The sequence below is a fragment of the Lotus japonicus genome, chromosome 1, assembly GCF_012489685.1.
Source record: "Lotus japonicus ecotype B-129 chromosome 1, LjGifu_v1.2".
Classification (NCBI taxonomy): Eukaryota; Viridiplantae; Streptophyta; class Magnoliopsida; order Fabales; family Fabaceae; genus Lotus; species Lotus japonicus.
In genome coordinates this window covers 87018265-87079479 of record NC_080041.1, presented here as the reverse complement: position 1 = coordinate 87079479, position 61215 = coordinate 87018265, and the positions used below count along the sequence as shown (strand labels likewise).

Sequence of the window (61215 nt, the reverse complement as noted above, 5' to 3'; positions counted from 1 at the left end):
GATCATATCATTCTAATGAAGAAACCCACAGTGATTGTAGTGAGACCAAGTTCAAATGATGCCTCAGTTTTGTTCCATTATGATATTAGATTAACCAATTAAGCTAGACAAGACGATCAAGTAGGTGGTTCTATTAAAATGCAGTACAAATTTTTTATCCAAACTTAATTTTCAAAAAATATTGTCAGGGCTTGTTTGATGTCCGAAGTTCAATTATATTTGAGTTATAAAACAAAAGATTTAATTTATGAGGCTTCTTTGATGTCATCTCTAAAGCACTAATAATAGATAAAAGTTTATAACTTGCAATTTAAAGTATACCTAGAGTAAGAAAACTTAAAAAATGGACAAAAATTTATGACCTACAATTTAAAAGTATACGATTGTGAACTAGGTTGAACATTAACCTCCTCCAACTATATTACACAAGTTGACTTATTATATAATATTCCATCATAACAATCATAAACTTTACTCCCAACATATATATAGCTATTAAATAATAAGATGGGTGAGGTGAGGAAAAGAAAAGAAAAGGAAAGAAAAACAATGCAGCTGCTATGATCCTTTGTACCTGGACATGGTCAACGTTGGAAGCTTCATATGAATATTGAATGGGAGACACAATCAATTTGGGAAATATGAGCGATGGTAGTAACGTACATGATTTTGTCTCAATGTTCAATTGCTCAATCATTTACCATTAGTCGAAGCGTATTTTAAATAAGTAGTTGGAAGTTCGATATTTTATTATTGCAAATGAAAAAAAAACTCATTCACTAACCTCTTACCGTTTAATGTGCTGATAGTAGGATAAGAGATTAATGTCAAGGCTATCAACTATAAGAATACATTGATCAACACCGATAAATCATCACATTTTGTTGGGGGTTGCTAGGAGCATATTGTAGGTTTTATCATTATGTGAGTTTGAGGAAATTGTTTGCTTTCTGAATTTTTTTTTTGATAGACAAATGTTAGTGGTTAGTTGTTAGTAAGTCAGAAAATCCCTTCAATGGGGCCTTAGCCCCTCCCTGTAACCAAAAAAAAAAAGAAAATCCCTTCAAAGTTCCCTTCCAGGATTCGAACCCTGGACCTTCCCCTCCCCACCCTTATGTCCCCTAGCTCTTACCACTTGAGCTAATTGATGTAGATAATAAAAGAAAGAATTCAAGTAAACCATAATTCCAATTTTTTTATTCAGATTTATATATACGTACATCTAGAAAATGATGAAAAATTAATTTGAAAAGGCAGAGAAAAATAAAGAAATGGTTTGAAAAAATAATCAAAACTTAAAAAATGGATCGAGGCACACTTGTCTATTTTTTTTGGACAGAGGCACACTTGACTAAATAATCTATGATCACATAATCACATTGCAGCAAAAGTAGGCTTTTTATTCTACAGAACAGTGTTGGCCCAATTGTGGGCTTTGCAAACTTAATCTTCTTATGGATCAAGAGGCAAAAGGCCTGGAACACAACAGAAAAAACAAACAAAACTAACAGCCTTTCATGTAACAACTTGAGGCACTATCAAACATAGAAAGAAAGAAAGACCTACACAACAATGATGAAAGAACATTATGCAAACTTGTTTGTGGATCTGTATTCGTTTCTTTACTTACATCCCTCATATTAACTTCTCTCATTTTCATTATTTATTTTTACTACTTTCCTCCATTTTATGGTGTGTCTTGACTCTTGATCATGCTATATTGATAGAAATCTCTTTTAAACATTTGAGTATAGCACTAAAAGTATGCCAGGTCCTGCAACATTTTCAGTAAACTGTGCAAGAGTGTTCGTATTTGATTAGTGAAGACTAATCACATTCCTATTTAACATATAATAACACCTGAACTTTTTACATATGTACAAATTTTACAGATTAGGTTTGTAATAGCAGATCATTTCATGCTTTGATAATGGAACCTCATGAAAGATGAAACTGATTACTGCATTGGATTTTCTCTAATATGCCAAACCACCAGCAAATGTATCTCTATCATGAAGCAAAGACTCTGTCAACCAATAACCATCCCAGCAACCACCAACCCTCTGCCAGTGACCAACAAGAGATAGATACTTGACTTGATAAGTCAGATAATAGGGAAGATAAAGGCATGGGTCAGAAAAAATAGTACAGATTAGATTATCATTTATCATTGAATTAAGAAAGGGACTATCAACGTTAAGGATTTGGCTCCTCTGAGGAGAAAGTAAATAATCACCGCTATTGAAAGTTAAGATTGTGATTATATATTTGCACTTATAAGCCAAATCATGAAATTCCTTAAATCTCATTTGATTTCTTAGTCAATAATTGTAATTGCTTACTTTACACATGCAGCAATTCACTTAAACAAATTCCCAAAACTACCTGTTAACATGCAAAATCAGTTTGATGAAAGCACAATTCAGAACTATTCCCAGGCATGCATCCGAATTCAAAACATGCACATAATGCATTGGATAGTCTACAGTCTACTCTAGACTGCAGCATATAGCAAATATCTCAGGCATTGGGTCATATAAAGTATAACCCATTTTCTGTGGACAGATAAAAAAAGTCATACCAAAGGCTTCTAACAGCTTTGTGTTTAAACTTCAAACTTCAAACCTCAGAGGAGCCAAATCATGTAAACAAGGTAAAATGCTGTTGTTTATCTAAATACTAGTTTTGTTATTTATCCAAGTATTGTGATACTGTAATTTATATTAATGCAAAAGTACACAAAATTAAAGAAAAAAGCTATATAATATGACTATATAAGAGCAGGAATCATGATCAAACCTGAGTCATTGTAAGTTGAAATATTTCCTCTTCCTCTGGTCGACTTCCACGAATCCAAACCCGCTGCATATATTTGTTCTGTTTGAAGTTTGAACAGAGTAAAATATGAAAAATAAGAAAGAACGAAGGAGGATAAAAACACGAGGTATTAGAAGCTCAAAACATTGGCATGGCAATTACACAAATTCATAAGTACACATAAACTCGTAAATGAAATGTGCCAAATGTACTTAATGTCACTTTAAGAATTTTACCTCCTCTACAAACAAACTGCTCATAATCTTTCTTTCCTTGTGACCCAGTAAGACTCGGTAAGTAGAATGGTGAAAAATACGCCTGAACCTTTCAAACTGCACACGAAAAGGTGTACCACGGTTCACCATCAATCAACATATGCAAAGAGTGTGTTAGGGTAAACAATTTAATTAAGCGCTTATGACAATAAGGGCCCGTTTGGTGACCAGGACAGGATAGGATAGGACAGGATAATAATCATATCCTGTTGTTATCTGTTGTTTGTTGCGTCAGCAGGATATGATAACACTATCTTGTCTCCTATCCATCATGTGTAAAAGTTATCCTGAGGGGGAGTAGGATAGAGCAGGATATGATACCAGTTATATATTTTCTTTCGGTATCCTAACTCCAAATTAATTTATTTTAATATTATATAATTTATAATTTATAATAATATTAATTAATAAATATAAAAATATTAATTTAACTAAAATAAAAAATAAATAAAATTATTATTCATAAATAGTAAAATAGACTACTCACTTACAAATATTGATTTATTAATAATAATAGACTAATTCAATATTTTCATCTCCTATCTTTCAAAAAAAAATTCATCTCCTATTATTTAAAAATTATTTATCTACTTATATAATAATTTAAATATAAAGTATTTTTGAAATAATAATATTTTTAATTTAGTTAATTTTTATTGTTTATCACGTGTCACAACTAAGTGAAAAACATTGATTACAAATATTGATTTTTTTAATAGTAATAGATTAATTTTTTATTTTATCTCCTATTATTTAAAACTACTTATCTACTTATATAATAATTTATAATTCAAATATAAAGTACTTTTGAAATAATAATATTCTTAATTTAATTAACTTTTATTGTTAATTATCACGTGTCACAACTAAGTGAAAACCAATCGGTTAACTGCATAGTTTTATTTAAAATATAGGGCATCTTCAAAACAATAAAATAGGCTAATTAATAAAATTTAAATTAATTTTATTTATTTTAAAATATAGACTGATTCATGAAAATGTAAATAAATTAAATTTAATAGAATGATCAATTTTAAATGTATTTTTTATTCAAATATAAATCTGATGCATTTTTCCTTGTCATATCCTGTCCTTATCATGTGCACCTCAAACACAGGATATGATAAGAGTCTATCCTGCTCTTATCCTATCCTGTTGATATCATGTTCACATATCATATCCTATCATATTCTATCCTGACCACCAAACGGGCCATAAGGATTTAACGCATAAACACTCATTCATAAGCTAGTATGAGAAATTTATAGAAATAAACTGAAAAATAAGCCATAGGTAAGCATAACTCTTATTCATAAGATAATCTAAATAGCTTATGAAATAAGCTCAAAACAGCTTATGGGTAGGTCATAAGCTATTTACGTAAGCTCCCTCAGACCCTTGCATAAGAGCTTATGTTATAAGATAAGCTCAAATAAGCTCCTCCAGACGAGGTCAAAATCTATCAATATATATAGAGAAATGAAAAATTTGAACAGTACTAACCTGACCCAGATCAAAGAATGGCCCAAAATAGGTTGATCTTTCAAATGGATCAAATCCAGCAAACTATGAAAAAAGGATAGGGTTAGTAAATAGTAACACTTACCAGGCATAGCAAACAGAAATTAAAATTGAGAAATTGAGAGAGATTATTATCAGAAGATGGTTAACTGATTACCCTGTACATAACCTCAATTCCATAATCTTGACGAGGCTGATCATTATACTTCAAGGCTTCAAGCTGGTAATGAACAGCATCTTCTGCACTAAACTATAGCAAAGATTTAACCCCAAAAGAAGAAAACAAACAGTAGTCAATCAAGATTTGGCATGTGGTGGTGCTTGCTTACATCTAATCTAGGACCGAACGGTCTTTTCTTGCGAGATTCAAACCTGCAGTATTGAAAAGTAAATGAGTTTTCCACAAAATTTAAGCTACTTTTACTCAATAATTGATTCTGGAGCATGAAACAAAGTAACAAACCAGTCTGCAGAGAGAAAATCGGGAACGTTTGAAGCAGCGGCTTTGAAGCGAGAGGTGGTTGATTTTGAGAATGATAACCAGAAAGCATGCGGAGGAGACAACAGAGACGAACCAAACGACATCGTCTTCGATGGATTGAAGTTTGAAGTGATGGGTTTCTGCGTGAGTTTCGTGTATCAGAAGAAGAAGAAGGAATTGTCAATGGTGAAGATGACAATGGTTATTTTCTGTGGTCTCTCTTCGCGCGTGAGTTTTCTGTGTTTTGCTAATGACAAATCTACCATTAAGTTACGTGAATGATATTAGTGGATATAAAAATGTCAGGTGAACCACGCTATAGTATATGCATATTTCAAAATCGCGCGTTTGATGTGATTTTAGACCGCCATATAAATTAAGTTTTTAAAACTTTCTACTATGTGACGGACTAAAATCGTAATAAAATGAATGTTTGTACACCAAAAAAAGTGGTATGGAAATCAGGAATGAAAATTGTTTAACTACATGTTCATAGTACCCTTCATATTCACAAAGGAAGAACACTTGTTCACGGCTCAATTTGACAAAGGAAAGCTTAATTGTGATTATTTTAGTATTAAAAAGTTCAAGGTTAAATTCTATAATGATCTCACTTCAATTGACATGCTTGTTTTGGAAGTTGATTTTGACTTCTAGTAGTGGGGATAACGTTTCACTTATATTGCTCTTTTCAGTCTAAATGTTCAATCCTAGCTATAAATTGTAAGATTGATGAATGAGAAGGTACCAAGAAAAATGGGCATTTCCTGCACCGCCCCCAAACCACCTCCTTTGGTTTTATGTCGTGCTTGTTGCTCATCGTGCAGCTTAAAGCTCGCATTTGGGCTTCTTCCATAAAAAAATATTGATTTTGGCTAATTATGTTAAAAGAAAGGAGTTGCTCCAAATGAGAATATAGCTTTAGTGAATATTTATGCCAAGATAAACATTTGTGTTCGAGTTGGAATCTTGAGGCTTTGAAGTTATTTGTTGGTAGTGATATTTTTTCCTTCCATTTTACTTTCTAAATTTTCTAGTGCTTAAGTGATTTAGAACAAGTGAGTCTCGATTATATTATGCATTTGCGGTGCTTTGTTGTATTGCTCTCTTTAGCGTTTGGATACTTAGTTTGTAACTATCGTTTGAATTGAGTTCCAAGAAGAAAACATAAAGATACAAATTTAAGGCCTAAAGAAACGTTATGCCCAAAGAATTTGCCAACAAAGGGGAAATGTTATGCCTAAAGAATCTGCCAACAACAAAGGGGAAAGATCCTCTTGAAGAATCTTCCAAACTATCAACGAAGATGAAAAAGATCATCAAGCTTAGCAAAAAAATACGCAACAACATTACCACACAAATAAATCTCCTTGACCCACAAAAAATCAAGTATTGAATGCAATGGTTAATTTATGAACTTTGGATTCGACTCATGTTTGTGCATCTTTGTAGTATATGATTCTTTATGAGAACTTTATAACACATGAGGGGATCCAATCCGTTAAGTGGATGCAGCCCCTTTTTTTTATACATCGGAAAATTAGCAAACAGACTAAGTGGATGCAGCTCTAACTAAGTAAATAAGCCAAGTTATAACAAAAACAATATTATAAGGATAAGTTTTAAAAAGGAGACCTATTTGATATTTTAGGCATTTTTTTAAGATGTGTGGCCAAAAAACCATTAAAAATAATTCTTCACATGACTCTCATGCTTCTCATGCCGTCTTTATTAATTAATATATAATTGAACCAGAAACACTAATGTTTTGGTCCAGTCTACACTTTGCACGTTGTTCTTTCTCCCGTTGCATTCTCAGAGGCAACAACATTGTGAGATTCACCGTTGCAAGGTCAGTTTCCACGTCTCAGTCTCATTCAAGAAAGAGTTTTCACTCTTCTCAGTCTAGCTACTCGTTTGGTAACAATCTCTCCTTCTGGTGAATCCATTGGCTTCTCTTCTCTTATGAGTCTAATAACAAAATGCTTTCTTTCCATTCTGTCATAAATACGAAAATTCATCCTAACTCTGTAATGATGATGGGTCACTCATGTTTTGCAGGTTGGTTGCTTTGGTTCTGACTTGCATTTCTTAGTCTCTATTCATCAAACCAACCCACTTTAGAAAAGATGTCAGAATCAAACTCAAAAACTCCACTGATCCAATCTAAGCTTCCTGATATCAAACTATCTGTGAAATTGAAATACGTGAAGCTAGGCTACCACAGCGAAATCTTCCTAAACAACACAGATCTTGAATCCCTCATAAAGTTTGCATTTCTCAAGAGATAATATATTCATGCTTCTTTCTTCTCATTGTTACATTCACATCAGACAGAAACAAACTTGAATCCCTGCCATTTTTTTTCACTTGGTCCCATTTCCACCTGGTCTCTTAAATCCTTAGAAAAGATGTCAGAATCAAACTCAAAAACTCCACTGATCCAATCTAAGCTTCCTGATATCAAACTATCTGTGAAATTGAAATACGTGAAGCTAGGCTACCACTACCTAATCACCCATGTAATGTTCCTGTTTTTCTCACCTCTTGTGTTCCTCATAGCAGCACATCTCTCTACATTTTCAGTCCAAGATCTGCATGATCTCTGGGACCATCTGCGCTACAATCTGATCTCCGCTGTCCTTTGCTCAGCTTTCCTAGTGTTCTTGTTAACCCTTTATTTCCTAACTCGTCCTCGGCCAGTTTACCTTGTTGATTTTTCATGCTTCAAGCCTGCAGATGCGCGCCCATGCACGAGGCAGATATTCATGGACTGTTCCAGTTCGACAGAAACTTTTACTGAGCAAAGCCTCGAGTTTCAGCGCAAGGTTCTGGAAAGATCTGGACTTGGTGAGTCAACTTACCTCCCTGAAGCTGTTCTAAGAGTTCCTCCAAACCCATCAATGGCAGAAGCCAGGAAGGAAGCTGAGGCTGTCATGTTTGGTGCTGTTGATGAGCTATTTGAGAAGACAAGGGTGAAACCAAAGGACATTGAAATTCTTATTGTAAATTGTAGCTTGTTTAATCCAACACCATCCTTGTCTGCAATGGTTATTAATCATTACAAGCTTCGTGGGAATATTCTGAGTTACAATCTAGGGGGTATGGGTTGTAGTGCTGGTTTGATTTCTATTGATCTTGCCAAGGATCTTCTCCAGGTCCACCCAAATTCTTATGCCCTGGTCATTAGCATGGAAAATATCACCTTGAACTGGTACTTTGGGAACGATAGATCCATGCTTGTTTCAAATTGTTTGTTCAGAATGGGAGGAGCTGCAATCTTACTTTCTAACAAGAGATGGGATAGACGCCGATCTAAGTATCAGTTGGTTCACACTGTTAGGACTCACAAAGGGGCCGATGATAGGTGCTTCTCCTGTGTAACACAAAAAGAGGATTCCACAGGGAGCGTTGGTGTTTCTTTGTCAAGGGATCTCATGTCAGTGGCTGGGGATGCTTTGAAGACCAACATCACCACTCTGGGTCCTCTAGTGCTGCCAATGTCTGAACAATTGCTCTTTTTTGCCACCTTGGTTGCAAGAAAACTCTTCAAGATGAAAGTAAAACCTTATATCCCTGATTTTAAGTTGGCATTTGACCATTTCTGCATTCATGCCGGGGGAAGAGCAGTGCTGGATGAATTAGAGAGGAACCTCCAACTCACAGACTGGCACATGGAACCTTCAAGGATGACCCTTTACAGGTTTGGCAACACTTCAAGTAGCTCGTTGTGGTTCGAATTGGCTTACGCTGAAGCCAAAGGGAGAATCAGAAAAGGCCATCAGTTGTGGCAAATTGGATTTGGATCCGGATTCAAGTGCAATAGTGTGGCTTGGAGGGCTCTAAGGAAGGTGAACCCAGCAAAGGAGAAGAATCCATGGATCAATGAAATTCACCAGTTCCCAGTTGATGTCCCCAAATTCTCTGCTATCTAGATGACATGGCTACATTTTGCGGCTCTGGTTAGCCTTTTTAGGTGACAAACAGTGGAGGGATGATTCATTCACTGTCCACATATGTACAACTATTCAACTACGTAGTCTCTATATCATTTGAACATTATCAAGATTCAAGATTAAATTGTAACCGCATTTTATGAAGATGGCTTCAACCTAGCAATTGTTATTGTTATTGTTAAACTAAGCAGAATCTACTTCCTCAGCCGAGAAATTTAAAAAAGCTCATGCTTAGTTCAGACTGTACGCACCACGCAAGTGAGCTCTGAACAACTATTTTGATTGTTGATTCATTTCACTTCTATCCTAGTTGAAGCGGCAGACAAGCCTAACATGGCGAGAAACGCCTCTTTGGGATTCACCAAGAATGACAGATCCACTGTGCCCTAACATAAGCTACTCTTATATCTCTTTCTGGGTCTTCAAACTTAGTTCTGGTCTAAGAGAAGAGTAACCAGTAGGTAACTACTCAAAGTCTCAAACATACAGTACCTATTTTCCAAATCTTGGCTTATGCTAAGAAGTTCAAAAAACATAGATAACAGGTTGCAAAAAATATAATTAACCATGCTCCAACACACAACCTAGTACCATGTAGCTTGCAGAAGCAAAATCAGTCAGTTAAAACATGTAAAACAAAGATACCAGAACAACAACTGCAAAATTCCCCTTCTATCAAACTAATGTAACAACAGGCAAATTATCCAAAAATCAAAACATGACCGAATTTTCAGAATAACTCATCTGCAAGGCTAATTGAACTGATTTCACAAACCCTCACTCATTCCTTGGAAGATTTATTGATCAGAGACTTGTGAATATGAGGAATAACACCACCGCCCGCAATCGTCCCTTTGATGAGCGTATCAAGTTCTTCATCTCCGCGAATGGCCAGCTGCAAATGCCTAGGGGTAATTCGCTTCACCTTCAGATCCTTGCTCGCATTCCCAGCCAGCTCCAAAACCTCCGCCGTCAAATACTCGAGAATCGCAGCAGCGTATACCGCAGCGGTGGCCCCAACTCTTCCGCTGGCAGTGGCCCTCGATTTCAGAAGACGGTGAATTCGTCCAACGGGGAACTGCATCAAAACATATACAAGATGGATTTCATCACGATTTGAACCAAAAACAACAGAAATTGGCATGAAACAGGGGAATTGTAAATCAAATTGATTCGTGAAAACCCTAAAATCAAAACGATGAATTGAAGAGCGAGAGAGTGAGAGAGACCTGAAGACCAGCTCGGGAGGAGCGAGAAACGGCTTTCTTCTTGTCCTTGTCCTTGGCGGAAGCGGGGGTCTTCCCTGTTATCAATCCCTTGGCACCTTTCCCTGACATTTTTGACTGATCAATGAACGAGACACCGCCGCAAAACAAGCACAGACCAACTCAGTTTCAGCTTCAGAAGTGTTGATTTTATATAAGATGAGATTTACTGGCGGTGGGCGCTGCTTCATCTACTCAATTAATCCATCGGGCTCTTATTTATAATTCGTTTTTATATATTTTTTAAAGCAATTCGTTTTTATCTCATAAAGTACTTCTTAATATGTAAAAAAAATAGTTATTAATATATTTGTAAATTGAACTAAATACATTTTGTTTTAGTCTTTACCAAGGTATCCTCACAGCCGGCAGTTATGAGATTAATCTCTCGCTCCGCGGTCAGCGCACTGAGTAGTAAGTGTTGACCAAGGAGTTTTCTCTATTGTACTACATACATTTGTAAATGAATATATTAATTTTCTAGATTATTCTTATTTAATTTCTTATGAAGTTCTGAATTGTGAGGAGGTGCTATTGTGAGCGCATGTTTTTCTTTTGTGAAACTCTATTGTAAATGTTTTCTCGATATTATGAGGAAATTGTTATTTAGTTCCACGCACTGGGGGTTGATCTGCTCCACCGGAGTGTAGCAAGGTCGAGAGTCACCACTCATCTACCTCTTTTGGCGTTGATGGGTTGAGCGATGTGGATCAAAGCCTCTAGAGGATTCACTGTGGGAGAATCTAGAAGTCGAGCTAGATTGGTTGGATCTGGAGGACGATTTAGCAAAGAAGGAAGTGTTCAATGAGCTTGATCCTCTTTTCCTTGAAGTCGTTATTTCAAAGGCGGGTTTGTCAACCATGGTGTTAGGCGATGATTGTGAAACTGTTGGGTATGAATGTGGAGCTTAGGTTAGTGACTTCCAAGTTGAGTCATTTATGGCAACCAAAGCAGCATATGGAAGTGATTGACTTTGAGAATGATTTCTTTCTTATCAGATTTGATAGAAAGGAGGATATGAAAAGTGTGTTTGATGGAGGCTTTTGGTTTATTGCTAAACATTATCTGGTTATTCGGAAATGAAGGCCACAATTCTTCCCCACCATGGAGGATGAATTAACAAGAGTTTCCATCTGGATTTGTATTCGAGGTCTTATTGTGAAATACTATGCCAATGATATTATGTTGGCGATTGAGAATAGGTGGGTCGATCCCTCAAGATTGATAGAGGCACGTTAAAGGAAAGAGAAATAGCTTATTTGCAACGCCCCAATTTCTCAACCAGGAAATCACATTAGTAACAGACCAAACCAAAGGACTATTTTGTGCTTCCAAAAACGTTAAGGGTTTTCTTTCCTTTTTTGAAAACAAAACTCATCATCACTAAAGCAAGTGCACTTGTCACCTTGTTTGATAAAACGCTTCAACCATAAGTTTTAAAACATGACATATCCTTAACCATGAATATAGTAGTATAACCTAAAAGTAATTCACAAAATATACCCGAATATAAAATGAAATGCACACTTAGTCAAGTCGCAAAAATAAGGTTTTGGTAAATAGAGTTTTCGGATGGCAAAGAAGCCTCAAATGAAAACCTGCGAAAACATCAAACTTCAGATCTCATCTTTACTCCATCGCCATCAAGTTCTCATCTCCGACTCATATATAGGTTAAGCTTCATTGGAAGGTTCTCCATCGCCTAATAGCGTTAAGAGCTCAAACAACAAGTAGCAAACAGAAAGGGTTAACTTCACAAAATCACTTCACATAAAGGAGAAAAACATGTTATTTGAATTTAAATACATGACATGGTAAATAAGCTAACCAATTAATTCAAGATAGATGACAACACATCCAACAACATAAAATCAAACCAAATATTAACAAAATCCAATATTAGTGCCCTATAGTGCGATCATACACTACTACCAAGATGAGTCGATCAAGAACGCCTCTCAAGACGGGGACAATCACGTGGGACAACACCACCACTTCAAATAATTCAAAACATTCGAAGAATGGGACAAATAATCATCTCATTGTCACTCCAAGTGATCCAAAACATTTTGATATATAAGCTAACAACTTATCCAAAATAGATATCAACACAATCAACAACATAGAATCAAATCAAATATCAACAAAATCAAATGTTAGTGTCCTATAATGCGACTATATGCTACTACCAAGATGGAACGATCAAAAGCGTCTCTCAAGACGGGACAATCACGTCGAACAACACCACCTCATCGCCACGTCAAGCAATTCAAAACATTCTGAAGAATGGGACAATCTCATGGGACAAATAACCATCTCATTGCCACTTCAAGCTTCAAGCCTTATATGTCAAGTTAGTTAACAAAATCTCGTGACCTCACTAGTCACCCAATCAACAATTCCAAATCCAATAATCACGTGAGAATAACCACATGTCATTCCAAATTTCAAAAAGCATAAGTCTAATCAAATATGCTTACGAACTCATCAAATCAACATTTACAACAAGGAGATTGACATAAGATTTTCATCAAACAAGTTATTGAGCAATTCATGTCATAACACAATGAGGTGATCAATTAAACCAGCAATATTCCTCAAAATTTCAGCAAGCGTACAATAGTGTAAAACATGTCAAATTCACAATCAAACGACAATCAAACTAAAACACATTCATCTCCAACGCAAACAATTCAATTAAAGCATGCAAGACTCAAATGACACTTCTAGACTGAGTTACCCTTACCGTAAGCGTTTTCCTTTCTAATATGCGACTCCGATCCAATCACATCTTTGTTTTTTGTGTCGTGTCGCTTCGTTCCATTGTGTAGCTTCGATGCGTAGTGCTTCCGTTCTTTGTATCCTTCACAAGAACACTTAATGCAATCACTAACTATACAAAGTCATCGAACTTCCAAGGATTCAAATCTTAATCCTCGACAGTCCTTACTTATGATAAAATCCTTAAACTTCTTAAAACTCAAGATTCAATCCTAAATCACGTCTTCAACATCAAGACTTCCATCATAATTTAATCAATTCAAACTAAAACCTTTAAAGTTCAATTCCTTATTCGAAGATCCAATAATTCAACATAAGCCTCAACAATCCACTAATAATTCAATGAATCAAAACATGTCTTATCTACTAACGATTTAATAATCAAGTGATACGTTTCTCTTTTTAAAATATTGCCTTCCTGAGCTAAAACATAAACAAATGTTAAAGGCTTACAAGATTCAAGTTCTGAAAAATGTAAGGTTATGATGATGTTCCCTTTGTTTATTTGGGTGAACTTGTGATACATAAGGGGGTTGGACTCGATCAAAATTAGATCATGGAGCTGAGGAGCAAGGTGAAATTGAGAAGGAAATAAAGAAAAGGCTTAATACATCAGAAGACCCCTGAATTTGTAAAGGGAATCAGTTCCGGGGCCTGGAAAATTTTCGCATCAAATTGGGTCCCTAAGAATTTTTTTTAATTCAATTAAGGTCAAATGCGTGTCTGATGCTGATGTGTCTAAATTTTAACAGACATGGCATTTTAGCTTGGCTTTTATAATTATTTTTAGAAACCAATAATTATTATTCCTTTATTATTAATTCCAAGTCATGAAAAAAAACTTAATCTAACCTGAAAAAATCTAACATAATTTGAAAACCTAATCAAACCCTCTCCTCCTTCCTCTCTTCACTATCTTCTTCCAACCAGCCGACCTTCCTCTTCCTCCAACCAGCCGCCACCTTCTAACTGGTCCCTGGCAAGAAGGAGAGAAGGAAGAAAGCTTCCGCACAATGGCCGGCGATGGAGGCCACAGTAGCTGACAAATCGATGGAGTCTGGGAAGAAAAACCGAGATCTTGAAGAGATCCACGATTTGAAGATGGTGGTGCGAAGGAGGTCTCGACGGCGCGGCGAGATGGCAAGGCTCACGGTAGTGCGGTGGTTGCAACGGTGAAGAGGGACGACGCGTGGAAGAGGAGGACGGCAGAAGGGAAGGTCAGGTTAGCTTGGGTTTGATTGGAACATGGTTGGCTTTGTGGTGATTGAGAAGTGGTTTCTTTCTTCTTCGTCTCTTTCTGGTTTTGATTTAGGGAGATTTGTTTGCTTGAAGATTCAATGATAGGGGAAGTGCGTGTTGTTTTGATTTAGGAGCTTGAGGTTCTGGGTCCAGTTAGCTATGCAATGGTTGTGATTGAAGGCTTGGGTTTGAAGGAAATGGATTTTTGTGGTTTTAATTTCTTTGATGGTGGTTCTATCTTCTTCCATTGTACTAGCTTCTCTGCAAATGATAGTGCTTCTCTGCACTGGTAATTGCACATCTTGTTGTGGCTATGAAGCTGTCTTTTACCTGATGTGGTTGAAATTGGGGCTGAAGATCACTTAGGAGGGTTCAATTTGGGGCTGAATTGTTATTATTAGATTAGGAATTTGTTATTATTAGATTAGGTTATTATTTAGTTAAGGGTTATTAGATTAGGGATTTTATTAAGTTTTTTATTTTTTTCTGCTCAAATAAATGAGTTGGAATTAAAAAAATAAAGTATTATAATTTTTTAATTAAAAAATAATTATAAAAGCCACGTGTAATTGATGACTAGGACAAAATTGAGGTTTGACAGCATTTGGCCTTAATTGAATTAAAAAAAAATTCTTAGGGACCCAATTTGATGCGAAAATTTTCTAGGCCCTGGAACTGATTCCCTTTACAAATTCAGGGGTCTTCTGATGTATTAAGCCTAAAGAAAATGTTTAAATTTTAGACCGTGTACCATTGCCGTTGTCATTAGCCCATAACACGACGAACACATACTTGAGCATGGGTATGAGCACAATGGTGTAGATGATGTGAGAGAGAAAGAATTCCAAGAATATCATCAGTGTTCTCTATTTTCTCAGTGAAGGTGCTAGATAACATATACACTCTGTTTGGTAGAGAAGAGAGAGATAGAGAAGAGAGAGAAGTTGAGTAGAGAGAAATAGGTGAGAAATAGAGTAGATTTAAAGAGAAGAGAGATAGAGAAGAGAGAGACCCCAAACATAGTGTAAAGTGGAGATGTGCCAATATCACCAAACACAATTCCTAATTCCCTATGCTTTGAAATGAGGACTAGCGTCGTTTTACAATCCATCTGTGTTAAGATGTATGTAATGTGAAAAAAAAAGGTGAAGAATAGAAAGAAAGTGTGATGTTATGCATGTAGTGTAAAGATTGAAATTGATGACCCAAGATTAAATAGATAGTATGAGCATGTAAAAAGCAGGTCAAACGTAACATCCATCTTTTTAGGCCAATAGCAGGCCCCATATTATTCTCCCCAATAGCCGCACAAGCTAATTAATAAGGGGGATCAATAACAATGTCCATGACTTGCTCAACCTTCGGTAATAAAGGTCAATAACAATTTTCATGATAGTCAATAACTAAAATCAAGTCATTTTAACTACAAACCATCTTTCTAGGTGATTCAACATTTATTGTATTTTAACTGGTTTAATATGTTTTTAGTCCTTACAACTTATACAAGTTACTGAAAATTTTATAGGTGATCGACATATATTGTATATCATTTGCAGAATATGTGATATAAATATTCTGCTGTACATTGTATTGTACATTGTATTATAAATTTTAGACCCTGGCAAAAAAAAAATTATGTCACTTCTTCTCAACTTTGCCGGATCTGCAGAATATCATCCCTGCTATAAGGCCATTAACAACAAAGGTGCACAATACCTCTAAATAGGGGACTAAGACAAGCAGAAGACCAAATGTCTCGATGAGAGGAGGCTTGTGGAGATGAAGTTACCGTCATAGACGATGGTCTCCAAATCCTATCCAACCACGATAGAGAAGCATAGAGGGAAGAGGAAGATGGTGGTGGTCGTGTGGTGGGGGAGGTCGCAAATTAATGAGGCGATGGAGGAGGCACAATGGCGTAGGCGGAACGATGGTGGAGGTGGAACGAAGGCAGAACCACCACGGAGGTGTAACGGTAATGGTGGCAGAACGGGTGGATGCAACAACGATGTGTTGGAGGGAAGAGGAAGATGGAAGGAGGCGCGACGTCAGTACGTTGTGGTAGGCAAGAAGAAAAGGAACAAACAGACCAAATAAACGTGGTAAAGAAACCTAATGTGGTAGATATTCACATTTTGTAGGACAAACACCTAAGCAAGAAGGAGAGAGCTTCCTTAATGGAGGAGGATAACTCCCTAAGAGGAGTAGCAGCGCAAGCTCCAAAAGAAACCCGAACAGACACAAAACAAAAACACCTTTCTATTTCCTTCTACATAAATAGTTACAACAATCTCCACATATATAATTAATCAAATACAATTGAGAAAGAATGCAGGTAATTAAGCCCCGAGAAGAAGAGAGTTGTCCATCCATTTAAAGAACAAAAAACACTCATTTTAACCAAAACTGAAGCAAATTCATCCACATATTGTATGCATATGCAACAATTAATCATCACAGAACTTAATCTTCACATACACGCCAGGCTCCTCCCTCCCTTTAATTTGCACAATGCTATCTTAGAGCTAATTCACATTTTCAAACCCTGCAAATACAAAGTCATAAACAAAATAAGTTTTAGCACTTAATTTTTTATAGGTAATGAATGTCATGCACGCTATTGATTCAACATTTGATTTTTCAACAACTAACCTTGATATGTAGGCAATAGTTAATTAGCTCACCAAAACAAAACCAACGACTAAATTATTAGAAAAAAAAGGTAAACTATTAAGGTGACCATGTCTAAATAGTTAACTACTTATCGCATCAATTATGAAACTCATAAACTACTCACAAAAGCATCTTACAGAAAATTGATTATGATTCTAGAATTAATCGTAGAAGAGTTTCTAATGAATTAGCACTTACTGCTGGAATTCAATGTTAATCAACGATGCTGAAGCATTCGCGATGGCCTGGAACGCGGTGGTGGAGAGTACCATGGAAGTGTCCTTGGCAGAAGGCCTAGAAACAGAGGATTGTGCCCGATCAACAATCTTAATCTGAATGCTCTGCCCAGGAACGCACGTCCTCGGAGCAGCAGCACTGATGCACCTCACCTGATACTGCCTCCCGCAGGCCGCGCCATTGTCCCATATACCTTCCCCTGCCGAACCAAACATGTTGTTGGACGGGAACTCCGATGCATCTTTACCGAAACACGCCGTCGCTGCAACAAAAAACAGAATTACATAGATTAAATTGTCTGAGTAGTTTCTGAGTGTCAGAATTGATTTTGAAGAAAAAAAAATCGATTACTTACGTAAATAAGGAGCTTTGTATCGGGCTGCAGTACCAACATCACAAAGAGAGTAAGGGAAGAACAGTGTTGGAAGGAGGATGAGACATGAGAGGAATGAAGAAAGATGAAGCTTGGACATTGCTGCAAAGTGCAAGTTAATGATTTGATGAATTCAAGAGGCGTGACGTGAGGCTGAATTGCTTAAAAATTAAATATAATTTATGAACATGATCTTATAGTTATAGCATAGAATAGAGCACCAAAGTCAACGCCGAACACCTAGCGCCGCTGCATTTGTAGTATTCATTTCTAGGATGAGGCCTAGAGGGAAGCACATGTCATTTTTTTTCTTCCTGAAAATCAATATAGTAGTATACTAATACTAGTATTTCATTTTAAGGTGTTAATTATGATGGTCATTTATAAAAAGATTAAATGTAAAAAATAAAAATTTGGGGTAAAAACTAAAAATTCATTTCCAATGAAACTCCTGATCGTGACTTGAGAAGTAGCCGCCTCCAAATTGGAGCATTTTGAGTCTGTTAGTCAAGGTACAATCAAAATATATATGGCCATGATATATCAATCAATGATAAGAATAGAAAAGTGGTTAATTTTCATTTAATAAAAACGTTTTTATTTCATTTATTAACAAATATACACGGGCAGTCGGGCAGAGTCTAAATTGTGGGTCTAGGCTGCCGGCCACCGTCGTTGGCGGTTAGGAGTTGGGAGATGCAAACATGCCAGCCATGTGTTCATGTCCACACTTGGGGTCAAACAGAAGAAGGATATTAAAAAGAATGGAATAATATATAAAAAAACTGTGTAAATTAATTTTTTTTGTATAAATCAAATTTAATCTAAAAATCTGGGTGACCAGATGCATAATATTGTATCAAAGATTCTCATCTTGGTCTGTTGAGGTTATGATATGATAAGAGTCCAAAATGGTACTGCAAAACTTAGAAAATGTACTCCAAACTTACATTGAATACGAACCGTAAACATCGAAATAAACTATGGATTTTATCAAAGTTTGTTGGGATTAAGAAAATAAATAAATAAATTGATGAGAGGAATATTGATTTCAGATAAGATAAAGAGAATCGACAAGAAAAAATTCACAAGTTGAAGTGACAAAATATATGCATGGACGTACCTGATGGATTCAGATTGCAGCTAGCTCTATGAAATTGTAGGGAGTGAAACTTGAGAGACAATGAGGGGTTTAAATAATAGGGGAAGAGGAGTAACTCAGAGCCTAAAAAGCAAACTTTGTTGTTCAGCATCTTGGACTAATCATGCCGTAGAAGGTATTGTTAAAAGGGACATCAATACATAATTGATGTTCTCTTGTACGTGCAAGTTATTTTGAAGGGGATAATAATATTTTTAATAGAATTAAGTTACTTTCACATTTCACAATGATATAAAATGTTTAATTTATAATTATATCATAAATAGAAATTAATTTGGTCAATTTCATATTATTTAAATACTATAAGGATTACAGAATTTTGACTCAAATAATAGGAATCAGACATTGCCCATAAATATTAATATAGATATAGATGATTTATATATGGTTAGTATTAATTTAATATATATAAGTTTCAAGTCAATTATATATTTAGTTTAAAAAAAAGTCAATTATATATTTAATTAGTTTTTTGGTACATAGGAAAAGGACTGCAAAAAACTAAGGCACTACTGGGGGTTCATTCAGCTCAGTAACTCCACACTGCAACCTTGAGCCCTCCTTAGCAAAACAATCTCCCGGATCATTCGTCTCACGAGAACAATGCATCAAACAAATATCCCAATTCCTACACAGCAAGAGATGGATCTATTGCAGCTTGTTAGCAAGGATATGGAAGCCATGTATGCCACCTTTCAAAGCAATATTCACCAAGTCCCTACTGTCGGACGCACAAATAACCTTCTTCAAGCCCCGCTTCCATAACAACTGAAGCCCTACCTTCAAAGCCAAACTTTCGGCGTTGAAAGGATCCCCTCCTGGGAGGCTCGCATAAAAACCAAACACCCAATTTTGAGTTTAATATATACAAAAATACTCATGGTCATACTTCGCAGTCGAATACCGATTGTGATAACACTGTTGGCACATCGATAACTACGCGTTCTGGCCCACCAACCATAAATTGTAATGAAGATTTTAGGTCCATTATGTCGTTCTCAAACAAAGATAACTTGCGTGTTTTACATCTGGCCACACTTCTTCTAAAGTCAACAACCCTTTTCCTGAGGAATGCACACGACGCTCAACAACTTGGCACAATATGTAAGCTCCCCGCCACGAGTTTGATCCATAGCGTGATAGACAAAACGAATAATCCTCCTTGATCTTTGTATCTAAGATGCATCACGACTAACAACTCATCTAGGAGTGGAAATAAGTCAGGCAGCTCAACAAGGACTTGTGGCTTGGCTCATCAGAGACTTGGCCTGACTTGATTTGTTTATTAAAAAGGTTGAGCTTAGGCTTTATAAAAGGTTTAATTAATTAAAAAGGCCGGGCATAAGCTATCATTAAAGCCTATTTGACTTGATAGACCGACTTATTTATCCAATATTTTTATCAATACTATAAATAAGGCAGTGACTATTTGCGCCTCCCTGTTTTACTAAGTCCGCCATCTCCTTTTTAAAAAATTCCAATATTGCCCTTAGTAAAAAAACATAAAAAGGTAATATTTTATTTTTACTTCCCACACACCATCTCCTTCTTCCTCCTCACCCTCCTCCTCACCCTCCTCTTAATCCTCCACTCCCAACTTCTTTTGGGTGATCTCAAGTCAAGAATAGAAGCTTACCCATGTAAGTTTTTACTTTTTTCCGAGCTTTTTTTAGCTTTCATGGCGATTTCGCGACTTCCCGACGTAACTGGTTAGTCCGCACTTAAACATGCGGTAGTGAAACAAATTACAGGCTCCCGCTAACATAAGTGCGGAAGTGTGAAATTTATACCTTCCGCTGTGAAATTGTCTGTTAAATAGACTTTTAAGTATGCTTGTAGGCCAAGCCAGACTTTATAATAGGTTAGATCAGACCTTTAAATTTGCATTGTTAAATGAATACAAGCCAGACTTTGGCCACGACCACGAAAACATAATACAGATCAAGCTTAGACCACACAAAGCCTGACTTAGCTTGATATATTTACACCCCTAAACTCAACCTCAAACAAACTCGAAACCCAAACCCAGCCTTATGAAAGGCAGAGTCCATGGATCACATAGCACTCACTTTTTTTCAACATTAATCATGGTTATGACTCACTTCTCTAACTTTTAACGAGTAAACAACCATTTTGGTCCTTGATTGTGTTCACTTATGATGAATCAGTCATCATACTTTGGAAATAGTCTTTTTTCGTCCTTGAATTTATCGTCGTCGGTCAAATTAGTCCTTGATTGAGTTTTCCGTTGGTCCCTCAGACGGAAAAGTCCAAATATCACCATTTTTGCCACATTGGCTTGACACATCATCAATGACTCACATTTTATTATGTCAATTTAGTCCCCCAGAAAATAAAAATAAAAAATCTGAATTTATTAATTCAAATTACAAAAAATCACTTAATCATCAATTCATCATCTTCAACCTCATCTTCATCTTCATCCTCAATCTCACCTTATTTTCATCATTTCCAAAAAAACAAACACTAAATCCCCAAATGTTCATTCTCCATCTTCTTATTCTTCATCTTCTATAATTCTAAATCTTAAAAAACCCAAACCCATAAATTTAAAAAGCCAAACCCACCCTAACCCAGAAATAAAAAACCCACCCCTAACCTAAATCCCAACTCCATAATACATGGCCACCCCCATCCATGGATCCAGTGACGAGAGATTGAGATTGAAATTGAGGAGACGCATAGCCACCTTATTTCTTTACATTATAACTTACTTCACACAAAAAAAGTATGCAATTGTGCATATATGTAGTCATTGTAAGAGAATATGGGTGTAAATTTTGGATAATTTGAATTCTGGGTCTGGGTAAAGTTTCAATCTTTTGTGATCTAGATGATGTCTTCTGGGACATCTTCGTATTGGTGCTACAGGTACAGTCAGTTTATGAGGGTGTGGAGACAGGACACGGTGGCTTGCCCCGATTGCGACGGTGGGTTTATTGAAGAGGTTGAGCGGCACCAGCAGTGTCCTCTCCTCTGCGGTTCCAAACGGAGCCAAGGTCGCTCTATTCTCAGCGATGGGCACGGTTCCAAACGGGTTTACTCCTTTCAGCGATGGCGTCGTTGTACTCTTCCAGCGACGGCGGCGATGTACTCCTCCTTGGATGCCGTCGACAAAAACGGCACCAAGTTAGCCCTTTTCTCCCCTCGACGACGACGGTGATTCCTCTCACTACCTTTCACCACCACAGTTCTCATACACGCCCACAACATTGGTCTCTTTCCCCTTCTTCTTTTCCACCTTTTTCTGTTCTTCTACCACTAGGTTGTTGGGGGTGGCTGGATATGGGTGCTTCGATCTGAATGGGCTGGGTTTGAATTTGTTAAAAATGATTTGTTTTTGGAAAAATTAATCTTCTATCATCTGTTGTATGTGTTTCATTCCTCATAGATTCACATTCTTAGCTTTTAATTTTCATTAAATTTTACGTCGGCACACTGTTCTTCTTCCACTGTGATTGTTAGCTTCTAATTTCATTAATTTCTATCAATGATCTTATTGTTATGCACACTAGCTTTTGCTTGATTTTTCACATTTTTATTGGTTTTCAAATTGTTGCACTGTTCTTGGTCATGTGTTCTTGGTTTGTTATTGATTTGTTTAGAATTTCATTACTGAATGGTTATTATGATGAAGATGTTGTGAATGAAGGTGATGAAGAAGTTGTGAATTTATTAATTCAAATTTTAGAGTTTTTATTTTTTTTTATTTTTTAAGGGGACTAAATTGACTAAGCTTACAATATGAGTCATTGATCACGTGTCAAGCCATGTGGCAAAATGGTGACATTTGGACTTTTCCGTTTAAGGGACCAACGGAAAACTCAATCAAGGACTAACTTGACCGACGGCGACAAATTCAGGGACGAAAAAATACCATTTCTAAAGTATGAGGACTAATCCATCATAAGTGAACACAATCAAGGACCAAAATGGCTGTTTACTCAACTTTTAACTCTAATCAAACAACTCTATAAAATTTCTTAAAAAAAGAAAAAGAACTTTGCCATTGACCAAAGGGAAGGATTAAATTTGGCACCCAGGTTGAGGAGAAACCCATGATCAAGACACACAGATAACAATTTTTGGATAATTTAATAAAAAAACTATGAAATGAAGGATAGTTTGTTTTGTTTTGTCGTGTAACGAGGCACATATGTCCAATGAAACCGCTATGGGTGAGTCGTGGTTTAGATTCTGTGCAAATCGCTTTTCCTTTGTCTCTTGCTTCGTTTTTCTGATTTCCATCGTTTTCCAAATCACCCCATCATATCAAAATTTGATTTTCTTGATTCATGTGAAGCAGGTGTGAGGTGGTGTGAACATTGAAGATTTTCACTTTGTTTCGATTCTCAGTGATGATGGGTGCTGTTCCTGCTAGATACCCTTTGGGAATCCCTTTGCACTCTCACGGTGGTGCTCTTTCTCGCAGAGTCGACTTCACCACCTCACACTTCCCTGTTCATCTTGACCTTTCAAGAATTGCCTTGTGCCCCCGTTCTGCTTCTGAGGTACCTTAATTATCTTATTTCATGGGGTTTTCACTAGTCTGGGAAGTTTCAATCAATGCTATGTATGTAATGGATGGCTTAATGTGGTGTTAGACACAAATGGGACATTAGTTTAATTAGCAATGGAAATTTTCAATGCCCTATACTTTCTATATCTTACTTATAGTTAGATTCCAAAGGCTTGAGAAAGGGACACTAGTTAAATTTTATACTTTATAGTTAGATTTAATTGGGATTACATGGGTGGTTTTATCTGGTGCTGAACTAAATAGCTTGAGAATTCAATAGGTAAAGAGTGGCTAACATTGTTTGATGTTGCCCTAAATGCTTCATTCGACCCTCATTGTCTCAAATGAAAGGCCAAAAGGGTAACCCCATTTGTTTTGGGTTGAATTTCGGTGTCTTTGTCCACATGGTTTTCAGGGTTGAAGAAAATAATGCCTATAGGTAAACAAGTTAGAAGGTATAGATTGAAATTGAATAGCAGCTATGATGTCAAATCATTTTGGAGTTTGAGGCTGCTGTGATATTAGAATTGAGGAACATTTTGAAATGATAAGACATCAAATCTCAGTTTTGTGATGTTGTTTACCTACATCCCTAGTTGATATAATTAATTACCGGATGACTGGTCGGTATCTAATAGGTTTTGGGATGTAGGAATTCATTGATAGAGTATGTGCACGGTCTGATATTGATGATTTTGACTGGGAATGGGACGAAGTTCCGACACCTATTCTTGACACGGTTGAAAATCCTCTTTGCTTGAAGAACCTTTCTCTTAAGGTTGGTTGTAAGCTTGTAACCATTCTTTCTTCATTTTGCTTTTACATCACATATACTTGCAATCACAAAGCATCTAAATACCTAAATATTTGTGCTTGCAGGAACTGAAACAACTAGCTGCTGAAATCCGTATGGACCTATCTTCTCTTATGTCAGATACACAAATATCACCGAAAGCAAGTATGGCAGTAGCGGAGCTGACGGTTGCAATGCATCATGTTTTTCATGCTCCAGTAGACAAGATATTGTGGGATGTTGGGGATCAAGTAAGATTTTAAGTGATAAACAAAAATGCAAGGGCGTCTTTCGTATTTTAAATTTCCCCTCTCCTTTGGGGTGGAAAGTTGAATGTGAATCAATGATTGACCTATTTTGGTTAATGTAAACTATTCATTATTTGTGTGCAGACATATGCACATAAGATTCTTACAGGAAGGCGATCACTTATGAAGACAATGAGACAAAAGAATGGTCTTTCTGGTTTTACATCCCGATCTGAGAGTGAATATGATGCATTTGGTTCAGGTCATGGGTGCAACAGTATTTCTGCTGGACTTGGTAGTTTATAAATCCTTTCCCGTTTTGATAATATTAGTTTCTTATTACATCATTCAGGTTCATATTTTATTTTTTTGTCATTTGCTGTATGAGTGTATGTATTGTAGGTAGGTTGATAAATTATATTTTTTCTGCTGTAAATAGGGCCACTTCACGTTTTACTTCTTAGATGAATTAATAAAATTCCTACAGGTGAAGTTTCAAATTATCTCAAACTCATATTTGGTGTATTCTATTTCAGGCATGGCAGTGGCACGGGATATTAAAGGGAGGCGAGAGCGAATAGTTGCAGTTATCAGCAATTGGACTACGATGGCTGGTCAGGTGTATGAGGCAATGAGCAATGCAGGATGTTTGGACTCAAATCTGGTGGTGATTTTGAATGACAGCCGTCACTCTTTACTCCCCAAAATCGATGAGGGCCCAACAACTTCTGTCAGTGCCCTGTCTAGTACCCTAAGCAGGCTCCAGTCCAGTAAATCTTTCCGAAGATTTAGAGAAGCTGCTAAGGTATGTTTCTATTTCCCCTCCTGTGTAGAGAAATAATGCTAGAAAGCTATAAATTCGTCTTCAGCATTTGTTGCTGACATGCAGCCGCATGGTCCATATGACAATGCCACGCCATTCATGTTGTTGATTAGCCTCATTTTGTTGGTGTAATCTTCGCTTTCGCTCCTTCCATGGGGGTTCTGTCCTCAGGGGCTTCTTGTGGATAATATAAATACTTTATTTTTCAAAAAGAAAAAAATTGGCATGCTAAATGACTTATAATTCAAAATGGATTAGTACATGGACTGTTATGTATAATTTGTGGCCTGCCAAAAATACTCATCACTTTACGTTTTAATTTATTGTGACAACTGAGATCTTTCTGTGTGCATTGAGAAAGATAAATAGAAGTGCAAATCTCCCCCTCCCAAACGCTTGTGCGTATGTGCATTTTTACTCTTAGTGTTTCCATGTTACCTTCTCATTCAACATAAGTGATGCGTCTAATAAGTAACAAAGATAGTCCTTCTTTAAGACCCCAATTTTCATATCTTCATGCCCTATGCTTCATATTCACATTATGTTTAAGTGATTGGTAATTCGTCTGCTTTATCACAGGGTGTTACTAAACGAATTGGTAGGGGTATGCATGAATGGGCAGCTAAAGTTGATGAATATGCCCGTGGTATGATGGGTCCACTAGGTGCTACTCTTTTTGAAGAGCTTGGATTGTACTACATTGGACCAGTGGATGGACACAATATGGAAGATCTAGTATGTGTGTTGCAAGAAGTAGCATCCCTGGATTCAATGGGTCCTGTGTTAGTTCATGTGATAACCGATAAAAATCAGGGAGTAGAAAACAATCAGAAAAGTGATATAACGGACAGGCATCAGAATGGTACTAATTTCTATCGCAATTGTATTGCATATGCTCCATTCCATGTCATATCTTCTTGTGTGATTGCTTATCTTGCCTATACTGATCTTACACTCTAGTTTCGTTTTTCTTGGGTTTTCCTCTTTCTCTCTCTTTCCCATTTGAGTTTATTTCAGATGCTTAAGCCTTTCAGAAAGTGAAATGAATCCCTTCATTATTGATTAGCTTAAATATAGACCCTATGCAATAACATTATGATAACTTATAAAGGACACGATGCTCCATAAAACAACCAAGTCTCATCTTACTAGGTAGAGTTTGCTTCATGGATAAAAGGACTCCATTGGGTTCTGTGAAAAACTAAAATTTGATTAAATCCTTTTAATATGCTTTTCAAGCCTTTTGGCCTTTTCTTAATCTGAGCTGAAGCAGCACTGCATTTATTTGGCTTCTTATCTAGGTTCAGGTGGATACAATTAACATTTCATCTAGGTGTAGTACAAATGCCTTAAAAAATTTAAATGATATGTAACCAAACATTTATTTGTTTCCTATGTAATTTTTCAGATTCTGTTGAAACTGATTTTTTAAACCATGATGTTCGCCCTCAAGCGTATGGTGATTGCTTTGTGGAGACTTTGGTTGCAGAAGCAGAGAAAGACAAAGATATTGTGGTTGTTCATGCAGGAATGTTGATGGAGCCATCACTTGAACTGTTTCGAGAAAAATTTCCAGATAGATTTTTTGATGTGGGAATGGCTGAGCAACATGCTGTGACATTTGCTTCTGGTTTGTCATGTGGTGGATTGAAGCCATTTTGCATTATACCTTCTTCCTTCCTACAAAGAGCCTATGACCAGGTCTGACCCAATTTCAGCTTAAACTAACATGATAACCACTACCTGTTCACAGAAAATCAGAATTTCTTGAAAAATGGAATATTTTTAGTTCATATAAATTATTTAATTAAATAATTTCTGAAAAAAAGGAATCAAGGGTAAAAGATACATCTGGAAACATGTTAAACAGTAAGAAGCATTGCAGCAATACTATTATTGTTATATTATGAATAGAGAGATAGAAAAAAATGAAAGTAGTAACAGTACTGCATATCTGGTGCATGCGCTGCCAAGTTGTAAGGATTGAAGGGGATTTTACTTTATGAACCTTCAGGGAGTTTTATAGAACTGGACCAGAAATGGAGAAGAAGAAAGAATTCTTTATTGAAAAGTAAGAAACTGTATACAATTCTCTAGCATTTGAGAGGTTAGAACTCTCCCAAAACAGATCCTATTTCCAGAATATCCTAACTAGTTAACAGCTGCCACATAACCCAAGCAACCTCTAAGCTGATTGCCATCTCATTCACAAACAAACTGCCTAATACATTGATATGTTAAGATCCTCCCTCCCATAATCTAGGTCCATTAGTTGGCCTAGTATCTAATTCTATCAGAGTTTGGTACTCGAGGATCTCTGACAGCATTAGCAAAACTATGTAACCTGAGAAAATAGATATCATATTATTATGTGTATTTTTAATTTGCAATTGTGCGTGGATAGGTGGCATTGTGATTAAAACAACCTGATCTGACTGATAATTTTTTTTTGTAAATCCAACAAAATGTATTGGAATAGACAAAGGCCCCGTTTGGAAACACAGCTTAATTAAGCGCTTATGGTCATAAGCGCTTATGACATAAGCACTTATTCATAAGCTATTTTAAAATATTTATTGCAATAAATCGAAAATGAGCTATATATAAGCATGAGCTCTTTTTCATAAGCTATCCTGAGTAGCTTATGAAAATAAGCTCAAAACAGCTTATGGCCTACCATAAGCTGTTTGCATAAGCTCTCCCAAACACCGGCATAAGAGCTTATACTATCAGATAAGCTCAAATAAGCTCTTCCAAAGGGGCCTTTCTCAGTAGAAAAATTTCCCCAATGGCCTTTCTACTTGTATGCAGAATGGATAGCTTGTACACTACACATTATATAATGATTTTATACTAGTAATTACAGTTTTTAACATGTTAATTGTTACATGTCCGTATAGGTGGTTCATGATGTTGATCAACAGAAAATTCCAGTGCGTTTTGTCATTACAAGTGCGGGAGTGGTTGGTTCTGATGGTCCCCTCCATTGTGGGGCATTTGACATAACCTTCATGTCATGCTTGCCAAACATGATAGTCATGGCGCCATCTGATGAGGTTGAACTCATGCACATGGTGGCTACTGCTGCTCAAATCAATGATCGGCCCGTATGCTTTCGGTATCCTAGGGGTGTCTTGGTTGGGGAAGACTACACTATACCCAATGGAATCCCCATTAAGGTAATTGGGTGATATAGTTTTTTTTTTTCTTCTTTTTTTGGCTGTATTGTGGGTTTTGTTGAAACACATTACACATTGCTTTAAAAGGGTGAACTAATCTAGGGAAGTGCCATTCATTTTTACCTTCCCCTAAATTTTATCAAAGTATTATATAGCATATTGTCCTCCTTTAAATTTGGAGCGGTTGTATGTATTCATATACAGATTGGAAAAGGAAGAATTCTTGCTGAAGGTAAAGATGTTGCTTTACTGGGATATGGATCAATGGTTCAGAACTGTCTGAAGGCTCACTCACTTCTTGCAAAGCTTGGTGTTGAGGTGACTGTTGCTGACGCAAGGTTCTGCAAGCCCCTTGACATCAAGCTTCTGAGGCATCTTTGTAAACACCATTCTTTTCTAATTACTGTTGAGGAAGGTTCCGTAGGGGGATTTGGTTCCCATGTTGCTCAGTTTATTGCACTGGATGGACTGCTTGATAGAGGAATCAAGGTAATTCGAGTAAGCTAGGTGAAATGATTATATTTGTTTTATGGTTTTTAGTATATTTGGGCCTAGGAACGTGTTATTGGCTTCTATTTATAACTGGCTTAAAAATATCAGATTAAAGATAACTGAATTTCTTTCATTTGTATACCTCTCTGAATTTCTTGGTGGGAATGTATAGCTTTTTTTTTATAGGCAACATGATTGATAGGTGGCCCCTTAGTGTGTAATAGCAAGTTAAGTATCATACAACAAATTGTTTATTTTAATTTCGAAGGTCATTTGGCAAATTCATGTATAGTGTTTGGTGCATTTTTAAGTATACATAGCCCTTACATATCTTGCGCAGCAAAGTATGACTGAATTTTGCATTTGGTCAAAGTTTCTGATATTCTGTTTCATATTTTGTGGATCAACTCTTCCAGTGGCGACCAATTGTCTTACCAGACAGATACATTGAGCATGCATCTCCAAATGAGCAGCTTGACCAAGCAGGGTTGACTGGACATCACATTGCTGCAACCGCGTTGAGTTTGCTCGGCCGTACCCGTGAAGCTCTCCAGTTTATGTGCTTCTGACTTACACGCTTCATGTTCTTTTCCAGAAAGTTGGATAGTTGCATAGGAGAATCAAGAATGCAAAGGGCAGTTAGGTTTACCGGTCTCTTTCTATTTATAATGTTGTGTAGTTCTCCTTTACAAGTCTGGTGAAAAAGAGATCATGAATGCTATTTTAATTGTACAGCACTGATGTCAAATAGAAAGGAAAAAGCTAATATTAACTTTGACAAGCTAACAAATAAAGATATATGATGCCAGTCCATAGAGAATGCATTACTTGGTCTTGGGATGTGATATACCAACAGAGTTTGAAATATCATTTTATTTCTCATCACAAATTACAATAGGTGGTTTCAATATATAGATTCAGGCTCTCCTAATTAAGCAAATAATTAAAAAAAATCTATACAAGTCTCCTAATTACAAGTATACAAATCACATAAATAAGGAAATAAATCTCTCGCAATATTATCATGATATTATAACAATATCTCATGATTATATCATAATATTATAAAACTTCTCCTTAAGCTGGTGAATGCATATCTATCATTCCCAGCTTGCAAGTAAAACATTGAAATTTCTCTATGCGAAGTCCTTTGGTAAACATGTCGGCTAATTGAAGTTCCGAAGAGACGAAATCTGTAAATACAAGATTATTATCTAATTTCTACTTGATACAATGTAGGTTTATCTTGATGTGCTTTATTCTCTATCATGTCGGATTGGGTCATGAACAATACTAATGATAATCACAATATAGTTTTATAGGAGCCTACGCTTTAATCGATATAGAAGTTTCAACATACCAAAGGTTTTAAATCGCCGGTAAAATAGACGCCGACATTAATGAGACGGTTGATGGAGATAGCCACGTTTGTTTGAGGGTATGTTGACCGACGGTCATGACTGACAGTTGTGACTGTTGATAATCTTTCCGGCCAAGTATACAGGCCACCCGAATTTTCTTGCCAAGTCTTGCAGCCACATACTGACGACCTTAATCCTTAGAGTGAGAATATATAAATAAACACCATATATATATGTTGGTTCTTGGTACCCTTTTAAGTAACATGACATTCACTTTAGCCAAACCAGAGACCAATCCGAAATGCTAGGAAGTTGAAATTAATGAATAGATGTCCCATGTTTGGGGCTCATAAATCGGAATTGCCTTTCAATGTTTCTAATTTTTGCATGCATTGCATTGCCACTCGAACCCTTCTCTCTCCCTATCTCTGGAAAGGGCTCCTCCACCCTCCCTCTGGATTCTCCGGGGACCCTCCTTTCTTCTCCACTGCACTACCCTGCTGCATGCATGCTTTTCCATTTCAGCCATGGGAACGCCATTTCAGGGAATGATTCAAGATCTCAAAGGAAGAAGCCAATACTATAAACATGATTGGTCTTTTGCAGCCAGTTCTGGCCTTAGGTAGGTAATTCATTTCGTATCTGTCAACACATTGCATCATGTAACTCATGTTGTTGTTGATTCATGATTCTCTGATTAATGAATGCCATGCTGATGCAGCATATTGGCTCCAACTTTCTACATATTCTTTGCTTCTGCTCTACCTGTTATTGCTTTTGGAGAGCAACTTAGTAGGGAAACAGGTATAAACCTTACCTTTCTTTTATCAACCCCCTCAAATCATACTTATATTGAGGCTTTTGCAGCCGGATGCCTTGTTTCTAGTAAGTTCAATGTTCATTCTATAAGCAAGTTTCTCTATCCTGCATGCTTTTACAGATGGAAGCTTAAGCACAGTGGAAACATTGGCATCTACAGCCATTTGTGGAATTATCCACTCAATATTTGGTGGCCAGCCTTTGTTGATTTTAGGAGTTGCTGAACCAACTGTTATAATGTATACATATTTATTCAATTTCTGCAAAAACACTCCACAACTAGGTGCTAAGCTCTTTCTCGCTTGGGCTGGTTGGTACGACATTTAACATTATAATTTTGTTTCTGGTTTTCCCATTTCCTTACTGCATATTTTGTTGAATAAGTAATTTTGGATAGAATTGATTATAATCAAAGTAAGTTGAAAGTGATGCGGTTTACATTTAGAAACATTTACAATCATTTTCATGTTAACTAAAAGACTTGGTATTCTTGTTTTGGACTCAACGTCATTTTGCCAGCCTGAAGTGCTTCTAAGATTTTCACTCAAACATGTTCTCATGACAAAAAACTCGTTAGAGAATACTAGAAGTGCTTCTGTGGATGACAAGCAATGTGAAACTTAACAAATATTGAATCACATTACAAACTGTCTAACTTTCATGTTCATCTGTGTTGCAGGGTTTGTATTTGGACAGCGCTCTTGTTAGTTCTGCTTGCAATTTTTAATGCTTGCACAATTATCTCTAGGTTTACAAGAGTAGCATCTGAATTATTTGGCATGCTAATCACTGTTCTTTTCTTTCAAGAGGCTATAAAGGTGCTTCTTCCTCTTCATAGAAAAATAGATTTTGAATTTGGCACTGTAGGGATCAAAGTTGACAATTTTTTGAACCATAGGGACTGATTGCCGAGTTTAGAACACCCGAGAATGAAGATCCTTCAGCAAAGCAATTTCGATTCCAATGGCGGTACACGAATGGATTGCTAGCAATCATTTTTGCTTATGGACTACTTGTCACGGCCCTTAAAAGCAGAAAAGCAAGAACATGGAGATACGGAACAGGTAAATGATTCCATCCAAACATGTACCAGATTAGACCTTAAGCAAAATCTTTTTTGGTTAATACAACTTATAACAATAACCTTATCCCACTAAGTGAGGTTGGCTCTATGGATCACTAATAATCCATATTAAAGATATTGGCCAGTTTTACGTTGGCTGCTGAAGGCCTAACACAACTTTTCTCCTTTTCCCTGACTTAGGACCAGCTATGCAAGCATAGCATAGGCACAGTTAGGACTTGATTTATGTGATCTTTATTCTTGCATTCAATGCAGGGTGGCTTCGAGGATTTGTTGCAGATTATGGGGCTCCATTAATGGTAGTATTCTGGACTGCAGTATCTTATATGCCACCAGACAGACTTCCAGAGGGTGTTCCTAGAAGGCTGTTATGTCCACTTCCCTGGGAACCTGCATCTCTGTATCACTGGACAGTAGTAAAGGTATTGCATTGTTGTTATACACTTGGTACAACTTTTTCCATCTAAAGTGCATTCTTGTGAAACTGAATTAGTCTCTTAGTTTTCTTAGGATACCTAGCAAAGTGCATAGTTTTTGTACTTGTTAGATTTTCTCCATGCTTTTAGATTTGTGATTACTTTAACTTAGGCAAGTTCTAACATCCATCTAACAGTGACTAAAAATTGCAGGATATGGGGAAGGTGCCCTTTGTGTATATATTGGCGGCAATTATCCCAGCTCTGATGATAGCAGGTTTATACTTTTTTGATCATAGCGTAGCTTCCAAGATGGCTCAGCAGAAAGAATTTAACCTTCAAAAGCCTTCTGCCTACCATTATGATATTTTCCTGCTTGGAATAATGGTATTATATTTGTCTCTAAAATCTGGATTAATAGAACTTGGCTTTATGCTATTCCCCTTTGATAAAGTTTCCTGACATTAATATATATCGGTGGTCTTTAGACGTTGATTTGTGGTCTACTTGGCCTTCCCCCTTCAAATGGAGTCCTTCCACAGTCCCCTATGCATACAAAGAGTTTGGCAGTTCTTAGGAGGCGGGTTAGCATAATCTTCTTTACCAAGATTCTAGATTCCTCTTTATTAGATTAATATCAACTCTAATTAGATCCTTGTACATCTTCATCAACTTGCAGTTAATGCGAAAGAGGGTGGTGAAAAGCGCCAAGGAATGTGTTAGGCTACAAAGGACCAGGTCTGAATTGTATGGAAAGATACAAGCTGTGTTTATAGAAATGGATGCAGCACCTACCGTAAGTATTGTTGGTGTGTCTTTGTATATGCAGGCATGTTCAAAATTAATGCAGCATAAGTTTTGAAATTGGTACAGGTTAAAGAAATGGAGACTTTGAAGAAAGCTGTTATGAAGCCTGATAGCAAGGATGGTGCAAAGGACAATCTTGATGTTGTGAAAAACATAGATGAATATATTCCTGTTAGGGTTAATGAGCAAAGAGTGACTAACTTAATGCAATCCCTTTTGGTTGGCGTATCAATGCTATCCATCTCTGTTATCAAAATGATACCTACCTCGGTTCTATGGGGATATTTTGCTTATATGGCAATTGATAGTCTCCCAGGGAATCAGTTCTGGGAGAGGATATTGCTCCTCTTCATCACCCCAAGCCGGCGTTACAAGTAAGTAACTGTTGTAAATAAGGAATTAATATAAGAATTATTATTAGAATATTATATTCAGTATTAGGAGATTTATTCTCTTATTAGGAGATTGTGTACATAATTAGTTATTTCCTTATTTAGGATTAGTCTTCTTCTATATAATGTAATTACCCTTTGTATTCTCTGATTAAGAAATAATAATACAGTTTCTCCTACTTTCAAGTTGGTATCAGAGCTCCCGATCTTGGGAGTTCTGCTTCTGCGGAAAAAAAAAACCCTAGCCGTCTTATTACGGCCCTTTTATCTGGTAACGTTTTCTGTTTTGCCATTGTTGGCTTATACTGTTTGGAGGCCTGTGCTCTTCATCACCGGCCTGCCAACCTCTGTTCCTGACTGCGATTGCGATTGCACAGAGAGGGTTCCCCGTGCCTTCTGGTCCTGTTTCCGAGGGTCGTTTCCTCACTTTGTTGGTGTTTTTTCTTAAGAAGCCTTTGGTTCTTCCATTCAAGGAGAGTGCAATCTTCTCTGTTTCTGTTATTTTCCTCTTATTTCCCTTCTACAGTAACATCTCTCAGTATGTCTGGAGACGAGATTCCCATACCTAAGGAGAAACTCACTTCTGGAGTGAAAGGGGTCTCTCTTCCACCTTTGACCCACAAAGATCTCCCGGTATTACAAGGTTCCTTTCGCTTGGATGGGCGCAACTACCTCCAATGGTCCGAGCTCGTCCGTCACACTCTCATAAGTCGCAAGAAAATCAGTTATATTGAAGAAACAGCCCCAGCTGAAACTGATCCACAATATGACACATGGCGTGAAGAGAATTCTCTTATTATGACCTGGTTTTGGTACTCTATGATTCCGGAAATTAGCCGGAATTATATGTTTTTCCCTACTGCCAAAGAGATTTGGAATAATCTGGCACAAGCATACTCTAAGAAACAAGATCTCTCAGCTTGTTATGAATTGGAAAATAAAGTTTTCAATTCTAAGCAAGGAACTCTCTCTGTGACAGATTACTATGGGACCTTGAATGGTCTCTGGATTGAATTAGATCAGTATCAAAATCTGAAGATGAAGTGTGATTCTGACTCCATAACATTGAATAAGTTTATTGAAAAAGCGCGAATCTTTAAGTTTCTCTCTGGGCTTAACTCTGAATTTGATCCGATTCGGGTCCAAATTTTGGGTAAAGAGCAACTCCCCTCTCTCTCAGAGGTGTTCTCTATAGTTCGTGGTGAAGAAACTCGGAGGACAGTGATGGTGGAAGACAAATCAGTTGATGGTTCAGCCTTAGCCTCTGGAAAGGGTCCCATAAAAGGATCCACCTCTTTCGGACGCCCTAACCGTGATGATCGCCCCAACCGTGATGATCGCTTTAACGGTGACGATCGCTTCAACCGTGATGATCGTTGCACTTACTGTAAGAGGTCTGGTCACACCAAAGAGTACTGTTTCAAACTTTATGGAAGGGAAAACGTCCTTGCACGTATGAGCAAGTCCAAAGGTGCTCCGCAGAGGCGTGCAAATCACACAGCTTCTGACATGGAGAATGATGGTGAAGTCCCACCTGTACCACCGGCAGAAGATGTTCCTAGCCTTAGCAAAGCAGAATTGGAGCGTCTGAGAGCTTTTATGGACTCATTGAGTAAGCCCTCTGGTTCTTGTACTCTCACAATGACTGGTAAGAGTTCTACCTTCTTATCTCTTAATGCTTTGAGTACTGAAAATGACTGGATTATTGACTCTGGTGCTACAGATCATATGACACCTCACCCCTCACATTTATCTTCTTATTCCACTTACCCTGGAAAACATTATATCACTGTTGCTAATGGATCCCAAAACCAGATTACGGGATGTGGTAACATTCACCTTAGTCCATCTCTTCCCTTAAAGCGTGTGCTTCATGTCCCAAAGCTTTCTAACAATCTTTTGTCCATCCATAAACTCACTCGAGACTTGAACTGTGCAGTAACCTTTTTCCACTCTCATGGTGTTTTTCAGGATCTTGCCACGGGACAGATAATTGGGATTGCTAAGGAACAGGACGGGTTATACTGTCTGCAGCACGAGGAAAGCAAGTGTCATCAGACGAGTTCAGAGTCCTGGAATACTTCTCAAATATGGTTGCGACACAAGCGTCTTGGGCATCCCCCTTTTAGTATTCTTAGGACCATGTTTCCCCATTTATTTTCAAAAGTGTCAGTCGAATCTTTTCATTGTGATGTTTGTCAGTTTTCTAAGCATCATCGTTCAACTTTTCTTCCTAGTAATAATAAATGTGCTCAACCTTTTGATCTTGTTCACTCTGATGTGTGGGGACCTTCGTCCATTTCTAATGTTTCTGGTGCAAAATGGTTTGTTACTTTTATTGATGATTGTACTCGGATTACATGGGTTTTTCTTATGAAAGATAAGTCTGAGGTGTTTCAATTATTTGTTAACTTTTTCCACATGATTAGAACACAGTTTGGGAAACCTATTAAGAGGTTAAGGTCAGACAATGGGAAAGAGTATGTTAACAAGAATTTTTCTGAATTTCTTACAAAAAATGGTGTTGTTCATGAGTTGACTTGTGTTGACACCCCACAACAAAATGGGGTTGCTGAAAGGAAAAATCGTCATCTTCTTGAAATCACTCGAGCGTTACTCTTTCAAATGAATGTTCCTAAGTTTTATTGGGGGGAAGCTGTCTTAACGGCTGCTTATTTAATTAATAGGTTACCTTCTAGGGTTTTATCTAATGTTAGTCCTGTGCAGGTTATGACTAGCTTCTTTCCGTCAGTGCCCATTAAGTCAGGGCTTCAAAGTCGTGTATTTGGCTGTTCCGCCTTTGTTCATGTTCATGGTCATCATCGGGGTAAGTTAGATCCTCGGGCTATTAAGTGCATCTTTATAGGATATGCCTCAGATAAAAAGGGATACAAGTGTTATCATCCTCCTAGTCGTCGTGTCTATATATCCATGGATGTTACTTTTCAAGAATCAGAGTCTTTTTATCCCAATCCTCAGCTTCAGGGGGGGAATACTCAGGAAGCTGAGTCTCCAGAATTGTCTGTTATTCCTCTTCTACAGGAGCCCTTGATGCCTTCCTCCATTCCTATCACTGAGGACAGTGATGATGATGACAATGGTCCTGAACAAGTACCAAATCAGAATGATGACAATGGTCCTGAGTTAGTACCAGATCAGAATGATGAAAATGGTCCTGAACTAGTACCGGATCAAAATAATGTTGACAGGTTCAGGATAAAGTACCAGCGGAAAGTAAAACCCGTCCTGATCCAACAACAAGACCAACCATCTGATCTTGAGGTAAGTGTTCCGAACCCTGAGCCTAGTAATTCCTATGAGCATAACCTTGATGACTTACCTATTGCCTTACGAAAAGGAAAACGTTCTTGAGCCAAGTACCCTATATCCCAATTTGTGTCTACTCAAAATCTTTCTGTGCAGCATCAGAGTTTTATTTCAGCTATTGACTCTATTAGAGTCCCTACATCAGTACAAGAAGCTTTAAAAGATAAGAACTGGATTCAAGCCATGAATGAAGAGATGCATGCACTGGACAAAAATGGCACTTGGGAGATTGTTGAGAAGCCAAATGACATGAGGACAGTAGGTTGCAAGTGGATATATACCGTGAAGTACCGATCTGATGGCACACTTGACAGGTATAAGGCGAGGCTAGTTGCAAAGGGATACACCCAGACCTATGGAATTGATTATGATGAGACATTTGCTCCGGTAGCAAAAATGAACACCGTAAGGATCATTCTTTCCTTAGCAGCTCACTTTGATTGGGAGTTGCAACAGTTTGATGTTAAAAATGCTGTCTTGCATGGAGATTTGGAGGAAGAGGTGTATATGGAGATTCCACCAGGGTATGACCCTACTTCAGGAAGAAATAGGGTGTGCAAACTGAAGAAGGCTTTATATGGGCTCAAACAGTCACCCCGAGCTTGGTTTGGGAGATTCACTAATGCTATGGTGTCTCTGGGTTATAAACAAAGCCAAGGTGATCATACCCTCTTTATCAAACATACTCGAAATGGTAAACTCACTCTTTTGTTAGTCTATGTAGACGATATGATCATTGCAGGTAATGATGAACTTGAGAAGCAGAATCTGAGGAAAGAGTTGGCAGCCCAATTTGAAATGAAGGACCTTGGAAAGCTGAAATATTTCCTAGGTATGGAGGTGGCATACTCGAAGCAAGGGATTTTCATATCTCAAAGAAAGTATGTCCTTGATCTTCTCAAAGAGACTGGAAAATTGGGTTGTAAGCCCATGGGAGTGCCGATAGAGCAAAACCACAAGATTGGAAGTAGTGAGGAGGACCTTAGGGTTGATAAGGCTCAATATCAGAGACTTGTGGGGAAGCTCATTTATCTATCTCACACTAGACCTGACATAGCTTATCCTGTTAGTGTTGTCAGTCAATTTATGCATGACCCACAGGAGAGACACTTACAGGCTGTGGATAGAATCTTGCAGTATCTGAAGGCCAGTCCAGGGAGGGGTCTGTTGTTCAAGAAGAGTGAGCAATTGTCTATGGAGGTTTATACTGATGCAGATTATGCAGGGTCAATTGTTGACAGGAGATCCACTACTGGATATTGTATGTTCTTGGGTGGAAATTTAGTTACATGGAGGAGCAAGAAGCAGAATGTAGTTGCCAGATCAAGCGCAGAGGCAGAGTTCAGAGCCATGGCTCAAGGAGTTTGTGAATTGTTGTGGATGAAGATCATACTAGATGATTTAAAAATAAAGTATGAAGCTCCCATGAGACTCTTCTGTGATAATAAGTCTGCCATTAGTATTGCGCACAATCCAGTCCAACACGACAGAACAAAGCACATAGAGATAGACCGACACTTCATCAAAGAGAAATTGGATAGTGGTCTTATATCTACACAGTACGTCCCCTCAGGACTTCAGTTGGCTGATGTGCTCACCAAAGGACTTCCCTTGGAGCGGTTTAGAGAGCTTACTTGCAAGCTGGGAATGATAGATATCCATTCACCAGCTTGAGGGGGGGTGTTGTAAATAAGGAATTAATATAAGAATTATTATTAGAATATTATATTCAGTATTAGGAGATTTATTCTCTTATTAGGAGATTGTGTACATAATTAGTTATTTCCTTATTTAGGATTAGTCTTCTTCTATATAATGTAATTACCCTTTGTATTCTCTGATTAAGAAATAATAATACAGTTTCTCCTACTTTCAAGTGTAACCTTATTGTGTGTTTGGTTCCATGTCTGGGAGCCTAAGAATCTATTCTCATTGACAAAAATCATGTCTAGGCGGTTATTTAACTATTTGTCAATCGCCTTAAAGAATAGGTTTTATTCCCAAGATCAATTCTGCGGCGAAGCTCGAGAGTAGTTTATGTGGTGGACATAATTAATTGTAGAGTTTAATAACTAGATTTCAACATATTGCCCTTGTTCGAAAAATGGAGTACAGAGGAAAAAAAAACCAGAAAATGCAGGCAACAGACTTACAAACGAAGAAAGGATATTACAAGCTCATTGAGCAGTTACAAGCTTCTATAGAGAGACCGATGGACCATATGAAAGGTCTCCCAATCCAGAAACATGTAACAATAAAATTTGCATTTACCAATACATAGAGACACTAAGTCATTAGTACCTACTAGGTCATGAATACTACTAGGCTATCATGTTTACCTAGGTTTATAGCTAGAAGAGAGAAAAATAACTACAAAATCTAACAGCCTTGTAGAAATCACTTTTCCCATCAACGTATCCAGACATGAATCAGTTGACTTTCAATTCACTTCAACTCAGTTTTACAATAATCAATTTACCAAAATCAATTCTATCTGAAACCAAATTTGACAACGTTCATCCAAACACAAATACATAAGCATAATGGTTTTGAAATTGAGAGATTAATCATGGCTTCCAAACTTCTCTTTCCTTCATGATGAAAATACTTCATTCCCAATAAGTAGACATGATAATACTATAGAATAGGATGCAAATTTGAAGTTATTTTTTCACTATGGGTGCAATGTCTTCGAGAAAAACAAATTATGAAATGGCAAACTATTTCATTTTTCAGTTGTTGTGTCCAAATGCCATTTGCATATGCTATAAGAAGCTAACTATGTATTGTATTGTCTGTTTGGGCAGAATTTTGGAAGGTTCTCATGCCTCATTTGTGGAGAAACTACCATTCAAGACCATTGCTGCATTTACAGGCTTACAGTTAGCATATTTTCTGATCTGTTTCGGTGTGACATGGATACCTGTAGGTGGAATACTGTTTCCGCTACCGTTCTTCCTTCTCATCATTTTAAGAGAAAGATTACTTCCAAGGCTGTTCATACATAGCCATCTTCAGGAACTAGATGCTTCTGAGTACGAGGAAGCAATTGGTGCTCCACATGGTGACCATACTGTGCCACTTTTGGTACAATTTATTCAATTCTTGTTATGGCAAATTATGTCTTTTGTACCTTTTTCTGCAAGCTTTCTAACTTGGGACCTGATAATGTTTGATCAGGAGAAGGATAGTGATGGTGGTGAAAGCGAAGATGACTATGATGCTGAGATATTAGATGAGATGACAACCAACAGGGGAGAGTTGAAACTTAGAACTATAAGCTTCCACCGTAAACACCGTGGCGGCGGCGCCGGGGAAGACAGAAACTTTCAAGTAAGACTTCTTAGATTCATTTCTCAGTTTTCTGAATTTCAAAACTCATTCTACAAATAATGTTCAAAATCTGTTTTTCAAAAAAAAAAAAATTAAACGAGATGCTTTACAAAGATTAAAAGTATGTGACTTGAAAACAAAAACCTAAAACAGGGAACATCTTTGAAATGTTTTGGGATTTCAGTTTTAAAAACCGTAAATAAGAACAGTTTTTTTTAAAAACAGTCAATGCCAAATGAATTTTTATCATTTGGACAGGTTTACTCATAGAATCCTATAAGGTTTCAACTTACAAGATATCTATCATTGGTTTTTATAATGCTAGTTTCATGGACTTGGACAGGTTTCCCCTGAAGATGCTTCCCGAACGTGATGAAATGAAAATCTCTCTGCAGCCACTGTTTTTCAGGATGCTGAAAGGGCAACATATGAGAGTATTTTCCTCTGGACAGGAATGTTCAAGATTCTTGTGTAGTCAGATAATGATCATCTATGGAGCAAAGGAGTGAAAGAGAAGAAAAGAAAGTACAAATGGTTCATCTGCATTTTGAAATGGTCTTATTAGGAAAATTGCATTAGAATATTGAGATCAAGGGTCAATTCCTTCCTTAGTTGAATAGAAAGTTCATAAGAAAAACAATCAGGTTAGGATGGAAGGAAAAAATTATACGATGATAATATGAGATGAAAAAAAGAAAGAGGGACGAGCAAGGAAACTAGATAACAGAAAACACATCATACTATTTTTGAAGTTAGAATATAGATGAATGTCAGACAGTAGTGCATTTCTTCAATTTTTTTTGTTAATTTTTTTTGGTACATCGGAAAGATAAATCGCACCCGTCAGGAATCGATCCCTGGACCTCTCACTATCCAACCTATATGTCCCCCAGCTCCTACCACTTGAGCTATCCTACGGGGACAATGTTAATTAAAAGAAAACTACTTATAAGTTAAAGCTACAAATAAGGGCTATTGCTATCATACATTTAAAACAATAAAAAATGTCTTACACTGGCTACCAATTAAAACCTACTGTGCGACCCATCACTTGAGCTCAAAATCTATTGAACGACCTAACTATCACATCTTTCTGAGGATGACAAAATTGCATTGCATCTGCTTTAGAACAATTAAACCTTTGTTTAAGTTAAAACTTAAAAGCAAAAGCAATACAATTATGTGCTATTGGAGTCCGAGAAGGAACGCAACACAAAAAAGGCTAAGTAGGAAAAAAAGGCTAACTAGGTGAATCACAAAGAATGTGCATGAAGGTTAGCTTAAGTGGTAAGAGGTAGGGACATAAGGGTTGGGAGGGTGAAGGGTGAAGAGTTCGAACCTTGAGAATGATAGATTTACTAACATTACTAACAACTATCATTTATCTAACAACTATAATTGCATCAGCTAGGACTTTATATGATTCAATCTGCAAAAATTGAAACATAGGACTTTATATGATTTAATCTACAAAAATTGAAACATGGTGTTAAGGTTCGTCCGCTCAAGATGGTTACGGTTCATGGCTCGTGCAATTGATATAACAGAGTGGTTGGTCAATACGTGTGGTGGTGGGGCAGTCAGAGTAACCTTTAGGTGTTACCGTGTTAGGATTCCGAAGACTACAACGTGTTAGGGGATGATATGATGGGGCGGCAGTTAGTGCTTCTGCGCTCTCCCGGGCCGTCTCCACTTCCCTCGTTTGTCCATGTCCTCATCCCTCCATTCCCACGACAGGTCTCTACGGCTATTCCCAACATGCATGTCACTAAAAATACATTAATAAATATAAAAAAATATGTAATGAATTTAAAAATTACAAATGACAAGTCAACCATATCAAAAAAAATCAATACATAATAAAAGTGAAAATAATAATTATTGAAATTAATTTCAAAAATATTTTTTGAAATTCATCACACAAAATAAATAATTTTTTTTTTTGAGAAAAAGGATTTGAAATGTAAAGATCAATACTGAATTCATCCACTAATACTCTAAATAGTAAATAATCCCTAAACATTATACTTCTCTAAAAAGTGAAGTATTCATTATAACCAATATAATTTTCTTTAATCTAAATTTTTTATTGAATTTAGTTTCTTAGTATTTTTTATAATGAGTTGAGTTTAAGATCTTTTATAATTTTGTATATATTTATTAGCTATTTGAATTTTGTTTTGAGAATATTATTGTATTTTGATTTATACATACGAGGAGGGGTTCTCGCGGGGTAAAGAGACTGATTTCACCCATTTTTTTTTAGGAATTTTCGTTTGTGTGATTGTGTCTCATGGGAAAAATTCCCAAAGAATAAATTAATTAATTAAGGATTGACAGTCTTATGCCTGATACCGTTGCGAGAAGAACTTTACAGCAAATTTGCTGCCTCGCCATGCTTCAAGGGAGGGTTCTCCACAATGTGTTTGGTGACAACCCCTTCTAGCTTGATTAATTTCCTTCTGCAGGATTCTGTTCCTTAATTTGTCTGTTTTTCTTCCTCATGTACCAAAAATCAATGGGAATGAAGCATTGGTAATGTAAGTGATGGATACCCTCATGTAAAATAAATAACGACTTTGTATGATTTAATAATGGAAATACTACTTGGAAATTGATTTAAACCAAAAAGGTGCAGCACAACTGCTAAATAGTTGGGCTCCTTAACCATCTAGTCCAGGGTTTGATTCCTGGGCGGTGCGTATGGAGAAGCATTTGTTGGGAGAAGCCTACCCATTTAACGTGATTTCAGAGCCTTGAAAAATTAGTCTCGTGGCGGTTGGCGGTGGGTATACCTTGGAAAAAAAAAATTGATTTCAATGATATACTTTAAGAATTCAAGAGATAAGCAGCACGGGAGTTCTTTCAAAAAAAAAAGATAAGCAGTAAAAAATAGGAAACTCGTGAAGTGACAGCAACACGCGCGGGAGGCACGCCTCAGATCACGAACATCACTAATAGAAAAGTAGCTTAATTTGTTCTTTTTTCCTCAGAAAATATAGCTAATGTTAAATGGTTTTAATATCTGATTTTTCTACACATTATTATCCTTAGTGGTTAAGTTTTGCTTATGGTTTTCAAAGAAAAAAAGATTTGCTTATGAGAATTATACAATATAAAATATGATTACTCTTTTTCTTGGTGTTCTTTTATGTGATTTAATACATATGCGTCATATAACCAAAACTTGACGGCAATGATTGAGTTTGTAAATGACATAGTCCTAGATGTTAAATCAAATAAAAGAAACCAAGAAAGAATTCGGTGTATGCATGGAAATAAAACTCATAAGATTAAAACATATAATAATGTATGTTTTCATGGACTAAAAACTAAGATATTTTTTAGAGGAACCAAAACATATTTAACACTTAAAAATAGATAGATAGATACGTATATTTTGAAATTATAGCTATACGCGTAAAACATTAACTATTAATTAAGTCAACAAGGTACTAATTAACAACTTAGATTATTGATGGCACACAAGGGATCAATATTATGGCAATATTACGTAGCCATCTCCCTTCCCAGCCCTCGCCGAAACAAAACAACCACATAGGATTGATTACCAGGAAGAATTCAAACGTTGTTGTTGTTCATGTTGTTACATTATTCGAAGGTGCACGAAACATTATTATTATTCATTGATTGATTGTTAATCATGTCGTCAGCGCCGCTGCGTAGAAAAAAGGTGTTTGAAAAGTGGTGCCGCAGCCACCACGACGAGGCAGCGGATGACGAGACAGACAGAGATTGTATTGACAGTATCCATGAGATGTCCAAGGATGAGGGCAGCCAATACAGCCTCACCGGCATCCCTCTTCCACCGCTCGGCGCCAACGCCAACCCCAACTACCGGCGGCCCAAGCTCGGCAGTTTCATCATCTCACCATTTAGCCATCGTTACAAGTATATACATATATACACCTCCCTTTCATTCATTACCTATATATATGCATTAGTATAAATGATTGTTTGCTTAATCAATAACAATGATGATGGTATCCAAGATTAATTAGTTCAAGTGATGCATGTTTGATTATTCTAAAGCAATATCTTTTGGATATATTAGAGATTTTGTATGATGAAAAAATTAGGGCTATGAAGTTTGCTCCACCAGGATTTATAGTTGTTTCCAGCTCGAATAAGATTTATCTCCTATTGAGTATATGTGTGCTAGACAAGAAAAATATAGATGATGATTATTTAGTTTGATGGTGGTGATGCAGGATGTGGGAATTGTTTCTGGCGGTTTTAGTTGTCTACACTGCATGGGTGGTCCCTTTTGAGTTTGGATTCCTTGATGAACCGATGCTAGGTCTTTCAATTAGTGACAACATTGTGAATGTGTTTTTCATCGCGGACATTGTGCTGAGATTCTTTGTTGCATACCTAGACAAGTCTACATATCTGATGGTCGACGATCGTAAGCGCATTGCTTTGAGATATCTCAGAACATGGTTCACCTTTGATGCCATTGCCTCCGTTCCGTCGGAGCTTTCCCACAAGTTATTGCCCGGTAAATTGAAGACATACGGCTACTTCACTATGCTCCGCCTCTGGCGTCTCCGTAGAGTCAGTAAAATGTTTGCAAGGTAATACATTTATTGCATTTATTAATATGTGCGTTTCTTATCTTTCTGCATAACTAATAAGAAACAGATATTATACTGTATTTTGGTAATAGGATGTTCCTAATGTAGACATTGTGCCGTGACATAACATTTATTACACTAACCAATCACTTATATAGTGTGTTTAGTTCTACTGTTGGAAGCCCATAATCACTTATATGAAAAAGCTATAAAATGGTGTTTTGAGTGGGACTTGGGGCTGGGCACTTTTGTTTTGATCTTATACAGGAACTGATAAGGCTATATTCCTTGGCTTCTCTTTGGTTTTTCAGTTTAGAGAAGGACAAGAATTATAACTACTTCTGGGTGCGGTGTTCAAAGCTCATATGTGTGAGTATTTGTTTGTTATTATTAATTTAATTGCATATTTAGAGCCCGTAAAATCACATAAGGAACTTCCTTTAGTTTTTGTGGTTATCCATTGTGATTTCAGTTTTCCACGGTGTATTCAAACATGCACTTAATCTCTTGGTAGAGCGTGTGACTTGAATAAGTTGTGATGTTGCAGGTAACTCTATTTTCAGTGCATTTTGCTGGCTGCATTTTCTTTTTTATTGGTGCCCATCATGACCGAACAACATCTTGGATTTCGATAGTCCCTGATGCCGCTAAGACGAGTCTCATGAGTAACTATGTGACATCAGTGTACTGGTCCATAACGACTCTTTCATCAGTTGGTTATGGCGATCTGCATCCTGTAAATACAGGGGAGATGGTGTTTGACATATTCTACATGTTCTTTAATCTGGGACTCACAGCATATCTCATTGGAAACATGACGAACTTAGTTGTTCATCGGACAAGCAGAACAAGGAAATATGTGAGTATAGTCATTTATAAACCCTGTGACTTTTTAGGTTTTTGCTGAAAAGTCTCACATTGACTACAAATATGGCTAAAACGGTCCTTAGAGCAATCCTGACCCATAAGACTTTTGTTACTTGTCCTAAATAATTTTTGCAACCCCATTTAGCAAGTCAACATTTATATCTCTATCTTTATAGTTTTTATCAACAGATACAATATATGTAAATATCATGTAACTATTTAGCTAAGTGTGATTAGTTAGATGCTTTCCATTTTACAGCTGTTCAGTTAGTTAAGTTTTAGTCCTTAGTTTCCTTTTCTGTTAAGCAGTTAAGGACATTTAGACTTCTATTTAGCTTGATCAATGCATTGTACACAGTACAACTATAAATAAACAGAAGGAACTAAGAATCAATCACACTTTGTGATCTAGATTCATTTCCCCAGTTTTCTGTGTTTCTCTTTCTCTTTCTCTAAGGTTTTCACACTTGATCTGTATAAAAGGACAACTTTGCTTTAGTGCATGTTTGGTTGCACGTTTGCAATCCACATTTATAGCATGTTTGGAACCGCTTCTCTTTTCTTAAAATTGATTCTGAAACTCACATAAACGTCTTCCCAGAATTAATTATAGCTCCACAATCTATTCAAGAAAGATTTCCAAACATGCACTTAGACACTAAAATCAAATTCATTCGTAAGTTACAATATGTAGCTTCTCAGATAACATGCTTTGGATCATGTTAGAATCACTTTCACACATACTTAACTTGTATCCATGCTTCATGTCCACCTCTCCCCATCAAAGATTTTTAGACTCAAGTATATGAATGCAGGAACTCCAAATTTGTATATAGAATCTGAGAAAATTTTGCACTTGATAGTCTTATCCACAATTCACATCATTGTTGTAGTTCTAAAATACCATATCTCGTCTTTCATTGCTTTCTTTCTTTCTAAGAGGTTTGGTTAATATTTTGTTATATCAGAGAGACACAGTTCAAGCAGCCGCAGGTTTCGCGCAGCGGAATCTGTTACCTATCAGGCTGCAAGAGCGGATGCTTGCTCATTTGCAAACCAAATACAGAACTGATTTAGAAGGACTGCAGCATCAAGAGATTATTGATTCCCTTCCAAAGGCTATTCGATCTAGTATCTCACAATTTCTATTCCTTCCAATCCTGGACAAAGTGTACTTGTTTCATGGAGTGTCATGTGACCTTCTTTTTCAATTGGTAATACTTTTTTTTCTTTTTGGTTTGCCATAACCCTGTGAACAAAGTAGTGTAAAGCTTTTCAGTTGTGTACCTGAGTAGTTTATAATTGCTTTTTATCCTCTGATTTTTTGTCCTGATATTGTGTGTGAGAAAACCATGACATCTGATCTGTAAACATGGCATTCTCTCTTCACATCTTTATTAACTACTCAATATCTTATTTTCAATCAGAAACATGTTCATCTATTTGATTTAAACATCAAGAATAATCATGTTGTATGTTTGCTACTTGTTAGACATTGTCTGTTTAGATGATGAACAGGTTGTTTTATGTGCTTATTATCTTGAACTGTTGAAATTTGAAGGTCACAGAGATGAAGGCTGAGTATTTTCCTCCAAAGGAAGATGTGATTTTGCAGAATGAAGCGCCAACGGACTTCTATATCTTTGTCACCGGGGAAGGAGTAAGAAACTACACCATCTTTAACTTCATTTATTCCAATTAGTGCCTTGAGGATTAAGTCATGTAAAATGGAAAATAATCATTGAAAAGTGCAGCTTTTAAAGTATTAATGCATTGAATGATGTCTTTTTCAAGTACAGTAAGGTGAAACTTGAATCCAAATTTGCCTTTGCAAAATTGGAAATTTTTTGCCAGCTCCCACAGTAGACAATGACATGAGCGCTTATGCTATAAGATGAGCTAAACTTTCATTTTTTTTCTTCTGTCTTGACAGGAACTCATCAAAGAAAAGAAGGGAGCTGAAACTGTAAGTCTAATTACATCAAGAATCATCATCACATAAAGACTTGTTTCTATTATTAATAACTTGTGCTGTGCAATAATTGCAGATTGTTGGTGAGATAAAGGCAGGGGATGTAGTTGGAGAAATAGGAGTTCTATGTTACAGGCCACAGCAGTTTACAGTTCGAACCAAAAGATTGTGCCAAATTCTGCGCTTGAATCGTACTACATTTCTAAATCTTGCACATTCAAATGTTGGAGATGGGACAGTTATCATGAACAATTTTCTCCATGTATATAAATATAAATTATTTGTGCATTATGATTTGTGTTTTCTTTCTAGAAGTTAGATCCAGTCTGGATGCGGATTAAAGAGCATTTATTGGAGCTTATTCAGTGTCTTTTTTTATTTGATAAATTCCAATAAGTGTTCTTTAATTCGTATCCACGCAATGATCAATCTCAGTATGCTAGCTAGACACATTTTACTGCAAGTTTCTTTCTCATCATGATCTTTTATTCACAGAACCTTTCAATTTGTAGTTTCATGCACATAACATCTTTTTACTCTTATTGCAGCATTTGCAAACATCAGACCTTCCAGATATGGATGTTGTTTTGGCAGAAACACAAGCCATGCTGGCTCGGGGTAAAATGGATTTACCCGTCAGCGCGTGCTTTGCGGTGGAGAGAAAGGACGATGAATTGTTAAGTCGGTTGCTGAAGCAGGGTTCAGATCCAAACGAAATTGATCCTAATAAGAATGGAAAGACAGCACTGGTATGTAGATTTTCTTTGCTCGAATATAAATGCATATCTGTTTAGATAATACTGGTTGCCGCTGGGTTGCGGAACTGTGGACAAATGCTGGTTGATGCGGCTGCCATTGTGGTCCTGATGCCGACACATTGAATCCAAAATCCATTACGTTGCAGCCGCAGTTGCAATTTGAAACCATGATGCTTACTACTTTACTTTCATGTAACAGCATATTGCAGCTTTCAAAGGCTATAGGCACTGTGTGGCTTTGCTTCTAGAACATGGTGCTGACGCAAATAGTAGAGGTACTCTTCACAACTTTTATATAGTGTTTGATAAGAGGCCAATAGAGGTGGAGGGATCTTTTTAGAATAGCCGACAATTGCACGCACTTCAATAAAAAAAATGAATTAAGCACTCCTAATGAAAGTAAACTCAACTGTTATCTAAATACACACTTAATGCAGTTTGATAATACCTTTAAAAAACAAAGAGAAGTAAAACAAGTTTAAAAACAATCAGCATGAGATTGAGAGGTCATTGTTAAGAGTTGAAGCACTTTATTATTCAATTTTGTATATGTTTGGATTTCAGTTGAATTCAACGTTAATCCTTGCTTAAGCAAACATGACAGAATTTTGTTTTTCTATTGATGTGCTGGTATGTGTGTTTCCTCGTTTGCGTCAACACAGACGAGATATCAAATGGACACTAACATAGTTATTCTAGCAAGAATTTGTATTAGTACTTGTGATATCTCTAATCTAACTTTTCTCGCAAGATATTTCTATAATTCTATTATTTTATTGTAAAATTCACTTTTATAGTAAAAATATCCGAACATAAATCATATCACCTTTAACTTTACTTTTCCCATAACCAATTGTGTCTGAATCAATTCTATCCAAAATTAGGCGCTTTCCTATTCAATTTCATCAAACACGCCTTTAGAATTACTTCTACTAACAATAATTTGTGTTGGTACCTGTGATGCCTCTAATAGCATATATTTTTACAGATAGGGATGGAAGTGTGCCACTATGGGAAGCAATGCTGGGTGGGCATGAATCTGTGAAGGAGCTTCTTATAGACAATGGTGCAGAGTTATCAGCAGCTGATCCAGGCTTTGTAGCATGCTCTGCTGTTGAGCAGAACAACTTGAAATTGCTCAAGGAAATTGTTCAGCATGGTGTGGATGTGACACAGCCCAAAGAGAATGGAATCACTGCACTGCATTCTGCAGTGTGTGAAGGAAACATAGAGCTGGTGCAGTTCCTTCTGGACCAAGGAACAGATGTTGATAAACCAGATGATAAGGGTTGGACTCCAAGGGCCATGGCAGAACAACAAGGTCATGAAGAAATCAAGAACATATTCCAGACCAAAGGTGGAGGTGATGACATGGTGCCTCTAATGAGAAAGCCAATGCATGGAAATGTAACTTGCATTGGGATTGGCAAGTTTCAAAGTGAACCAAACATGCCTGCTTGTGTTTCCCAAGATAGCATGCCACAACCACCTAGTGAAGAGTTAAGATGGCTAGATAATCATAGGAGGAGAAGGGCTAGCACTTTTCATAATTCCATTTTTGGCACCATCTCAGCTGCTAATCGAGGTAAGGATGAATCATCATACATAAAAATAAAAATAAAACACATATGGTGCTATGAATCTCACGCTGTGTGAGGCCTAGGAAGGGGCCAAACTCACTTTGTGCATCTAATATATGCATTTTTACTTTGCATTTTTCAAAAGACTAATTCCATTGTAATCACAAAGTCATATAACAGCAACCTTACCGTTGTTATTGAAGGCTCGTCCTCACATGAATCATCATACATATTGGAATAAGATGGTGGTTATTTTAAAACTTCACATCTCAAGAAATTTATGTTTATTTCACTTCATAAAGATCAATAAGTTTTGATAAACAAACCTCCCGCAATGCACAGGGTTCAAGGAAGGGTTCAGCCACTTGGTCTATTGTATGCAATCTTTCCTTTGCATAATAGTTTAAATTCTTGGGATAGTTGATTCATGACGTGATGTCAGAGCCTCTATGACTAGGTCGTTTACAAGTTCAACCCTTTTTTTTTCTCTCTTAGTCTAATGTAAAGGGTTAAATTTCAGCGCGCATTATCCATGCTTGAAGTCAATAGGCTATTGTGTGAGATAATGTAAAAATACAATACAAAATTATTTATGTATTTTCACCCACCATATTAAGCATTGTGAGTTGAGATAGATAAAAAAAATTATATTTTAACATGAAAGAATCCATATCCCTCTTTGCATTAACTCAAATCCAAGAGTGGCTTGAGAATTGATCAATTGTGTTTTCATTTCAACTTTGCAGATAAATGGGAACGCAAGTCACATGAAAACAGTAGCAGTAGCCATGTCAATGGATCAGAAGCCATTAGAGTGACAATTAGTTGTCCTGAGAAAGGTGACCCTGCTGGAAAGCTAATTTTGCTTCCCAAGTCCCTTGAGGAACTGCTAGATGTTGGTGCCAAAAAGTTTGATTTCTCTCCCACAAAAATCTTGACCACAGAAGGAGCTGAAATTGATGACATAAACCTTATACGAGATGGTGATCATGTTATTATTGCAAGCGAGTGAAGCGACTGATATCATGTTTGCATCAACTTATGTTTTATCATAATCATTTCTAGCATTTATTAGTTGTTCACAAAAATTTCTCCTTAAAATTGAATTTGACTTTAGAATCAATTGTAAAAGAAGTTCTAAACATGCATCAAAGAGAGAAATGATAATTGGTTCTTTAGCTTTTTCGATGCCATATTGCCATGTGCATCCATTGCTGCATTGTAATATCCAGTTACCCTTTTCCCTACATTCTTAGTTTAGTTCCTCTCAATACCTTGCTTGTAACTTGTAAAGTAGCGAAATTAATCCCTGCCCCTTGGCTAATTTAAGATTAGTGTACAGTGGAATTATTAGCCTTTTGTGATTAAAGGAGAAGATAATCGTCCACTGATCCAAATGATAATGGCAATGTGATTAATGTGTTGAGCCTTAATTCATCAAATGTCAATGACTTAATTGCACATTTGGTCCCTTACTTAACACGAATGTGTAATCGAAGTCCTTAAACTTTGGAATTAGCATTCTTGGTCCCTAAAATTACACTTCATTTTCACTTTCAGAGTTTGTATTATCATATTATGAAGTATGAACAGCTTCATTTTCACTTTCAGAGTTTGACGATGGGTTTGTTTTTTATTACGCTGACACAATTGGTTTTATCATGAGTTGTTCCAAAAGAATCTATATGGAAATGAACACGTCACATTCAAATAAATCTCCATCCTTTACCATTATCTAAATTTTGTACAGTTATATCTAATCCTTGGATTCATTGATAACTGAACCAAAACAATTATTTATGGTCAATTTCCGGAAATTATTTAAAAGTAATTATATTGCGAAACAAAACCAATCACTTTATTATTGAAACTAGGAAATACCAAGGTGAACAATAGAGATCACCATACATTATTGGGGACAAAAAAACAAAAACAAACATGACATCAAAATCAACAAGAACTGAAATTTTAAAGGAATGGAGTGATTGGCCGAGAAACGCTTTGGATTTTTCAAGAAACCCTAGTCATAGTTCATAGGTTCCTTTCCTTTGTTCCTAGATGCATCATAGTTCATAGGTTCCTTTCCTTTGTTCCTAGATGCATCATAGTTCATAGGTTCCTTTCCTTTGTTCCTAGATGCACCAGCAACAGTTGTGGCAGCTTGGTTCTGATGAGCCTCCTCTTCTTCCATCTCAAGTTTCTTCAGCCTTAAATCAATGTCCATCAGATAACGGTCAATCAGGTTGCCCATAAGATTGGTATCATCCAGGCTCAAATTAGGTGGAACCCTACCGATCTCAAAACACTTCATCATGCAAAGTTTCATCTGTTTAATTTTGATTTCATACATTTGCTTGTCCAATTTCGCCGTGGCCTTCACGACCATTTCTTGCATGTGGCTCTCTGGGTTGGCCATCCTTTTGCCGCGTACGAGCTCATTCTCGCTCATGTACTTAGCTATCACTTCTCGGGCGCCCTCATGGGATGGCCAAACAACTGTCTCAAGAGGTTTATGATCAAGAGGGTCATCAAGAGGGTACATTATAAGACATGCTTTGACATCACAAAGGGTGGTAACCTCACTCAGCTTCTTCTTTGCGCCTGCTACCCTCTTTTTCCATGATGACTTCCTCTTGCTCCGCTCAAGTATGCGCGTGAGCTTCACTTTGCCTCTAGCGCTAACCATGATGATGATAGTATTGAGCAAAAAATATGGTACGGGAGAAGTTGTGTGTTGTATGATTCATTGGCTCATCTCTTCTTCTTTTATAGACCCATTTGAGAGGCCTAATTCAAGTCAAGGTTAATCCATTAGTATGGTGCATTAATTAATTAATTGATTAATTAGTTGATAAATTAATTGTATTAATGGGACCTATTATTAAATTAATTGATAAATTAATTGTATTAATGGGACTATTTTTATTAATAATTGAAGATAATTTTTTTTATCTATAAAATAGTTAGTTTGATAAAAAAAAATTGATTTCAACAGAATCTAGCTATATATGAAATAAGTAAAAGCATAAATGAAATTACATAAATAAAAAAATGCATTATGTATGATGAATAATTAACAAAACTTAATTCACTAAAGAAACTTTAGTTAGAAAATTAGAATAAGTTCAGTTTTAAAAATGAAATTCATTATCATATAATTAAAGATGATAATTATGTGTAAAATGATAAATACAAAAAATTTAATTTACAAAAATTAAATATTAATATTAATATCAATATATATATAAAAACTTGACTTGACCTATACATTAATAATAGTATTAATTATTTATTAAATAACAAATTTATGTTATTCATTATATTAATTACTAATTGTCAACAATTTAGGCTTTTAATATTATATAATAAAAAATTATCATTATTTAAATTTTTAATAATAATTAAAATAATAAATAAAAGTAAAATTGACTCACATTAATAAAAATATTAATTAGTAATTCATAACATTTATACTAATTGTAAAAAAATTAATTTATCATCTTTAAAATTCAATATTAATATTATTTTAATTTTAGTTATTAATCATTTGAGAAAAAATTGAATAATAATAATCAATATTAAATAAGTATTTGAAATATCAATCACAAATTGAGAAAAAAATTAAAAATAATATTGATAATAGTGAGTAAAAGTAAAATTGACACACATTAATGACAATATTAAATAGTAATTTCGAACCTTTTATATTATTAATTATATTTAAAATAATAGTAAAAAATTAATTTATCATATTTAACAATAAATATTAATATTATTTCAATTTCAATTTATCAATCACTTGAGGAAAAAATTTAAATAATCATAATAATCAATCAATATCAATATTATATAAGTGAAATTCTAATGGCTTGTTTATTAATAACAATATTTAATTATTTATTGATAATATTTTATATCAGTAATCATATTAATTAATAATTATATTTATTTTATCTTTTTCATATTTATGGCTCGTTTGGTGGTCAGGACAGGATATGATAGAATAGGATATCTGAACATGATAGTTACATGATAGGATAAGAGCATGATAGACTCTTATCCTATCATGTGTTTGGGGTGCACATGCTAAGGACAAGATATGATAATGAAAAATGTATCAAATTTATATTTGAATAAAAAATACATTTAAAAATTGGTCATTCTATTAAATTTAATTTTTTTACATTTTCATGAATGAGTCTATATTTTAAAATAACTAAAATTATTTAAATTTTATTAATTAGCCTATTTTATTGTTTTGAAGATAACATATATTTTAAATAAAATTATATAGTTAACCAATTGGTTTTCAGTTAGTTGTGACACGTGATAATTAACAATGAAAGTTAACTAAATTAAGAATATTATTATTTCAAAAGTAATTTATATTTAAATTGTAAATTATTAAAATAAATCAATTTGGAGTTAGGATACTAAAAGAAAGAAAATATATAACGGTATCTTATCCTGTTAGGATAAGTTATATCTCAGCTCCCAATCAGGATAACTTTTACACATGATGGACATGATATGATCATAGGAGACATGATAGTGTTATCTTATCCTGCTTGCGCAACAAATAACAGATAACAACAGGATACGATTGTTATCTTATCATATCATATCTTGTCTTGACCACCAAACGAGCCCTTAAATATAAAAACTATCAATATTTAAATTTTAATAATAAATCATAACTTGAGAAAATTTTAAAAGTAATAATGATAATAATATTAATTTTTATTCACAACCTTTTTATATTATTAAATATATTAATTAATTTACTTTAAAATTTTCAAAATCTAATATTTAAAAATAAATATTAATATTATTTTAATTATTAATCACTTGCGGAAAAAATTAAATAATAATGATCATAAGTCAAATTTTCTTGACATTTACATTAATCACATTATTAATCAATAGTTAATAACATTTTATTTTTATATGTAAAGCTTGATATTTTCTAATATACTAAAATGCCATCGGGGCCAAACAGTCAGAAACAAGAAAAGCCCCCAAAAGTTCATAGAGCTAAGGCACGAGTCTCTCTCTCTCTCTCTCTCTCTCTCTCTCTCTCTCTCTCTCTCTCTCTCTCTCTCTCTCTCTTTCTCTCTCTCTCTCTCTCTATAAACAAGTCAGGCAGACCGAAAATTAACCCCAAATCATAAAATCGGCCCAGACCCTGAAATAGTCCTTTACCCTCAAATCGACCTTAAACCCTAAAATCGTCATCGACCTGAACCCATATCTCGGTCCTAAGCCCAAAAATCAAGCTCGAACCCTAAAATCGACCTCAACCCAAAACCTAAAATTCGGCCCCAAATCCTAAAATCAACCCTGAATTCACTACTAGAAAATACTCAAATTACGACGAAATTTTGCGACGGAAACAAATTCCGTCCCAAAATAATTAATTCGTGACGGATTTAGCGACATTTTCTCGTCGCTAAGATCTTTTAAAACATTAATTTAACATTTTGGGACAAAATATAAATTTCGTCACAATTTAGGGACATAATTTTGTAACTCGTCGCAAATTTGCGACGGACAATACAATTCCGTCCCAATTGGAGTATTTTTTTTGGAGGGAAGCAAGGCGCCAACTTTAGGGACGCAATAATTTAGTTATTTCGTCCCAATTTGTGACAGAGTTAGCAATAATTTCCGTCACAAATGATATTTAAAAAATATATTTTTTTGCGGGACGAAATTTAGAGAACCGTCACAATGTTGAGACGACATTTATTTTCCGTCCCAATTTGAATATTTAGTTTTGGTGGGAAACCTAGGCGCCAACATTAGGGAAGAAATTGTTTAATTATTTCGTCCCAATGTGTGACGGAATAAATGATTACATTCTGTCACAAATAATATTTAAAATATATTTGTTATTGCGGGACGGAATTTTAATTATGTCGAAATCTTGGGACGGAAATATACTGTTTGTCGCGATTCAGGGACGGAATATAAATACCGTCCCAATTGTTTTATTAATTTTTTGTGGGAATCATGGCGCTAAATTTTGTGACAGAGTTTCGTAATTATTTCGTCCCAACTTGTGACAACATTTGCAATAGCATTCCGTCATAAGGGTTATTTAACTATATATGTACTAATTTGGGACAAAATGTACATTTTGTCACAATTTAGGGACGGTTTGAAATTATCCGTTGCAGTATTGGGATGAAATTTGATATTCCGTCCCCACTTTTTAATAGAAAGTGAGGGAGCAAAGATATAATTCTAGACCGCTAAGTCATATGGGCTTTGTTACATCTAAAACAACCAATTATCACAAAAACTTAAGCTGTTGGGTAAGGGTTAAATAAATGGTTTTATATTATATTCTAACATGTAAATAGGAATTTATGTCGAACTGGTAGCATGAGAAAGGAAAAATTTCTCCATTTCAAATGGAGGAGACTGGATGATCACCATTCGATTTCTTTGAGAAGGCAACACATTTTGTTAGAAAATCAGCACACCTTCTTTCAGGGTGTGATGTAGGGATTCCTGTCAATATCGGTTAATAAAATCCTTCATCCTCCAAATAATAGTTGAATATATGTGAGTATGAAATGGTTGCAATTTCATCAAGTTGATTGCATCTAATGAGTCTGAGTGACGCTTCACAGTTTTATATCCTTGATTTCATATGCAAATTGTCTAAGATACCAAAATAACCAAAGAAATCACCGCTTAATTCCCTGGCTGAGTTCCTGTAGCACACACCAAATTCCATGGATTTTCTTGCTTAGTGCTGTCCACATCAAGTTCAAGTCTATGATCAATACACGGATGACATTTTACTAAAAGCTTAAATATAGTGGAAGTCACAATAAACTAGATGTCATTTGGTTTCCGTCCATAAATTTCCAGTGTTATTTAAAAGCTGCTGAAAATGGAATCAGCTAGATGTTTAGAGCATCATGCTCGTTCTGTAATTTGTAACTTGAATTTCCAGTGCTAATGTTGGGGCCTGGGGGTGATGACTGGTTTTTCTCCTTTTTTTCCCAAGTTTCACTTGAGCAAGCGGGCTTGTATTTTATTATGTGTTTGTGGTGGTATCTCGTAGTATATACTCTTATTTGATTTGATTATCAATAATTTGAAATTGTCGTTTAACTTGTTTGCTTTAATCTTATGAAATTTTGACAAAAAAAAAATTGTTTCAAATATTTATTTTGGTTCACAAATCATTAGTCTCTTAGCTTAATTCATTTTTTAATATGATTATTTATACTTAGTTTAATTGCAATTTTGGTCACCTATTGTTGTGCAAAAGTGGTGTTTGATGTTTAAAACGAGCGTTTTTAGTCCTAGATTTTTCTGGCGTGAGCAATTTTGATCCTTCTGTCGCTCTACTGTCAATAGGATGTTAATTTCCACCTGTATATGGGGATCCCTGTGGGGACTGCCCCGTTTGGGGCCTCGATCTTGGGGAAATTTTCCCAGTGGGGATGGGGTGGGGACAAAAATTTCCCCGAGACAAGTTTGGGGGTGGGGATCACCCTCCCGCCCCGCGGTATCCCCGCCCTGTATACATAGGTAAAAAAATCAATAATACTCTTAATAGTAAATTCAATATTAGTTGAACTTCATTATATATATTTTTATAGAATTTAACATGTTTCATTCTCATTTGTGGTTTCTATATATAACTATTTGCCGTTCAAGTAGAAATTTATATATTTAATTGATTTAAAAAAAATTACATATTTAATTTAGTTTTATTATATTTTTAATGATGTGTTAATGATCTCATGGGATCCGTGAGGATTGAGGATGGAGAGAAAATTCACCCCGCCAAGGAATAGAAAGTGGGGATGGAGACACGAAAGAGATGCGGGGACGGGGAGTGGGAAGGCACTCCCCGCTCCCACCCCGCGCGGGTGCCATCTTTAGCTGTCAATGAGCTAACACTGATATGAACTCATTAATTGACGTGGGAACTTATGTGACTTTTCACAATTATAATAGATCAGGGATAAAAATGCAATTAAACTTTTTATTTAATCACCTCCCGGCCCGCCCTTGAAGCAGAGGCAGGTTTTATCTAAACGAGCATAACTATAGCACTTGATTATTCTGAAACAGAAATTTACTAATATATATGCATGTTCAATATCTGTCTATCATTATGGCTGCACATGGCATGGCATGGCTGATGGCATATATGTTTCTGTAAGTAATTCTTGAAACAAACTGATAATTTGATATGTATAATTCCAGCTGAACATAGTTGTTGTTTAATATGCTACATCATCCAAATCGAAATAAAATACCTGAAAATTTTATAGCTGACTTGGATTAATATATGCTATATATAGTACCAATAATCCAATATTGAAATATTGTTTACGGGATTGAGAAACATTGTTATCCGGGCACAGACTATTGTTAGAAACAATGAATTGATTGAATGATTCTTCTTAGATTCAATGCTTGAAGATTACAGTTTTTATACAAGTTCCTAATCAGTGAAAGATAAAGAAAAACTAACTAACTGAACTCTAACAAACTCTAACTAACTGTAACTAACTGCTAACAAACTAACAAACTCTAACTGACTTGACTTGTGAGTCAAGTTGCTAATTTAAATTACAATAATTCCAATACCCTCCCTCAAATTGAGGCATATATGTCTCTAAGACTCAGTTTGGAAACAAGATGATTGAACTGCGTTGGATGAAGTGCTTTAGTATGCAGATCTGCAAGTTGGGCAGTAGTTGGAATTGGCATGAGTTTGATGATCCCTTGTTGAATTTTCTCCCTAACCAAGTGACAATCAATTTCTATATGCTTAGTCCGCTCATGAAATGTGGGGTTCTGAGCTATATGAATGGCCGACAAGTTATCACAGTAAAGAGCTACAGGAGACAACATAGGATGATGTAAATCTTTCATCAGATAAAGTAGCCACTGTATTTCACAGGTTGTGGATGCTATTGCTCGATATTCAGCTTCAGATGAGGATCTGGAAATAGTACTTTGCTTCTTGGATTTCCAGCTAATTAAGGAAGTACCATAAAAGATGTTGAAACCTGTGATTGACCTTCGAGTATCAACACATGATGCCCAATCAGAATCACAAAACGCTGTAAGTGTATGTGCTGAAGTCGAAGAAAAGAATAAGCCCTGACCAGGATGTTGTTTGATATAGCGAAGAACTCTAAGTGCAGCATCATGATGCTCTGTCATAGGATTAGATAAGAACTGACTAAGAGTGCTCACAGCAAAACACAGATCAGGTCTTGTGTTTGTGAGATAGAGTAGCCGACCAATCAACCTTCGATAAGCAAGAATGTCTGAACAAGGTTGGCCCGAGCTAGCTGAAAACTTGGTTCCTGGTGTCATTGGAGTAGCAACTGGTTGACTTGCTAACAGGCCTGCATCATCAATCAGCTCTAGGGCATATTTCCTTTGTGACAAGACTAAACCTTCCTTGGATCTTGCTACTTCAATACCAAGGAAAAACTTGAGAGCTCCAAGGTCTTTGATCTTGAATTGTTGATCCAAAATATGTTTGACATGTTGTATTTCTTCAAGATCATCTCCAGTCAATACTATATCATCAACATAGACAAGCAAGATGGTAAGGTGGTTGGCTGTGTGCTTAACAAACAAGGAATAATCTGACTTGGATTGTGTGTAACCAAGTGAGATCAAAGAGGATGTAAGCTTGGAATTCCACTGTCTGCTAGCCTGCTTTAGCCCATATAGAGACTTGACCAACTTACAAACTTGACCAGAATGACTTGGCTTATATCCTGGTGGAAGAGACATGTAGACCTCTTCATCTAAATGTCCATGCAGAAATGCATTATTAACATCCAGCTGTTGCAAGTGCCAGTTATGTGATGCTGCCATAGCAAGAACTAATCTCACTGTGGTCATCTTAACCACTGGTGAAAAAGTCTCAAAATAATCAAGACCATGTTGTTGAGTGTAACCCTTGGCTACTAACCGAGCTTTGTACCTTTCAATGCTCCCATCTGCATGTCTCTTGATCTTAAAAACCCATTTGCAACCAATAGGGTGTTTCCCAGGTGGTAAATCAGTTAGAACCCAAGTCTGAGTATTTTCTAGAGCAGTAATTTCAAGGTCCATGGCATTTCTCCAACATTCATGCTTCACTGCTTGATTATATGTATGAGGTTCAACTTCCTGAGAAACAGCTAAAGCAAACCTTCTATGTGATGGTGAGAGTGTGTGATAGGATATGTAATCTGAAATAGGATAAGAGACACCTGAAGAGGAAGAGGCCTGAGAAGAAGTATGAGCTATGTTACAATGATAATCTTGGAGATAAGAAGGTTTTTGTGTTTGTCTAGTGGAATGTCTCAAGGCTGGTGGCTGTGGTAACAAGGGTGATGAAAAGGGTGAAGAAATGATGGTAGTATCTGGCTCGAGTTGAGCTGGCTGTGGGGGAGTGAAATCATCTGAGGAAGAACTAAGATCAGTAGGGAGTGAGGGAACAGGGAACAAAGAAGATAGTGATACTGTGTCAGTTGCTTGAAAAGGAAAAACATTTTCATAAAAAATGACATTTCTTGAAAGAAAAACTTCTCTAGTGTTCAAATCAAACAAAAGATATCCCTTGACCCCTTCTTTCTGTCCTAGAACAATGCATTTCCTAGCTCTTGGTTGAAACTTTGTTCTATGTGCAGTAAGGGAAGTAGCATAACATAAAGAACCAAAAACCCGTAAGTGTTCAATGTCTGGTTTCAGGTTATGCAAAATGATGAAAGGAGATGAGTAAGATACAACCTTGCTTGGTAAAAGATTCATTAAGTATACTGCATGAATCACAGCAAAAGACCAAAATTCAAGGGTCAAGTTAGATTGCAGCATAAGAGCCCTAGCAATATTCAGGATGTGCTGATGTTTTCTCTCCACAACACCATTTTGTTGTGGAGTTTCAACACAAGATAATTGGTGTTGAATTCCATGCTGTGAATAAAAATCAGTCATGGCAAATTCAACCCCATTATCTGATCTCACTATTTTAACAAGAGATTCTCTGTGCATAAAGGATAAAAG

General features: G+C 36.2%; 8 protein-coding genes across 9 annotated transcripts; 4 read left to right on the top strand and 4 right to left on the bottom strand.

Moving 5' to 3' along the window:
- Window positions 1–1720: 1720 nt before the first annotated feature.
- LOC130727412 (uncharacterized) lies at window positions 1721–5495 on the bottom strand. Its single transcript, XM_057578539.1, has 7 exons — window positions 5077–5495; window positions 4943–4985; window positions 4771–4863; window positions 4596–4658; window positions 3054–3149; window positions 2800–2877; window positions 1721–2063 (listed from the first exon to the last, which is right to left on the bottom strand). Exons 1-7 carry the CDS (start codon window positions 5196–5198, stop codon window positions 1977–1979), a joined length of 582 nt encoding a protein of 193 aa, XP_057434522.1. The 5' UTR covers window positions 5199–5495; the 3' UTR covers window positions 1721–1976.
- Window positions 5496–7196: 1701 nt separating this feature from the next.
- Window positions 7197–9029, top strand: LOC130727411 (3-ketoacyl-CoA synthase 11-like). The gene has a single exon (XM_057578537.1). It carries the CDS (start codon window positions 7506–7508, stop codon window positions 9027–9029), a length of 1524 nt encoding a protein of 507 aa, XP_057434520.1. The 5' UTR covers window positions 7197–7505.
- Window positions 9030–9585: 556 nt separating this feature from the next.
- LOC130727414 (probable histone H2A variant 3) lies at window positions 9586–10503 on the bottom strand. The gene is made up of 2 exons (XM_057578541.1): window positions 10280–10503; window positions 9586–10128 (listed from the first exon to the last, which is right to left on the bottom strand). The coding sequence occupies exons 1-2, from the start codon at window positions 10385–10387 to the stop codon at window positions 9832–9834; spliced, it is 405 nt and encodes a 134-aa protein (XP_057434524.1). The 5' UTR covers window positions 10388–10503; the 3' UTR covers window positions 9586–9831.
- A 6069-nt stretch (window positions 10504–16572) lies between these two features.
- On the bottom strand, window positions 16573–18899 carry LOC130727413 (EG45-like domain containing protein). Its single transcript, XM_057578540.1, has 4 exons — window positions 18742–18899; window positions 17601–17720; window positions 17207–17507; window positions 16573–16880 (listed from the first exon to the last, which is right to left on the bottom strand). The coding sequence occupies exons 1-4, from the start codon at window positions 18869–18871 to the stop codon at window positions 16874–16876; spliced, it is 558 nt and encodes a 185-aa protein (XP_057434523.1). The 5' UTR covers window positions 18872–18899; the 3' UTR covers window positions 16573–16873.
- A 3916-nt stretch (window positions 18900–22815) lies between these two features.
- LOC130727410 (probable 1-deoxy-D-xylulose-5-phosphate synthase, chloroplastic) lies at window positions 22816–29679 on the top strand. 2 transcript variants are annotated; one of them, XM_057578535.1, is made up of 11 exons: window positions 22816–22979; window positions 23108–23312; window positions 23973–24098; window positions 24200–24364; window positions 24506–24656; window positions 24898–25166; window positions 25764–26046; window positions 26593–26885; window positions 28085–28363; window positions 28568–28852; window positions 29272–29679. In XM_057578535.1, the coding sequence occupies exons 2-11, from the start codon at window positions 23160–23162 to the stop codon at window positions 29422–29424; spliced, it is 2157 nt and encodes a 718-aa protein (XP_057434518.1). In that variant the 5' UTR covers window positions 22816–22979; window positions 23108–23159; the 3' UTR covers window positions 29425–29679. The 2 variants fall into 2 exon arrangements, with proteins under 2 accessions (XP_057434518.1, XP_057434519.1); XM_057578536.1 differs by lacking the exon at window positions 23973–24098.
- Window positions 29680–30493: 814 nt separating this feature from the next.
- LOC130727408 (probable boron transporter 7) lies at window positions 30494–41206 on the top strand. The gene is made up of 13 exons (XM_057578534.1): window positions 30494–30838; window positions 30938–31020; window positions 31157–31349; window positions 31715–31853; window positions 31934–32099; window positions 32375–32541; window positions 32749–32922; window positions 33024–33119; window positions 33215–33331; window positions 33409–33716; window positions 39869–40148; window positions 40242–40394; window positions 40738–41206. Exons 1-13 carry the CDS (start codon window positions 30744–30746, stop codon window positions 40765–40767), a joined length of 2001 nt encoding a protein of 666 aa, XP_057434517.1. The 5' UTR covers window positions 30494–30743; the 3' UTR covers window positions 40768–41206.
- Window positions 41207–43871: 2665 nt separating this feature from the next.
- Window positions 43872–51516, top strand: LOC130727407 (potassium channel AKT1-like). The gene is made up of 12 exons (XM_057578533.1): window positions 43872–44306; window positions 44627–44992; window positions 45304–45361; window positions 45540–45851; window positions 46828–47073; window positions 47421–47519; window positions 47793–47825; window positions 47908–48093; window positions 48380–48580; window positions 48789–48864; window positions 49578–50174; window positions 50916–51516. Exons 1-12 carry the CDS (start codon window positions 44059–44061, stop codon window positions 51179–51181), a joined length of 2688 nt encoding a protein of 895 aa, XP_057434516.1. The 5' UTR covers window positions 43872–44058; the 3' UTR covers window positions 51182–51516.
- Window positions 51517–52189: 673 nt separating this feature from the next.
- Window positions 52190–52855, bottom strand: LOC130710284 (agamous-like MADS-box protein AGL80). The gene has a single exon (XM_057559491.1). The coding sequence runs from the start codon at window positions 52853–52855 to the stop codon at window positions 52190–52192; it is 666 nt and encodes a 221-aa protein (XP_057415474.1).
- Window positions 52856–61215: the final 8360 nt, after the last annotated feature.

Bases quoted from the DNA above. Each gene is read 5' to 3' on its own strand.
- LOC130727412 (XM_057578539.1), bottom strand. From the start codon at position 5,198: ATGTCGTTTGGTTCGTCTCTGTTGTCTCCTCCGCATGCTTTCTGGTTA. The intron at 4,659-4,770 runs GTAATCAGTTAA...CTTTTTTCATAG, and splicing joins GAATTGAGGTTATGTACAGG to TTTGCTGGATTTGATCCATT. The intron at 2,878-3,053 runs GTAAAATTCTTA...AACTTCAAACAG, and splicing joins GCAGTTTGTTTGTAGAGGAG to AACAAATATATGCAGCGGGT.
- LOC130727411 (XM_057578537.1), top strand. From the start codon at position 7,506: ATGTCAGAATCAAACTCAAAAACTCCACTGATCCAATCTAAGCTTCCT.
- LOC130727414 (XM_057578541.1), bottom strand. From the start codon at position 10,387: ATGTCAGGGAAAGGTGCCAAGGGATTGATAACAGGGAAGACCCCCGCT. The intron at 10,129-10,279 runs GTCTCTCTCACT...GTTTTGATGCAG, and splicing joins CCTCCCGAGCTGGTCTTCAG to TTCCCCGTTGGACGAATTCA.
- LOC130727413 (XM_057578540.1), bottom strand. From the start codon at position 18,871: ATGCTGAACAACAAAGTTTGCTTTTTAGGCTCTGAGTTACTCCTCTTC. The intron at 17,721-18,741 runs GTACGTCCATGC...TGCACTTTGCAG, and splicing joins CTGCAATCTGAATCCATCAG to CAATGTCCAAGCTTCATCTT. The intron at 17,508-17,600 runs GTAAGTAATCGA...TTTTTGTTGCAG, and splicing joins ATACAAAGCTCCTTATTTAC to CGACGGCGTGTTTCGGTAAA.
- LOC130727410 (XM_057578535.1), top strand. From the start codon at position 23,160: ATGATGGGTGCTGTTCCTGCTAGATACCCTTTGGGAATCCCTTTGCAC. The intron at 23,313-23,972 runs GTACCTTAATTA...TTTGGGATGTAG, and splicing joins GCCCCCGTTCTGCTTCTGAG to GAATTCATTGATAGAGTATG. The intron at 28,853-29,271 runs GTAATTCGAGTA...CAACTCTTCCAG, and splicing joins TGCTTGATAGAGGAATCAAG to TGGCGACCAATTGTCTTACC.
- LOC130727408 (XM_057578534.1), top strand. From the start codon at position 30,744: ATGGGAACGCCATTTCAGGGAATGATTCAAGATCTCAAAGGAAGAAGC. The intron at 32,542-32,748 runs GTATTGCATTGT...TAAAAATTGCAG, and splicing joins ATCACTGGACAGTAGTAAAG to GATATGGGGAAGGTGCCCTT. The intron at 40,395-40,737 runs GTAAGACTTCTT...GGACTTGGACAG, and splicing joins GGGAAGACAGAAACTTTCAA to GTTTCCCCTGAAGATGCTTC.
- LOC130727407 (XM_057578533.1), top strand. From the start codon at position 44,059: ATGTCGTCAGCGCCGCTGCGTAGAAAAAAGGTGTTTGAAAAGTGGTGC. The intron at 44,307-44,626 runs GTATATACATAT...GTGGTGATGCAG, and splicing joins CCATTTAGCCATCGTTACAA to GATGTGGGAATTGTTTCTGG. The intron at 47,520-47,792 runs GTAAGAAACTAC...CTGTCTTGACAG, and splicing joins TCTTTGTCACCGGGGAAGGA to GAACTCATCAAAGAAAAGAA.
- LOC130710284 (XM_057559491.1), bottom strand. From the start codon at position 52,855: ATGGTTAGCGCTAGAGGCAAAGTGAAGCTCACGCGCATACTTGAGCGG.